The 72089-nt window shown below is 36.1% G+C and overlaps 2 protein-coding genes across 3 annotated transcripts; one reads left to right on the plus strand and one right to left on the minus strand.

The window, feature by feature from the left end:
* The first annotated feature begins 38599 nt into the window (after positions 1-38599).
* LOC111876969 (splicing factor 3B subunit 6-like protein) lies at positions 38600-39213 on the plus strand. The gene has a single exon (XM_023873523.3). It carries the CDS (start codon positions 38681-38683, stop codon positions 39056-39058), a length of 378 nt encoding a protein of 125 aa, XP_023729291.1. The 5' UTR covers positions 38600-38680; the 3' UTR covers positions 39059-39213.
* Positions 39214-41502: 2289 nt separating this feature from the next.
* On the minus strand, positions 41503-46684 carry LOC111876970 (uncharacterized). Of its 2 annotated transcripts, none has more exons than XM_023873526.3 (9): positions 46521-46684; positions 45908-45955; positions 45717-45786; positions 44853-44943; positions 44714-44775; positions 44177-44424; positions 44052-44085; positions 43036-43158; positions 41503-41976 (listed from the first exon to the last, which is right to left on the minus strand). In XM_023873526.3, the coding sequence occupies exons 2-9, from the start codon at positions 45953-45955 to the stop codon at positions 41789-41791; spliced, it is 864 nt and encodes a 287-aa protein (XP_023729294.1). In that variant the 5' UTR covers positions 46521-46684; the 3' UTR covers positions 41503-41788. The 2 variants fall into 2 exon arrangements, with proteins under 2 accessions (XP_023729294.1, XP_023729293.1); XM_023873525.3 differs by having other exon boundaries at positions 45908-45961.
* Positions 46685-72089: the final 25405 nt, after the last annotated feature.

The following is a 72089-nucleotide window of genomic DNA, read 5'->3' on the forward strand; positions in this document are numbered from 1 at the left end:
ATTTTGGGGTTAGGCCCTATATAAAGAACCTAATGTCTCGAAGGCCAGCCTCTATTTCCACTCTAAAAGATCTCCTATGAAACCCTAATCCATATTTGAGTGTCCTTGGAGCTTAGAAGGCCACTAGAGAGCATTTTGGAGTTGTGGGTCCATTTTCCAAACAAGAAAGGAGCAAAGCAAGGTGGTGGTTCAAAGGAGAGGTTGTAGATCTGGGATTGTTGCTTCATTTCTGACCATTTCAAGGTATAGAGATCTGAACTTGGTGATTACTTCCTTAGATCTCTTAAGTTGAGTTCTTGGACCATTTTGGTCCAAAGGATGAAGCTTTGTGGTTAAACCCAATTTCTAAGACTTGGAGTTGCCACTCTCAGTGCTAAATGAGTCTCTAAGGCAGATAGTTGCCAGGTTGAATGTCCTAATGGGTTTATGCATGAGTTAAGACCATTTTCATGGAAGTTAGTCATCACATTTCAAGTTTGGGCTCATTTAGTGTGTTGCAAGCCACCAAGTAATCGACTTTATGGATTAAGACGTTAATAAGGACTTGGATATGTGATTGTAGCTTCTGGATTAGAGTATTGAGCACTCTGTAGGGTTTCAAAGTACTCTATGGATTATGGCAATGGGCCCCCTTGATGAAGTGTAGGTTAAAAGCCCAAGACTTTTCATTTCCCTATAAATAGTCATGTATTATTCATAATTAAGGTTAAGAGTGAGGCAAAATGTAGCCGCCACATTATAAGGTTTCTTATGTAGTGTTAGATTCTTTAGTCTATGCTGAAAGTGTACTTTATTCCTCTTGTTTTGAATAAATCAAGTGATCATTCTGATGGTTTTTGGTCATAAGAACATCTTATGTGCTCATACAAACCCTAATGCTTGGATCTAGGTTTCTCTATTGTACATGCAAGATATCCAAGACTATAAACCCTAGATCTAGCATATGATAATCAATATAACATATAGTTAGGGTTTAGATCATACCTTGATTGTTATGTAGCAATAACAATCACAAATCCTTCTTGTATTGACTTTAGAAAGCTTAGAGTCACAAATGTCACTCCTCTAATGGTTCACAAACACCAAGAGCAAGAGGATGAAGAGGAGAGAGGAAGGAGGCTGCCCAAACCGTGTGGAAACCCTAGAAGGAAACTTGTCCACGTTTTTGGGTCATAAGGGTACTATATATAGTGAGGCTATTAGGGTTATCTAACAAGGAAACCCTAATTTGGATGCTTAAGCCCTAAGCAACCCATGGACCCCTTTCCTTAAGGCCTTGGACGATTTCTAATGGGTTTCCCCATAGAATTCGTCCACTCCTCAATATATGGCAATCCATAGCCCAAATTGCAATTATCTTATAATTACAATTCCAGTCCCTTAAGTTTAATTAATCTCTTTTAGTCACAAAACCAATTACCAATTAATTCTTGACTAATATTAATTAAACAATATGATTTCTCCTTTAATATATTATTCTCATAATATATTAATAAATCATATTTAATCCTTTCTCACCATAATTCATCCTATCAAGTTGCTTTGGTGAAGGCAACCCAAAAGGACCATGCACCATCGGGTCAAGTACATACCAAAATAGTTATGGACTTAGACACTAATCCAACAGTCTCCCACTTGGATAAGTCTAATAACTATTATGCGTATGACTTCAGATCCTGATATGCAATCGTAGCTTTCCAAAGCCGCTTTCAACTCTGATCCTATCAGATACGTGTGTCCTTTAGATAAGGGATCATATATTCCTCCATTCTAGATATCGTAAGACATGATTTCTAATCATTCTCTTTGAACTATTTCTCTACTTCCGATTTATGACGACTGACTAATTGAACAAATCAAATTAGCCCTAGCCCGGCCGAGCATTTACGTTTGTCATCACTAAATCATCGAGGGGCCCAAAGATATAGCTTTTATCCTACTTTGGATAAAAGGAACAGATAAACTTTGATACAATGCTTGCTTGCACTCACTCACCGAATTACACACAACAATATGTTTTATAACACCAAGTTACTGGTGCATTTACATATTATCAATATGCAACCGATTTGCAAGATACTACTCACACATCTCGGTTTCAAGAATATAAGATGTTATCGTCTCACCAATCACTCGTGATACAATTCATGGAGTGATCCAAGTGAGCGTGGGTTTAATCCAATGCTCAAATCTTATTCATAAGCACTCATGAACGTTGCAGCAAACATTTGCTTATGTCTAATACTCTTTAGACAATCCACACACCAATTCACAACAATCTTCATTCATACCTACTTCCAACATATGAACGACTGTGGCACGTTTGAATAATTTGACTGTTCTAAACCAATTAAATTATTCAGGAAGTCAAACCATGCAAAGTGAAACACAAGAATAATACTAATCCCATATGGCCTCAAACCTTTGATTATAAATAAAACACCTTTTATTTATCACCATATCGATTACTCATTATTTGTCATCTCAGGTAATCAACTTCTTACTTGAATTATTACACTTGTCCCATGCTCCTAGCATGCACACAATGTTTACCTATGGTTCTTACTTTGTGAAATAGATCAAATTGAACACATTTCCAATCATTCTCATTTCACAACTCCTAATCCCTTTTCATAAGTGTAAGAATATCAAATTCTTGCCACTTATATAATATGCTAGATTCTAACATTTTATGCAATGATCCTTTCGTAATATCACTGCACCAAAGTCACAAAGACTATTTCCAATGAAATTACAAAATCCTCTATCGGAGATTGTTACAAGACAATTCCTTAGGTATGATGTCTCTCACTCAAAGTACATTCCTTTGAACATCCTTTTGCATAAAAGTTTTTAATCTAGTCATAGATTTTCAATATTCAATTCCCAATATGGACACGTTTCCATATTTTCCATATGACAACTCATTCTTAATAGAATCTTATCTATTCATAATAATGTCGATATGGTCCATCCAATACTATACTTCCAACTACTCACAAGCGACCAATCCTCGGCGAACTTTGGACTGTCCTTTGATAGTTGTTTAATTATCTTAGGCAAAACCGATTCTTGTCCTTTTTTCCCTCTAAATGCGCTAGACATTTAGAAAATTTTAGAATGGTCAAATATTATAGCATTTGCAACCGATCCTATACCCAAAGCGTATGGGACACAATGCATAATGTCTTACATAAAGATTTGATACTTTATCAATCTTCTGCCATAATATTTTTTTTTGCTATGTTCTCAAAATTCAAATTGTGAAGAGGAATGTCGTAATCATAATCGAAATTTAAGAACACACTATGTACCTTTGACTAAATTATTAACATTCCACAACCTAAGCCTTTAGATTTGAAATGAAGCATAATATTTTCTCCCTTAATTATAGCAAAACAACTTTTCAACTGTTGCGACTTTGCAAAGTATGACTCTTGTTTTCTATAATTAATATTGCTAACCTTGCAATACTTTCCTTAATAATCATAACATTTATTCTCCCACTATCATGATGATTATTCCCATTAGCTTTGACATGTATTCAGAACCCAACTTAACTTCCAGAAAAACAATACTTATTGAATTTCTTAAGTTCATGTTTCTAATACCTAGTGCTTTGATAATCTTTTATCAAGGCTGCTTGAACTTATACACCTTTGTCTTAGATAGGTCATATGTGTGTCTAAACAATTTAGACTAATTGCCAAAACTCACAATTCGAATCATGGAAAGGGATACCGTAACCATAATCGAATTTGAGAAAACAATTTCACAGTCACTATCCTTTTAAAATGTTTCTTAGTGAAAGTATTTCCTCACAGTCATTTTCATGAAGGAGGGAATCTTATGACAGTTAGATTTTAATGGTGTATGTATTCCTATCCATGTGAATTTGTCAAAACCAAAGTTTACGACAAATTCAAACTCATATGGACCGAACTTTCTTAATCTTGATTTCTTGCCTTATGGTAGCACAGCTGCCCACCATGTCTTCCAAGTAGTTAAGCAACTCACCTTTTCTTATCAATGTACTTTTCATTGATCAAGGTCCTTGCCTTTTATGCATTCAAACGAGAACTCATAGGACTCACATGCATAATTAACTCAATTGGAATGGCACAGAAACAAAATAGTTTCAATACGATAGGTTTTAAACCTCAACTCGTGTGCTAGTGATGATCGATAAGGTTTATTTGATTTGTTCTTGAAACCTTTCAAGACCATTAAGACTCCCACTGACTCCTTGACATATAAGATTCTCTTGTCAATAACCATTTGTCTTATCCAAGACATCACAACTTTCCACATTTGATGAATGTTATAAACCTTCTTAATACTTTTCACTCAATGTCACAATCTTAACTCTAAGACTTTTTTTCGAATGAAGTATGATTGACTTCTTGATTTAACCATTTCTTTAATTCTTGATTCCTCTTCTTAGACATACAATTGTACTAAGACTCACTTAGAGGATCAATTGAGATATGGTTCTTAATCATTAAGACCTATCATAAAGCATAAAAGGTACTCTCCCTTCTTCTTAGAATGGAGAACCTTTTATCTTTCTGCCTACTTGATTCTTCTTATTCGTTCTGCTATTGATTTAAACCTTTTTAATCAATTCAGAATTACACTTAATCTTATAAGTATAATCATACTTACTAAACCTTTAGTAAATCATGACGAATATCTTTGTTACTCTTTATGGTGGACTTGATCAACACGCAACTTTGTGTACTCGATCTCCTAGTCCTTCACTTGACTCTTTGTCAATGAATTAGTCTAATTTCCAAATATGAAATTTTCTCATTCATCGTGCAACCAAGTTGCATGATTCCAAGTTTCTGTCCAATTGAAACTTGGGCGATGAGAAACTCTCCCTATTTGGTAAATTCTTGACATTTCCATAATTAATAAGAATCATATCCATTCGTTGTAGAAATATGTAAACATCAATTTTCATAACGATTTCATTGCAAGGAAATAAACAAATAAATAAATAATTCAAACCAAAATTTATTTTATTTATAAAAACAACGGAAAACATTTATCCTTACAATGCAAAATCCATTGAAAACTATGTAGTCAAACATTCCTAACAATTCTATCACAAATATCTAAGCTCAAAATCTAATCTTCAAGTCCATGCGATCGAGATCCATTTCTTTGTGATTAGACTCGTCTTGCTCTTTCATCAAGCTTCCTTTCTTTTCACCGATCCTGCAAAACATTCAAATGCAATCTTATCACATCATGTATTAAGAATCAACGAATAGGAACTTAATGGAGTTAGATAGTGAATTTTACCTGAAGCACAGCCATACTCTTTGACTCTCCCATCTTTGGAATCTTCAGGCTCTTGGGGCAGACTTCTATCCAACGCCCTTTCTCTTGGCAGCAAACGCAGGTCGCTTCTCCTAGAACATCCTCGGAAGCATGGTTGGTTGACTTTCCCAACAAATACGCTCCATTGCTTTGCCAAATCATTTCTGATTCAGCAGCAATGAGCATGTAAGTTAGGTCAATGAGGTTATCTTCATGATCCATCATATAATAATTTCTTTTGAACTCATTATATGATTCAGGAAGTGACTGCAGAACCCAGTTCACAGCCAACTCATCGGGGAATGACACACCCAACATAATCAACCTATCGATGTGTGATTTCATTCCTAGAACGTTGGCACACACGGATTTACCATCTTCATGTTTCATTTCCAATAGGGCTTTAGTGATATTGAACCTTTAAATTCTTCGATCTTGTGGGTTAGGGAGAATAATTGGAGGAGGAGGAGGAAGTGAAGCATGATTTCTTGTTCCTCGATCGAATTGTGGAATACCATCTTCATGTGGAATGCTTGTTCCACGGGATTTGGGAAGACCAAAGTTGTCGAACTTTGACATCTACAAAACGGGAGAAAAAGAATTCGAGTTAGTTGATTGATTGAGTCCTTAATAAATCACCCAAATGAGATATTAGGGCTAGGACCCAACACAATATGCTACAACCTAGAAAAGGGATGTCGTAATCTAGTTGCAGAATATTTGAAGGTAAGTGAATGACGATTCACTAATTTCCACCATGAAAAACGAAAAAGAAATTTAAGTTTTAAATCTATGAAAACTCCTAGATCCTTTGAGATTCATTGAACATTTCAATGGCATGTTTAAATCTCGATATGCTCCTCTTGTTTGTGACTGGGATGCTGAGGATCACAAAGCGGGTGTGAATAACCATGCAAACTTACATAGTGCCCTCACATGTTACAGTCACCTATTCGATGTGCCGGTAAACCACACACGCTCCACCAAACTATGACAAACATTGAGTCACCCTTTGCTACCTTTTCTTAGAACCATTTAGTGTGCCGGTAAACCACACACGCTCCACTAACGTCTTCGCAAGGGCACAAAGTGTAATTTCATGGGATTGCATCAATTCACTTTGCTTAAGTAACTAAGATTGGGAATTTGTAAAACATTTAGTTACTTTTGTACTTCATCATACTTATAATGGAAGGTTTCGTCCTATCCTACCCGTTCGGCTAACGACTCTCCACTAGTCAAGAGTGCGGTGGGTAAGAGTGGATACCCATTCAATCGGCATTTTATAGGCAATTTCCTTAAACACCCCTTATAGACCAGCTTCGTGAATGAGGTCTACTAACGGTAAGACTGACTTTTACTCATACATATATATAATGTTAGACTTTTAATGTTATATATAGTACAGGGTGTATTTTACACTTTTAAAATACTAGGTGGTCAAATTTAACAATTATACTTTTAATTCAATTAAAATTGTAAACCAAAACTTTTATGGATTTATTAAACCTCCTATAATTATACACCTTAATTAATTAATAAAACCATAAGGGTGTGATTTGAACTTTTCAAAATAATACTAGGGTTTTAGAATTTAACATTTCTAATTAAACCTTTAATCAACTTTTAAATTCCAAAACTTGATGACAAGTTTTGAAACATTTCAAAACATTAGGGTTTAGAATTTAAATATACATCAAAATTAAACTTTTAATCAAAATTTAAATTCCAAAACTTGAGGGCAAGTTTTGAAACATTAGGGTTTCAACTATTTAAATTTCAAAAACAAAACTTTTGAGTTCAAATTTAAACTATAAAACCTAAAGGGGGAAATTGAAACTTTTTCAAAACACAAGGATCAAATAACAAATGATCTAAATTAACATTTAATCACATAAATATCCATATTTGATATATTTAATAATTTCTTGCAAAACAATTTACCAATTTAATCAAAATAATTAATCAATTATCACATAAGGAAACAAATATTTTATTAATTGATAAATATCTTCAATTAGATCAAGAATATACTCATATATATCATAAAATCGGATTTATATTGATCTAATATGATAAAGGCAAGTATCCCAAAGATAAACAGCAAGAAATCTTGAAAATAGCTCCATCTGACGCTCGAACTCGCCGAGTACCCCCATGGACTCGCCAAGTAGGGGGCAACCCACCGAGTCCACAATGGGACTCGCCGAGTCCATCATGCAGAACCACAAAAAACGAATTTTTTCAACATACAAGGCATCAATACAATAGAAACCAATCTAGGCTCTGATACCACTGATGGGTTTTGGTCATAAGAACATCCTATGTGCTCATACAAACCCTAATGCTTGGATCTAGGTTTCTCTATTGTACATGCAAGATATACAAGACTATAAACCCTAGATCTAGCATATGATAATCAATATAACATATAATTAGGGTTTAGATCATACCTTGATTGTTATGTAGCAATAACAATCACAAATCCTTCTTGTATTGACTTTAGAAAGCTTAGAGTCACAAATGTTACTCATCTAATGGTTCACAAACACCAAGAGCAAGAGGATGAAAAGGAGAGAGGAAGGAGGCTGCCCAAAACATATGGAAACCCTAGAAGGAAGCTTGTCCGCGTTTTTTGGGTCATAAGGGTACTATATATAGTGAGGCTATTAGGGTTATCTAACAAGGAAACCCTAATTTGGATGCTTAAGCCCTAAGCAACCCATGGACTCCTTTCCTTAAGGCCTTGGACGATTTCTAATGGGTTTCCCCATAGAATTCGTCCACTCCTCAATAAATGGCAATCCATAGCCCAAATTGCAATTATCTTATAATTACAATTCCAGTCCCTTAAGTTTAATTAATCTCTTTTAGTCACAAAACTAATTACCAATTAATTCTTGACTAATATTAATTAAACAATATGATTTCTCCTTTAATATATTATTCTCATAATATATTAATAAATCATATTTAATCCTTTCTCTCCATAATTCATCCTATCAAGTTGCTTTGGTGAAGGCAACCCAAAAGGACCATGCACCATTGGGTCAAGTACATACCAAAATAGTTACGGACTTAGACACTAATCCAACACATTCGACATATCTTCTTTATTTGTGTTTGTTCTTATTTTCCGCATCTTGTTCATCAAATCATAATTTGGGTTTTAACCCCAATACACTTAATGTGAAAAGTGGCTTAATAGAGAAGTATGTTGGGTGTACATGCAGGTACGCGCAGCGTACATGCAGGTACGTGCAGCGTACACACTATTCAGCCAATACGCTTAGCGTATAGAGGAGTATACCCAGCATACTCAACTATGACAACCCGAAGTTCTATCTTGTAAGTTAATCTAATCAATTAAAAGTTTAGACTCATTTCTATTATCATTTTACTGTGTTAAGGGTTATATTATAGGTTTTTAAGCCTTGTACCCTTGAGGGTTGTGTATTAAGAAGTAATAGCTTGAGATCAGAGGACTGCATTTGAGCCAGGAACCCCACAAAGTGAGGTTCACGACCGTGAACCCTCCTTAGGCCATGAACTCTTGGTATATATGTGAGTTTGGCTCATGATTTCATCACTTCTTCCCTTCTAGCCATGAACTCTCTCCGTTCTCTCTCAAGTATCATCAACCGTGAACTCTTCCCTCCTTTCAAAAACTTAAGAACACTTCCCTTTCTTGTTGTTTTCGTGAAGTTCCTTGCCTTCCATCTTGATTCATCATCTTTTCATCAAAGATCTTCAAGTGTTCTTGGGCTGTGATCCCTTCTAAGGTCGTGAACCCTTCTAGCTTGGTTGTGATCATCTTTCAGTCTTTCATTTTCAGTTCTAACACTTCATTGTAAGTGTACCCTACTTCCTAAGTTTGTTTCCGTTACACTTTAGTTATTATATACACTAATTGTATACATATATATATATATATATGTAATTATATGCTAAATAGGATCCATTTGTGCTCGGGACTGATGGGTTTTGAGCATTCTAACATTTCCCAAGTGCACATGCAACCCTAATAACCTTGGATCTATGTTTGTCTAATAATCATGCAAAGTTGTTTTTCCAAGGTTATGAACCTATCTAGCATACATGGGGAACAATTTTTCATTGTATAAAAGATAGAACTACATACCTTGTTGATGAAAGTGTTCCTTGAAACCTTGTGAGCCTAACACCTCAAGTGTGATGCCTCAAATGCTTCACACAACACCAAATGCAAAGTATAAACTTGAGAGAATACTCTAACACACTCAAAATCATCCAAGCCCTCTTGTTTCTCTAAGTGTAGCCGATTTTGGGGAGAGACATGGTCCTTATATAGTGTGTTGCATTAGGTAAAACCCTAATGTAACATGACTCTTCATTTCTCAATCCATGGGTTAACTCCATGGAGCATCCTATGGGTGGAACCCAACTTGATAATCCATGGAGCATTTTAGCCCACTATATAAGATATGGAAAATTTACATAATCTACCCATATATTTAATTAGTTATCTTTTGATCACTTAATTAATTCTTGATCAAAACTAATTAAATAATATTATTAATATATTAGAACATATAATATATTAATAAACCATATGTGTTATTTCTCTCATTTAGTTTATCCAATTGCATGGTGCCATGCAACCCAAATGGACCATGCCGAGTCGGGTCAAGTACATACCAGAAATAGTTATGGACTTAGACACCTTATCCAACAGTCTCCCACTTGGATAAGTCTAATAACTATAACTGCAATACTTCAAGAACCGATCGGCAATCATAGCTCTTTCAAGGTCTCTCGGAACTGAGAAGATGTTGATACGCCATTTAAGATAAGTGATGATATAATCCTCTATTCTAGATATCATCCGGACAATTACATGGAATATTGTCTTACTTATTGTCCAGCAGTTTGTTTCCCGATTTTTGATTTGTTTGACAAAGAACTAAATTGAACACATCAATTAGGTTCTGACCGGGCCTGGTACATTGGTCAAAACAAAATCATTGAGGGGCCCAGATATCAGCTTCTAATCCAAGAAGGAACAGATAAACTTTGACTCATATGTTTGTTCTACCACTCATTGAATTATACACAAAAGCACGTTTTATAACATCGAGTTACCAATGCGTTTTCGTACAATTAATGCATAACCAACTCGTAAATAACAAATCATATCTCTAGGTTTGAAGACTTATATTATATTACTGTCTCACGATCACTCGAGATAAATTCCATGAAGTGATTCCAGTGAGTGTGGGTTGATTCCAATACTCAGAACTTATGAGCATTCATGATTGCTGTAGCCATGTCCAACACCTTAGACCTCTGCAACCAATCATGACAGTCTTACTTCATATCTACTTCCAACATATGACCGACTGTGGAAAATTTGAATAATATGTAAAACACAACATACTATTCTGGAAGTCAAAACATGCAAAAGAAATTATAGTAAACGATTGACAAAAGATAGTAACACTTTACTCATAAATAAACACAACTTTTATTCATCATCAAATGTCAATTACACTTTACAAATTTCATAATTTATCTAACTACTTATATCATCTTTCAACCCTATGCTCCGAGCATGTTGGAGATGCTTAACCCTACTCAGTCCCTTCGTGAGGGGATCTGCTTGGTTCTCATCTGATGATACCCTCTTTGCCACGAGGATTCCTTCTTCTATGCGATGTCTGATAAAATGATATTTTCTGTCGATGTGTCTGGATCTCCCATGATCCCTTGGTTCCTTGGCTAAGGCAACAGCACTTTCACTATCACAGAAAATTTCCATGGGCTCCTTTATAGCTGGTACAACTCCAAGGTCTCCAATGAAGTTCTTCAGCCATATAGCCTCCTTTTCTGCCTCGCTCGCTGCTATATACTGTGATTCACAAGTGGAATCAGCCACTGTCTCCTGCTTGGAACTTTTCCAAGTGATTGCTCCTCCGTTTAGGGTAAAGACCCAGCCCGACTGAGAGCGGAAATTATCCCTATCAGTCTGGAAACCAGCATCACAATACCCTACAACTCTCAAGTCATCACTCCCACCGAGGGTAAGGACCCAGTCCTTAGTCCTCCGTAGGTACTTGAGAATATTCTTTACCACAACCCAGTGAGCCTTGCCAGGGTTCCCCTAATACCTGCTAACCATGCTCAAAGCAAAGGCTACATCAAGTCGAGTACAAGTCATAGCATACATGATCGAGCCTACTGCCGAAGCATAAGGTACTCGACTCATTTCTGCTATCTCAGCCTCAGTACTAGGGCTTTGTGTCTTACTCTGGATGGGTAACTCTCCTTTCTTGGAGTTCTGCATGCTGAATCTCTTCAACACCATGTCCAAGTGGGTACTTTGACTAAGTCCAATTAGTCTTTTACTCCGGTCTCTCAAGATCCTTATCCCTAGAATATAGACAGCTTCTCCTAGGTCCTTCATAGAGAAACACTTCCCAAGCCAGGACTTAACTTCCTGCAGAGTTGGGATGTCATTTCCTATGAGTAGTATGTCATCCACATACAATACCAAAAAGCTAACTATACTCCCACTAGCCTTGACATAACACAAGATTCATCTTCACTCCTAGAAAAGTGAAATTCCTTGACCTTTTCATCAAAGCAAAGATCTCATATGTGAGGTGCTTGATTTAATCCATAAATGGATTTCTCAAGCTTACACACTCTATTAGGGTACTCGTTGCTGACAAAACCTTCTGGCTGACTCATGTAAACATCTTCAGTCAACTTTCCATTAAGGAAAGCGGTTTTGACATCCATTTGCCAAATTTCATAATCATGAAATGCAGCTATGGCTAACATAACCCTAATAGACTTAATCTTGGCTACTGGAGAAAAGGTCTCATCATAATCCACTCCAGGAATTTGAGAGAAACCCTTTGCAACCAGTCGAGCCTTATAAGTGTGTACATTACCATCCATGTCGGTCTTCTTCTTGAAGATCCATTTGCACCCTACAGTCTTACGACCTAGTACATTCTCAACCAAGTTCCAAAATTTATTGTCATACATGGATTGTATCTCGCTATCCATAGCCTCTTTCCATTTCGCAGACTCGGGGCCTGCCATGGCTTCCGCGTAACTGTTAGGTTCATCCAGACCTACTAGTGTCTCATCACTAATATGTGTCTCACCTTCCGTAGTAATATGAAAACCATAGTAGTGCTCAGGTGCATTCCTAACTCTCGTGGAACGCCTCAGAGGTACAGATTCGTCAATTGGCTCAATAGGAGTTTCCTCCTCAAGTTGAGGGCTAGGGTTTGAAGTTCCTTCACCACTTGACTCTTGAAGTTCTTCAAGGTCAATTTGCCTCCCACTGTCTCCTTGGCTTATAAATTCTCTCTCAAGAAAGACTCATCTTCTTGCTACAAAGACCACATTATCACTAGGTCTATAGAAGAGGTAACCAAAGGATCTTTGTGGGTAGCCGATGAAAATACACCTCTCGCTTCGGGGTTCAAGCTTATCATGAGTCTCACGTCTCACGAAAGCTTCACAACCCTAAATCTTGATGTGGTCTAGTTTGGGTACTTTACCAGTCCACATCTCGTGAGGAGTTTTGGCAACTTTCTTTGTAGGGACTAGGTTAAGGATATGGGCGGCAGTCTCTAAGGCCTACCCCCAAAATGAGATTGGTAGTGAAGCTCGACTCATCATGGAACGAACCATATCCAACAAGGTTCGATTACGCCTCTCAGCTACACCATTAAACTGCGGTGTCCTGGGAGGTGTCACTTGTGAGACAATCCCACATTCCCTAAGATAGTCGAGGAACTCTGAACTAAGATACTCACCACCTCGATCGGATCGAAGCATCTTTATGTTCCTGCCCAATTGATTCTCGACTTCCTGTTTAAATTCCTTAAACCTTTCGAAAGTCTCTGACTTATGCTTCACTAAGTAGACATATCCATATCTACTGTAATCATCAGTAAAAGTCAAATAATAACAATTAGCATCCCTTGTGGCATGTTTGAATGGTCCACACACATCCGTGTGTACAAGGTCCAACAAACCTTCACCCCTTTCACAAGAACCAGTGAAGGGTGAGTTTGTCATTTTTCCAAGTAAGCATGATTCGCAACTATCATCTGACTTTAGGTCAAATGACTCCAAGACTCCATCCTTTTGGAGTTGGCCTATGTATTTCTTGCTTATATGTCCAAGACGACAATGCCATAATGATGCTTTATCCAAGTTATTATTATTAAGAGAATCAATACACAAAACATTATTTCCTAAGTTATCAACCACAGATACAGTTTCATACACACCATCACAAGGTAATGCTTTAAAATAAAGAATGTTATTAAAGAAAGCATCAATAGAACCAAATTCATTATTAAATGAAAAGGTAAAACCTTGTTTATACAATGCATGAAAGGAAATAATATTTCTTGCCATTTCTGGCGAGTAACAACATTTATTCAAATCTAAATTAAATCCACTACTTAGAGATAAAGTATAAACTCCAATCTTGGTAACAGGTGTAACTTTCCTTTTCCCCATGATTAAGTTTATTCTTCCTTGCTCCACATTCTCACTTCTTCTTAGTCCCTGCAAATCACAACAAATATGAATACCATGACCGGTATCAAGGACCCAAGAGTTAGAATTGGGTGAGTTATTAGAAATGATAGTGTAAATACCTGCATTGTTGGGTTTAACTTTCCCATCCTTCACATGTTGCTAGTACTTTGGGTAGTTCCGCTTCCAATGTGCCTTTTCATGACAATAGAAGCATTCAGCCTCTTTTGGGTTAGAAGAAGGACTGATGAAACCTTTCTTGGTTCCACTTGAAGAAGAGCCATCAAGGGTCCTAGCCTTGGTACCCTTCGAAGAACTCTTTCTCTTCTTCCCTCGTCCTTTCCCGATTGCCAAGACAGGGGCAGAGTTGGTAGGAGTAGGAGTAGTAACAACCGCCTTACCCTTAAGACCACTTTCCGCGGTTTTTAAGAGTCCTTGAAGTTTGCTGAGAGTGACCTCTTCCTTGTTCATGTGGTATGTCATGCGGAATCGATCATAACATGAAGGTAAGGAGTGAAAAATGATATCTATTGCAACCTCCTCGGGGAAGTTCACATTAAGCTTCAGCAAACGGTCCACAAATCTTTTCATTTTCTGCATGTGGCCCATGATGGGTTCGCTATCCTTCATGCGAGTTGTTATCATGGAGGAGATGATTTCATACCTCTCTTGTCTTGTACTTTGATGGTATCTTTCCATCAAATCTTGGTGCATTTCAAAAGGGTAGAAGTCCTCGTAGGACTTTTGGAGGTCGGCTGTCATAGTGGCCATCATGATGCATGCCACCTTGGTGGCATCCCTTTCATGTGCCTTAAAGTCAGCGATCTCTTGAGGAGTAGCAACTGTCTCATCAATCTCCTTAAGCTCCTTATCGAGGACATATTCCTTGTCCTCGTAGCGAGTAATCATTCTGATGTTTCTGATCCATTCATTAAAGTTGGATCCATCAAAAGTGACTTTCCCACACAAGTTCATAAGGGTAAAGAAGGCATTAGGATTAGAGCCAGAAGCAGCGTTGTTTGCAGACATCTGAAAAGAAGGAAAAATTTAGTTTAGAAATTAAGAGAGTCCTTAATAAAAAAACTCAAATGTAATATTAAGGCTAGGATCCAATCACAATATATTATAACTTAGAAGAGGTATGCCGTAATCCAAGCTATAACATATTTGAAAGGTAGGTGAATGACGATTCACCAATTTCCACCAAAAACGAAATATTAAATATTAAGTTTTAATTTGGTACTTAGAAATTCCTATATTCTTTTTGAGATTCAATGAACTTTTCAAAGGCATGTTTCAATCTCGAGTGTGCCCTCCAAGTTTTGTGACTGGGATACCGAGGATCACAAAACGAGGTGTGAAGTAACCATGCAAATCACTTGATACCCTTAGTGTTTACCCCTCAATCGATGTTCCGGTAAAGCACACACGCTCCACCGATACGGTGATAAACATTAAGTCACCCTTTACCTACCTTGTTAAGTTCAAGTTAGTGTGTCAGTTAACCACACACGCTCCACTAACAACTTAGAGAAAGTGTAAAGTGTAATTTCATGGATTAGCACCTTATTCATATTTTCCTAAAGTAACTAAGATTGGGAATTTAATAAAACATTTAGTTACTTTATAATTATCATTATACTTCTAATGATAATTTATAAGTCCTTGTCCTACCCGTTCGGCTAACGACCCTCCACCAGTCAAGCAAGTGGTGGGTGAGAGTGGACACCCATTAAGTTGTCATTTTATAAGCAACAACCTTATACCCACCTTATAGACTGGCTTCATGAATGAGACGTACTAGTGGTAAGACGACTTTGATCTTATACATATATATTATTATTAACTTACAATATTATAAGTGTAAGGGTTGAATTTTAACTTTTAAAATTCTAAGGGTTGGAACTAAAGTTTTAATATGACTTTACTTGTTCCAAAACTTGAGGGCAAGTTTTGTAAACTTTCAAAACTTTTCATTTCTTGTAACTTATGAGTTAATTAGAGTATTAAAAATGAAGACTCTTCATTTTTATAACCCATGTGTTCTTTTAATGGTTTTAAAAGCAAAGTGACTTTTGGTTTTCCATAACTTGAGGACAAGTTATGGACTCCATTAAAACACATAATGATCAAGAATTAATCTACCACATAGGTTACAAACAATTCCTATGATCATCTAAACATCATAAGATCAAGAACATGAACATGAACACTTTCATGAATCAAAATTACACTTAAAACTTTATAATTTTGATAACTTGTTGTTGTAAATGGATTAGCATGAACATTACACCAACTAAAATAAGTTTTCAAGTACCAAAACAGTTTAGGGTAATGTTCCTAGTCCATTTCCAGCAACTAAAGTCGAAAAACTGCATTCTGAGCCTCCTACTCGCTGAGTGCATGAACCTACTCGGCGAGTAGGTTGAAGATTCACATGAACTCGGCGAGTCCCCCCATGGACTCTGCGAGTTCATCACCCAGATTGCACAAAATTGACTTTTTTCCACTATTTAGCACAAATAACAAACAAACAAGCCTAGGCTCTGATACCACTGATGGGTTTTGAGCATTCTAACACTTCCTAAGTGTACATGCAACCCTAATAACCTTGGATCTATGTTTTTCTAATAATCATGCAAAGTTGTTTTTCCAAGGTTATGAACCTATCTAGCATACATGGGGAACAATTTTTCTTTGTATAAAAGATAGAACTACATACCTTGTTGATGAAAGTGTTCCTTGAAACCTTGTGAGCCTAGCACCTCAAGTGTGATGTCTCAAATGCTTCACACAACACCAAATGCAAAGTATAAACTTGAGAGAATACTCTAACACACTCAAAATCAGCCAAGCCCTCTTGTTTCTCTAAGTGTAGTCGATTTTGGGGAGAGACATGGTCCTTATATAGTGTGTTGCATTAGGTAAAACCATAATGTAACATGAATCTTCATTTCTCAATCCATGGGTTAACTCCATGGAGCATCCATGGAGCATCCTATGGGTGGAACCCAAGTTGATAATCCATGGAGCCTTTTAGCCCACTATATAAGATATGGAAGATTTACATAATCTACCCATATGTTTAATTAGTTATCTTTTGATCACTTAATTAATTCTAAATTAATTCTTGATCAAAACTAATTAAATAATATTATTAATATATTAAAACTTATAATATATTAATAAACCATATGTGTTATTTCTCTCATTTAGTTTATCCAATTGCATGGTGCCATGCAACCCAAATGGATCATGCCGGGTCGGGTCAAGTACATACCAGAAATAGTTATGGACTTAGACACCTTATCCAACAGGGACTGCACCAGTGATACCAAGCATCCTATATCGATCTTTCATTCGAATCACTCACCGCAAGTGAGTTCATACCCCTGCAATCAACCTTTTACATGTTCTAAATTCTTTTAAGGGGTAATACCAGTTGAAACACAATAGAATTGTGTTATTTGTTACATTTGAATACTCAAACAAATAAACTATGCTACTTTTAAACATTGTTAAACATCAGTTTCAAAACCCTTTTTAAACTATCTTAAATTTCTCTTTTACTTTCAAAACCATATTCAATTATATATTTAAGTATAAGTATGCTTTAATGGACTTAGGACTATTGTTAATGACCTTGACCCATGTTCCTTGTTTGGTTGTGGGTTTAGGGTAGGACTCACTAGTCCGACTGTCGATTAAATTATGATTATACATACTAAATACATATATGAATATTAAATCTCATTTTCAAAGTCATACTTAACTCAATTGTACATGTTGAGAAATTGAGTCTTTTCTACAAAACAGTTACAAAGCAAGCATACTAGTAAACTATAATAGGTATAGTTTAGAGAACATACATATACATTTACAAGAGCAAGAAAGAACACTATACATTTACAAGAACAAAAGGAGTATATTATACATATACATTTACAAGGGTAAGAAGGAACATACACACTATACATGTACATGATAACTAAAATGTGAGATACTACTTCATGGCATAGCAATACATTTGTTGTGTCACGTTTTGTAACCAGAGTCTCCTGGAGGAAGAGCGTGAGTTTGTGTATAGATCTATACGGGATTGACCATCCCACGCATTGTTGCTGGCTACAATGGGACCTGTAGGTCTACGGGTGACAAATGTCATATCATTTTCGACGTCCGAAGAGCGTCGTGTTTTACACTAGGTTGATCAAGTATGGTTATAACATCTATCACATTTTAACCTTAATTAACCAACTCGGTTACAATGCAGTAAACTATCAGTATGGTATTTTAACTTAATATAACTACTCATCTTCATTTCCATTACTTTATATAGTGATTCTCTCACAAGAGCATTGAATACTATTTTTCTAGTAAAAGATAGTCACTAATAGGGAAAACATACTTTTATACAGTTATTAAGTATAAACATACATTTCATACTATTTCAAGTACAAACATTACATTGTACACTATTACAAGAGAACAAACATTCAAACAGTCGGGTCTTCGTAGAAGACTACATTTCATTAGAAGTAGAAAATATAGGATTTTCTTGGAAGTATACAAACATTTTTACTACACTAATACAAACACTTTCATGAAACAAATGCAAACAGTTGACGCTAAATACTTATGAACTCACCAACATCTTTATGTTGATACTGTAACAGCCCAAAATTTCAAGTAAAATTTTCATTTTTAATTTATCCAAAACATAGTTTCATAATTCATAAAACCCAGTTACAATTGTTTCCAAAACCCAGATTCATCACAAATTTATTTCAAAATATCAGAGTGTCTCATAAACGCCGAGTGGGAGAGTGCACACCACGTCATCAAGCATTGCCCTTGCCCTTGGGCTCAGATGTACCTGAAACAAATCCACAAACTGTAAGCTAATGCTTAGTGAGTCCACCAGAGCATACCCCACACACAATCCACATACACATATCATATTAGCTAAACATCTACACATACAAGCCATGCATACAATACAAGGTAGCCATGGAAACCCTCCAGGGTCTTACACCTAATGCCACGGGAACCCCTCACATGCTCTTATCTGCCATAGGAACCCCCACATGGTCTTCTTGCCTTGGAAACCCCCACAAGGTCTTCCTATCAATCAATACATAATACAGGGTATATAATCAAATATACTGGGACGCCATGGAAACCCTCTAAGGTCTTATACCAATTGCCACGGGAACCCCCACGTGGTATTTTATGTAGTTATCATACTACCACAACACATAACATTCAATAATCCGTATCACCTAGAATGGGTCGGCCTTGGTGCCTTAGACCCATTGGTATGATGAGAAGACTCACCTCTGTCCGAAGAATCTGAAAGTTACTCTCCTAATGGTCCGTACTCTCCTGTACTGGATAAAATAGCATTATTCAAGGTTAGGGTTTGGCATAGTCCTAATGTAACAACCCCATATCCAAGTCTCTTCTTAATAGCCTAAAAGGGTCTCCTTTTAACTAATGGGCCCAAAGATTCACATTCAAAATTCTTAATGGGCCTTATGGCCCAATATGATCCAAGACAGATAATTGGCCCATTACTCCCTAAATATGGCCAGGCCCAAAGACTAGTCTAGGTCGAATAGGTTGGAAGCCCAAAATAGATCCAAGCCCATCTGGTAAGCATACACTTAGCGTACCATTCTGGGTACGCGCAGCGTACAGAGCCTTGACCTTACGCGCTACATAAGTTGGGTTACACCCAGCGTACAAACGGGTTAAGCACTTTTCCATTAAGTGCTTAATACCTGATGATTTAATGTCCTAAATTCAGATCTGAGCTCCTTACAACGTCCTAGGGCATAAAGTTGGCAACTTTATGCCCTTGCATGTCATGAGGATCCTCAAGACTTCATTTCTCCTAAGAGGACCTCATGTAAAGCTTCAAATTCATGAATAGGGGTTACAACACTCTAAAAGCTAGCATTTTTATGTATCAAACATGCTTCCAAGGTTCAGATCTGATCATTCAGTCCTTGGAGTTTCTCTATTCTCAAGAAGAGGTCCATAACTAGTGATAATGAATCAAATAGAAAACCCTAGCTAGAAACAATGAATGAGATGGAAAGTTCATGACTTTTGACCTCCAGAAGCTTTCTAAGGTGAGCTAAGTGTAGATTCTTGAAGCACCTAACCACTCCAAGCTTTCTTGGAACCTCTTCTTCTTGGATATGCTCTAAAATGGCCACAAAACCCACTCTTTAAGCTCAACAACTCTCTCTCAACAAATCTCAGGTGATAAGGGACGAAATGAGGCTCTAGAGGCAGTTAGGTCCAAGAGGCTTAAGGGCGTTTAAATAGGTGTCAAGTCCGAGAATTAGGGTTTTGGTCTTCTGTTGCGTATGCCCCGCGTATTACTATGTACGCCACACGTACGCTAACTTCCTTTGCGATCCTTCCTCCATAGTACGCTAAGCGTACCCTTAGGTACGCCCAGCGTACAGAGGGAACTATTTTTTCTAATAATTCTAATTATAATACTTATGAATTAATACTTGCTCTGGAGTGTTACACATACTCTCTTTCAAAATAACTTGTATTCTCAGGGAACCAGTAGACAGATACATTCGTTCAGCTTTTGAGAAGATGGAGCGGATTCAAGACTCGTCTTTATTTTGATTATAAATTTTTGGTGTCATTCAAATGTTTATAGAACACACTTTTATTAACTATATTATTAATGCAATGGATGTTGTTGCTTGATTTACTATTGTGCATTGTTATGATACTGTACATGACGTCCTTCACCCCCGAATGTTTCCGCCAATTCGGTTTGGGGGTGTGACATCAACAGTTATGGGCATGGTCCTCGATGTTATTTTTGGCACTAATGGGGCATAAAGTCTCAATTGACATGCTAAGAAGGGTATTAAAATTTTTTTTGTGTGTACTTATAGTTACTTAGAGTAGTCTATTATTGAGCTTTTTAAAGGAAGAAAAGATAAAGATTATGAGGGGGAAGCGTGTTCTCTAGTTTTTTTAGGAAGAGAAAGGGAAGGAAATGAAAAGAATTGAAGGGGGGTGGTGGGAGGGGTCTTGATTTTCTAACTAGGTAATTGTAGTTTCAATAAATATATAAATTTGTAATTTATTTACCCAACATTATAATTTATATTTAAAAGGAAATTAATTAAACAAAAGATTCATGCTGTGACATCCCCAATTTCACGGCCAGAAAAGACCAATTTGTTTATGCTTTGTTTTTAAAATAAGAGTAATCGTTTAAAGAAAACTTTTGCGGAATTTGTTCCAAAAACAAAATATGATAAAAATTTATCAAAGCATTTCTTAAAGAAAAGTATTTTCATTATATAAAAAAATCTCAGGATGTCATGTTCCGATACAGACACATAAGCATAAACAGAACTTACATTTTATTTACACTATGGATTTACATCTCCTTTAATCTCTTAGTGAAATATGTCTTCGTATTGATACCTGTGATACAAAGAAAACTGAGTGGGTCAGGCTTGGGAGCCTGGTGAGCATATAGGGTTTTCAATCCACAATAATATAATTATTATATTTAATTAGCAAACAATCAACCCAATTACCCATCCCCATTATCTTCTTTATTTCTTAAGGTTTTCCCTAAGAACCAACTATCCTTCATTCATTCATTCCTAAGGATTTACCTAAGGAATTGGCACAAAGTCCATTGCTGCCAAAATTTATCTATCAGGTACTAAATCCATAGCTATCAGGTGCTAACTCCATAGTCACCAAGGTTTACTTAACAAGCGCTAACTCCATAGTCGCCAAGGTTTACTCAACAAGCGCTAACTCCATAGTCGCCAAAGTTTACTCAATGTGCACTAACTCCATAGTCGCCAAGGTTCATCAAATAGGCACGGAGTCACATCGTCGCCAAGGTTTATATAATAGGCGCTAGCTCCATAGTCACCAACTATGCCATCTACCCATGTTCTACCCAACATTTTCGTAGATATAAATACTTACATAGTTTAAATCATTTAACACCTGTATAAAACATCAATTTCACGCCCATTTCAAATAGAAAAATAATATATAAACACATAACACGTATTTCATAGCAAATACTTCGTATTTATGTGTTAGAAGAAAGTAACTACACACTCACTTGATCAGAAGATGATCGGGCAACACTACGGCTTGTAGAAGTAATATTCTTCAGTATATCTGGAAGATCTTCACAAAACTTGGCTTCTCACGGGTAGAGCTTCGGTTCGGGAACTCTACTTCTCGGGATCTTGGGGCTTCGGGACTTGCTTCGGGGCTCGGGAATGATACCGGGGCTTCGGGATATTTCTTGCATGAAAATCAAGGCAAAACGGGAGAGAGAGGAGAGAAAATGAGCAAAGGAATAAGGCAGCCTCGCACCCTTTATATAGGGTCTCGATTCACGATTTACACTGGGCGTAAATCTAGGTACGTTGGGCGTAACCCGGATAAGCCCGGTGACTCCCCCCCCCCCCCCCCCTTTGGATAATATCCGAATTTATAATTAAATTAAATACTTTAATTATTTAATAAACTTCAAAAATTCATATCTTCCTCATACGAGCTCCATTTTCGACGTTCTTTATATCCCCACGTAGGTGAGACTATGCTCTACAACTTTCGATTAGATCACTAAGGCTAAATATCTCTCTAACGTAAATTCACTTTTTACGTCATTCGGCATCGTGTCGGTTCTGTCGCGAAACTTCGACAGGTCATAACTTCTTCGTTATAACTCGGATTTTGGTGTTCTTTATATGTATGGAATCCTTGTAACATATACTATAACTTAGTTAAGATTATTCATTCTAAATAATCTTCTATCAAAAAGTCATTTTTGACGCTTATTGACCTTAAATTGACTAGCCCAGATCTACGGGCGTTACACATGCCTCTACTCTTCTTCCACCCTTCTATTGTATTTGTCAAACATAACAAATGATGGGTTTTATAGGTTACAAAAATCATATTTTGGCGGAAAAACTTAAACCCTAAGTTCACATGCAACTTAAAAGATCTATATTTTCACTATTAAATGTAATAACCAGTTGAACATCAAGAACCCTAATATTTTCGAAAATAACAAAAGAGTTTAGGATTACATACCTTTTTATTATACTAGTAGATAATCAATCACAACCCTTCTTGTAGTCACTTGGAAGCTAGCACCAAAATTCTCGTGCCTCTGATGGTTCACACCATCCCTAATAACAAGGAAGCTTAAACAGAGAGGAAAGGGGAGATGAAATTTTGGCTATCCTTAGAGATAATGAGATGGCCGAAAATCCAAGGTCAAGGGTTCTTTATAGGGATGTCAAAAAGTCTTGTGGGACCCCGATCCCGTGGAGGCCCCGTCCTGTATGGGGGAATTTGTTGAAAAAAATCGGGGGCGGGGGTGGGGACGGGGGCAAGGTTAACCCCCGTTTTAATTTCGGGGGCGGGGGCGGTGGTCCCATCCCGAAACCCCTGTGGGGGCCCCGTTAATAAATTATATAAATTGACATATATTAATTATATAAATATAATAAACAATAAAATGTTTTTTCCTATAAAAATTCAACAAAAAACATGTTTTTAAGTTGTTTGTAACATATAAAATTATGTTATAAATATCTATTTGTTATCTAAAAAATAGTTTCTTTTAGCCCAAACAATAACTTTTTTAGCCCAAATAAGGTAGCCCAAAATCAATCGGGGGCGGGGGGTCAGAAAGGGAATTCAGGGGCAGGGGCGGGGTGGAAAGGACGCAATACTCGTCCTGTTTGCCCCCGTTGACATCCCTAGTTCTTTATATAGTGTAACAGGGAAACCCGAGATAACCATAATTTGAATATTATATTAATATCTCAAATTAGGTAATTATCTACTCCCTAATTATCTATAAGGGATATTCTAGAAAGTCTAAAATATTCCTTCCAAAAACCGTTCACCTTAATGGAGGAAGGTTTTTGAACCTCTTGTTCAACTATTAAACAATTAAGTTAGACCCCTATACTTTTAATTAATTCAATTAATCCCAAAATTAATTCTAATTAATTTATGATTAATTATTAATTAAATAATATTATTTCTATTTAATATATCATTTTCATAACATATTAATAAATTATTTATTGCTATTTATTAATCATATAATAAATCAATAAATTAGTCTCTCTCTCCAAAAGTCATCATATTCAATTACTAAGTTTAAGGACAACCTAAAAGAACTTTGCTAATAATTCAAGTATATAAAAATTCAGTTAGCTTAAACACCTAATTCAAGAGTCTCCCACTTGGATAAGTCTATAACAACAATTACAAGTATAACTTCTAAATTAGACAGCAAGGACTGCTTCCATAGCAACTGCCGAACTCTGAACTAATCAGACATTGGCCCTAAGATAGGTGATCAAATATTCCTCCGTTCTTCAAGATATCGTCTAGACATGAGACATGGATAAGAATCAATCTCATTGCCCAAGTTTTGTTTCCAGTTTCTGATTTGTGATGACAACATAAGACTTCTAATTGAACCCATCAATTTAGTCCTGGCTGGGCCCATCACTATAAGTCATTACCGAATCAATGAGGATCCCAAAGATATCGCTTTTCCCATTAGGGAAAAAGAAACGAACAGAATTTGACTTATATGCTTGTCTCATTTACTCATCAAATCATGCATGACACTGCGTTTTATAATATCATGTTAATGATGCGTTTTCGCGACACCAATGCACAACCGACTTGTAAATTACAACCCATCTATCTCCGTTTTAAGAATATAAGATATTATCGTCTCAAAATTACTCGTGATGTAATCCATTAAGTAATTCTCTGATTGTGGATTTATCCAATACTTGAATCTCCATTTCTATGTACTCATGAATGTTGTAGCAGTACAATTGTTATGTTTAACCTGCTTAGACAATCTATAATCCAATTCATATAATTCAAGGATTCTAGTTTAAACAAGAACATAATCACTAGAATAGAATCATAAATCAAGTATCAAGTCATATGCTTCAAGTCAAGCAATCAACATGTTTTGAACAAGAACTAGAAATTATGGTTTCTTAGCCACATATGGCTAAGAACAAATCAATCAACAAAAAGATGGAAATGAAGTGTTTAATTCTTACAAGTGGAAATCAAAAACATTTGCAATGATTAGAGATCTTAAAAAGTCTTCAAAAATCACCCAAAATCGCTCAAGATCGCCAAAACTTGCTCCAGAAAACATTTCTCTGTAAAATGGCGACTTCCCCTTTTTTATTAACTTCTCATGTGATTGTCATAAGACCATGGTTTTTAGCATGGCCATCCCTTTTTGCCCATGTGTTTTAGCATGGTCATGTGTTTTGACCATGTGTTTTTGGCATGGTCGTGCTTTTTGGATAAGGTTGTGCTTTTTGCATTGCAAAAATTCAAAAAATATTCAAACTTCGCTATGTCTTTGGTCTAGCTTCACCAAAAGTCATGTTGCTCAAATATAAAATGAAAAATGACAAACATGACCGTAGTAGTGTGACACAAACCATGTTTCAAACATAGTCTTTTTTTATGATGATATGCAACGACTCGGGTTATGTCTTCATGTTTTCTTCCATGGCATGACCAGTCCATCTTCTCTTCATGATCCAATGCTCCAAGCTCGCCTCCATAGTTCCAATGCTCCAAGTTCCATAAAGCCTACAAAATTAATCAAAAATAGTGAAGTACCAGACATTCTGAATAAAACAGACAAGTCCTCAAATAATTAACTAAATGCAAGAATTATGAAGTAAAATGCAATGAAAAGATAGAAATATACGTGCAAAACAGGTGCATAAAATGCACCTATCAATGGCATACATCGTTTTTAAAGAATAAAATGGTAGGTGATTTTCCATTATAAATAGATGAACTCATCGTTCACTTCTACAGAGGATGGAGGAGGAACAAAAACATCGAAGAGAGAAAAACAAAAGGAACACACTTTGTTGATTGTTTCACAATATAAGCGATCAATCTTCATCGTATCTTTCACGAAGAAAGCGCCACCACCATGAGCTCCACACCCACCATAAGTATCAATGATGATTTTCTGGCCAATGAGACATGCATCAATGATGACAAACTGGTCAGACGAATTGAGTTGAAATATTGTGTTTTTGTAATGATGTTGAGACTTTTTTTAAAACAACAAATTTTAAGATGAGATTACTTGTTTAATCATATTTTCTTTAAGATTTCAGTGATTTGGTCATTTGTTATAGATTCGATCTTCTTCCATGTTATTGTTAGGTGAAGATTATGACCATATGAAAGGAGAATACACTCTTCTTGCTTATAGTTTGATTTACAACCCCCTCTCCCCCAAAAAAAAGGGAAAAATGTATAATATACATGTGACTAATGCCATAAAAACCTTCAAGTTTTGTAGGCTTTTGTAGCCGGTTTAGCCCTTTAATCAGGTTTTCTGGTTGCTAGTTGGTTGCCTGCACATGTGTCGCGCCACAAGCGATAACTTGATTACTTTTGAAAAAAGGGTTTAGGTCATTTTTGGTCATTTAACTTTTGGTTTTGTGCTCATTTCGTCACTTAACTCTTTTTACGTTTTAAAAGGTCATCAAACTTTTGGCTTTGTGCTCATTTAGTCACTTAACTTTTGGTTTGGTCACATTTGGTCACCTAACTTTTAAAATTGTGCTCATTTAGTCACTAAAATTTTAATTTTTTTTTAAAGTTTAGTGACTAAATGAGCATATTTTTAAAAGTTAGGTGACTAAATGAGCACATATCTAAAAGTTAACTGACCAAACCAAAAGTTAAGTGACTAAATGAACACAAAGTGAAAAGTTTGATGACCTTTTAAAACTTAAAAATAGATAAGTGACCAAATGAGCACAAAACCAAAAGTTAAGTGACCAAAAATGACCTAAACCCTTGAAAAAACAGGTAGAGAAAATGCGGTTGACAAGTTTCGAACAAATGACCTGTAACACCCAAAGTTTTGCAGGCCAAGAAAGGAAGGAAAACCCTAAGTTTAGGGGTCGACTCGGCGAGTCCAAGGAGGAACTCGGCGAGTCCGAGCGGGATCCGGGTCGGGGAGTAAGTGACCGAATCGGCGAGTCAGCCAAGGAGACTCGGTGAGTCTGGTCTGTGCGAGGAAAACCCTAATTCCGGGAGTTGTATCCTATATAAAGGGTGTTATGTCCCTCCCTGAGCCTCCATATCCTCCTAGAGAACCTGTAAACCCTAGATTTCGTGTGAGCTTCCATCATTTGAGAGAAATAGCTTTAGAGGAAGGAAATTTTGGAAAGGAACTTGAAGATCAAGAAGGTTGCTTCAAAGGAGAGGTGTATATCCGAGATCTACTTCAGTTTGCGTTCATCTTGGAGGTATTAAGCTGCCATTTTCCCTTCTTTGCATCTAGATCTATTTTGTTATGAGATTTGGGGGTTTTATGGTTGATTGAGACCCAATTCGAGTTAGGGGCTTAGATATGTTGTTGCCACTTCAGATCTAATGTTGGGATGGTCCAATATGTCATAAAGCATCAGAAGATGAGTAGTTGGTGAAGCCCTTTTGTCCTTAAACCAAACCCCTAGTATGTTTTGAGCCTAGATCTCTTTAGTTATACGTAAAGTTTACAACTTTACATGGGGATTGAGCTTTGGAAGTATGGATCTATGGTTTAGAGTCCCTGCATGACTCAAAATTCCTCTGCATGTTTGGAGATCTGAATGGACTCGGCAAGTCCTTTGAGTGGACTCGGCGAGTAGCATGAAGGTTAGGAGGAACTCGACAAGCGGGATGAACAGTTCGTCGAGCCGGATGAAGTTGGGCAGGAACTCGGCGAGTTGGTTGAAGATTGCCTTGGACTCGGCGAGTCTGTTCTTAGACTCGGCGAGTCAGGTCGCGGAACCTCAAACCCTTCGAGTTGAGACTCGAGTCAGTGAGTCGAATGGAGACTCGGTGAGTTGGACAGGTCAGGACTCGGAAATCGGTAGACTCGGCGAGTCATGGACTGACTCGGCGAGTCGAGTCGCGAATGGAAGGACTCTGAACATATGAACTCGGCGAGTCAATAGGGTGACTCGGCGAGTAGGGTTGACCTGGAAGGTTGAATTTGACCAGGACTTTGACTTTGACCAGAGTTGACTTGGTTGTCTTCCGGGGGTCAGTTAGACTCAGTGTTACATTGTTATTGGTAGCTCGGGGAGCGGGTGGAGCAGGAGTTCAGAGAGTTGTCGGGCAGCGGCTAGTGGGATCATCAGGAAGTTCAGCCTGTGCAGGTGAGTTTCCCTTTGTATGGATGGGTCTACGGCCACAATGTCGGCGCATGTAGTTATGAGTAGAAGACCCGGGGGTTAGCCCTAGGCACAGTATGCTAGTATGATATTCGGGACGAGGTCCAATGATAGAGGGTGGGTGCCCAAGGAATGGTTTATGTGATAGTTTATACCTGTTGTCTGTGTGATACCTGTATGTGCCTGGTAGGGAGGTGAGTGTGGGCGAGGTCCCGTATCTCACCAATAGCAGAGTGTGGATGGTGTTTCACATCTCGGTAGCAGCAGAGCAAGGGCGAGGCCCAAGTCAGGGAAGGAGTGAGGGTGGGCTGGGCCCGTACCTCACTATCAGCAGGAGTATGGACGGGGTTCCATGACTCATCAGTAGCAGGACAAGGGCGGGGCCCAGAGATAGGCGAGGCCTTAGGACAAGATCCGTTAGTATGTGTTTAGCTTATGTGATGTGATGTGATATGTTTATGTGCTATTATATGTTAGTGGGCGAGGCCCTATGACAAGCGAGGCCTAAGTGAAACAGATTTGTATCCGAGCGGGGCTCGAAGCCAGGCGGGGCCTGGAGCGGCGGGGTCGTTGTAGCGGGCGAGACCCGAAGTAGGGGTGGGCGAGGCCCAGGACAGCGGGCGTGGCCCAATATATGCAGTATGTGGTTATGCATGGTATGTGGTAGGGTGGGGAACTCACTAAGCTTCGTGCTTACGGTTTTCATTTTTGGTTTCAGGTACTTCCGGTAGCGGAGGGAAGAGCTCGGGGTGATCGCATGGCACACACCATAGTTTAGACAGCCTGGGAATGTTTACTCTGATAACGAACATGTATTTTGGAAACTAATACTCTGTTTATGTTTTGAAATGATGAATTTGCTTTAAGTAATGTTTTATTAAAAGAAATTTTTAGTCTGAAATTTTGGGACGTTACAAGTTGGTATCAGAGCCTTGGTTTGAGGGATTCGGACATGCTCTCGGGTGTGTCTGAACTCAAACTGAGGAATTGGTATAGAAGTTTTCAAAAATGAAAAGACAGTTTTGTAAAAAGAGAGTTTTGGGAAAGAAAACAGTTTTAGAAAAGCAAAAATATTTCAGAAAGAAAAGAACTTTGAAAAGAGAAAAAAAAAAGGTGTAGTGCATGCAATCAACCGAGCTCAAGTAAGTACCCCAAAATACCCAGACAAGTTTATGTTATGATTATCAGTTGGTAGAACAGCATGCTAGATTAGGACTAAGGATCTAGGGAGGATGCCTTATGTGCCTATTATATGTTCTTTGAACTGCATGATAGTGCTGATTAGACAGTAGTAGGATAGCCTGTTTAGGTTATGCCTGAGTTATGAGTTTATGTTGCATGCTAGTTCAGTTTCTTGCTATGTGGATATGATTGCTTGAGTATGTTGTGGTTAGATTTTCCCTTGTCTGAATGTTGCTTGCTTTGTGCATTGTGGGATTCTGAGTGATGGAAGTTAGCCCTTAGGTGGATACGTCACGCCACATGTGATCGGGTTTGAATAATCTCAGAGTGCTGGATTTGGCCCTATTGCGCAGCTCTCGTCTGAGTCCAACCGTTGTAGGGACGAGTCTCTTACTCGAAGGATTATCTGAGCCTCGTCACATGTGATGGTATCCAGGTAATGGCTAATTGGCATCACAAGGAGACCTTCAGCAGCTGAGGACTGGTTTGAGCTGAGTTAGAGGTTTCCCTAGGGTAAGCCTAGGATGAGATAGTGTTGGGAGCAGTGGTAATGGATAAGGGACCTGGTGGAGTCGAAGAAATTCCTGAGGAAAGTACGGATAGATGTGGAAGGTAGTATGGGCCCATACTACTGAAAGCAAAGAATCCATACTCGATTCGGGAAAGGCCGAGACAAGACCGGGAACCTGATAGGGTATGTGTTTGGTCGCGTAGCAGTGATAAGTATTCTGATAGAGGATGTATTATATTTTCAGTATGGTGACATTGTGGGAGAGACCAACGGGTGGATCAGGCGCCAGAGAGGGAATAGGCTCAAGTTCTAGAGCCGGGCAGCTTGATGATCAGATGAGGGATTTCATTTCCGCAGAGATTGTGCACAACATCATTGATCAGACTCCAGTGATTTTTGGTTCGGTTAGAGAGGCCATCGTGGAGCTTATGGACAGTCATCTTGAGGCCTTTAGGGCCGGGATAGTATCAGGACAGTTTGGGGCTCGTCTAGAGCCCGGTTCTTATGGAGTTCGGGGATCCATCAGAGAGGCGGATTCCATTTCAGGCTTTTGCCATCAGGAGTCAGGAGTGAGTGGGGCACCCTGTCTCCAGGAGAGACCCTTGCATGACTGGGTAATTAATGAGGTTTCACTAGTCATTCGCGAGGAGTTGCCCAACATCATTGAGCGGGTCACGGGTCGGGTGACCGCTAAGTTCCAGGGACAACCAACTGCTGTTCATATGGTTGATGGAGTAGTCGGGGTCACACGAGAGCAGGAGATTGGTTTGGATGGGCAACTCGGAAAAAGGAAGCGGGCACGTGTTGCAGGGATATTGGGAAAGAGTGTGGAGTCCTACTCAGCTGACTTGGGCGCTGGAGGTCAGGAGGACCTAGAGGTGTGTGGTAAGTGTGGAGGGACTCATGGATTTGCTTGTCACAAGTTCAGGTGTTTCAAGTGCGGGGAAAGGGGGCATGTGTATCGGGATTGTAAGCAGGATCAGAGATGTTTTCATTGTCACCAGCCGGGTCATTTCACGTCTCGACGTCCCGTCTTGGTGGTGGAGAGAGTTCAGGGCCAGGCGCCCACCGTTCCGCAAAAAGTCAAGATCGAGCCGCACTAGATCGCAGGTATGTAGTTTGAATCCTTCCCTTTGTAGTAACTCTATTGTTATGGTACTGCATCGATGTTAGTAGGCATGTATCTGTGAGTATTATGTTACCTGCTTGTGATCGATTGATATGCCATTTGCATACCTTGGACATTTGAATGGTAGTTAGGAGATGTGCTCTATGGGAGAAGGATTCATAGGATGCAATAACCGTAGCATGCCTAGGATGGACTTGGTATGTCTCGCTAGATCGGAGTTGTATAGTGTTGGAGATGGATTGGTTGGATCCCTAGCTATGGTAAGCTTGGGTTCCTCAGCAGATTGATTATGGAATGGTAGCAAGGATTTCTTTTGAGTATTGAGCAACAAGGGGTAAGCAAGATCGAAGTGGGGGAGAATCCTCCGAGTGTGCAAAGGTGGGAGAACACAAACCCAGAATGAGTGCGCGACCTCCGAGAAGGAAAAGAAGTGGTTCAGCGTTTGATGGATTGAGGATTTCAGGGTTGGGAGTTTGAGAAAGTCCCCATCAGCTAGTGCGTGTGATGGTAATGGTTAATTCGTGGTTAGGAATTCAGTTTGTGGATCGCCCGTAGGACTCGAGGGAGTCGGAATGAGGATCTTGAGAGCTAATGGCACATGGGTGCCTTCGTAGTAGCAGTCAGTGGTAGAAAGTGATGTAAGACTACGGGGCAGCCGTAGCATTCACTAACAGCCAGTGGTAGAAAGTGATGTAAGACTACGGGCCAGCCGTAGCATTCACTAGCAGTCAGCAATGGAAGGTGATGTAAGACTACGGGTAAGCCGTAGCATTCCTTAGTAGCTTCGTTAGCGGAGTTGGGGTGAGGCCCTTATCTCCTAGTGATCAGATGGGGATCAGGAATGGGTAGTGGATGAGAATGGGAGGGAGTTGCCTGTATAGCCCTAGAGAAGTGAGACCTTGGGAGGGTCCACTCCAGGATATAGTTGGGTGAGACCCGTGGGCGAGGCCCATATGAGATTAGCAGTGTAGACGAGACCTGAGAGCAGGGTTGCTCAGTAGTATGGTTGGGTGAGACCCGTGGGCGAGGCCCGAGCGAGAGTGATTAGACTAGTGGGACTAGAAGGATAGAGGCGGGTGGGACCCGTGGGCGAGGCCCGTGAGTTTTAGCAGCACAGGTGGGACCTGGTAGGGACCTTAGTGTCAAGTTAGGGGATCGGGGATCCCAGGTTTGTAGTGCCTGAATAGCATAATAGATTGAGCAGTTATAGGTGGTCGAAGTTTCTTCGGAAGTCGCTGGGAGCGACTAGTGGTGGTGTTGGGACTAGCTACCGGTGGGAGCCGGTAATCCAGGCATTGATAGGTTGGTAGGGACCAGGGTGGTCTCAGTTCATCCGGAAGGCAGACAAGGAATAGCAGAATATTCAGTCAGTGGTACTGCAGGTAAGTAGTGTATGGTGGAATTTAGTTAGTTGAATCGAGGGGTGCTCGGCACCAAGTTTTGGCAGAAAGGAGTGTCAGTGGTTACTGAAGGTGATGACCCGTACTGGAAATAGCAGGGGTGATGGAGTTGGTGAAGGATAACGCCTTCACAGTGACAAAGGAAATAGTTGGTTATGGAGCTTTGCCTTGGGAAGGCAAGGAATTGTGCAAGGAAAGAAGGGGTGAACCCCTATAGGTTCAGTGCAGTACTCGATGAGTACCAGAAGGATTGTCGGTAAGTAAGTTGTGTTTCCAGGATGTTCAGGGTCAGGGTGACCCGAGTCTATTATTCGCAAGGATTTGTGTTAGCCGGAATGGCCGAGTGGAAGGCTAGCAAAGGTAGGCAGCTGGTGTTGGATTAATTGGTGAGAAATTGGAGGCAGATCGCAGGCGGTGGACCATAGCAAACTTCGAGGACAAAGTTTAGTTTAAGTGGGGGAGAGTTGTAACACCCAAAGTTTTGAAGGCCAAGAAAGGAAGGAAAACCCTAAGTTTAGGGGTCGACTCGGCGATTCCAAGGAGGAACTCGGCGAGTCCGAGCGGGATCCGGGTCGGGAGTAAGTGACCATCTCGGCGAGTCGGCCAAGGAGACTCGGCGAGTCTGGTCTGTGTGAGGAAAACCCTAATTCCAGGAGTTGTATCCTATATAAAGGGTGTTATGTCCCTCCCTCAGCCTCCATATCCTCCTAGAGAACCTGTAAACCCTAGATTTCGTGTGAGCTTCCATTACTTGAGAGAAATAGCTTTAGAGGAAGGAAATTTTGGAAAGGAACTTGAAGATCAAGAAGGTTGCTTCAAAGGAGAGGTGTATATCCGAGATCTACTTCAGTTTGCGTTCATCTTGGAGGTATTAAGCTGCCATTTTCCCTTCTTTGCATCTAGATCTATTTTGTTATGAGATTTGGGGGTTTTATGGTTGATTGAGACCCAATTCGAGTTAGGGGCTTAGATATGTTGTTGCCACTTCAGATCTAATGTTGGGATGGTCCAATATGTCATAAAGCATCAGAAGATGAGTAGTTGGTGAAGCCCTTTTGTCCTTAAACCAAACCCCTAGTATGTTTTGAGCCTAGATCTCTTTAGTTATACGTAAAGTTTGCAACTTTACGTGGGGATTGAGCTTTGGAAGTATGGATCTATGGATTGGAGTCCCTGCATGATTCAAAAGTCCTCTGCATGTTTGGAGATCTGAATGGACTTGGCGAGTCCTTTGAGTGGACTCGGCGAGTAGCATGAAGGTTAAGAGGAACTCGACGAGTGGGATGAACAGCTCGTCGAGTCGGATGAAGTTGGGCAGGAACTCAGCGAGTTTGAAGAACAACTCGGCGAGTTGGTTGAAGATTGCCTTGGACTCGGCGAGTCTGTTCTTAGACTCGGCGAGTCAGGTCGCGAAACCCCAAACCCTTCGAGTTGAGACTCGAGTCAGTGAGTCGAATGGAGACTCGGTGAGTTGGACAGGTCAGGACTTGGAAATCGGTAGACTCGGCGAGTCATGGACTGACTCGGCGAGTCGAGTCGCGAATGGAAGGACTCTAAACATATGAACTCGGCAAGTCAATAGGGTGACTCGGCGAATAGGGTTGACCTGGAAGGTTGACTTTGACCAGGACTTTGACTTTGACCAGAGTTGACTTGGTTGTCTTCCGGGGGTCAGTTAGACTCAGTGTTACATTTTTATTGGTAGCTCGGGGAGCGGGTGGAGCAGGAGTTCAGAGAGTTGCCGAGCAGCGGCTAGTGGGATCATCAGGAAGTTCAGCCAGTGCAGGTGAGTTTCCCTTTGTATGGATGGGTCTACGGCCACAATGCCGGCCCATGTAGTTATGAGTAGAAGACCCGGGGGTTAGCCCTAGGCACAGTATGCTAGTATGATATTCGGGACGAGGTCCAATGATAGAGGGCGGGTGCCCAAGGAATGGTTTATGTGATAGTTTATACTTGTTGTCTGTGTGATACCTGTATGTGCCTGGTAGGGAGGTGAGTGTGGGCGAGGTCCCGTATCTCACCAATAGCAGAGTGTGGATGGTGTTTCACATCTCGGTAGCAGCAGAGCAAGGGCGAGGCCCAAGTCAGGGAAGGAGTGAGGGTGGGTTGGGCCCGTACCTCACTATCAGCAGGAGTATGGACGGGGTTCCATGACTCATCAGTAGCAGGACAAGGGCGGGGCCCAGAGATAGGCGAGGCCTTAGGACAAGATCCGTTAGTATGTGTTTAGCTTATGTGATGTGATGTGATGTGATATGTTTATGTGCTATTATATGTTAGTGGGCGAGGCCCAGTGACAGGCGAGGCCTAAGTGAAACAGATTTGTATCCGAGCGGGGCTCGAAGCCAGGCGGGGCCTGGAGCGGCAGGGCCGTTGTAGCGGGCGAGGCCCAAAGTAGGAGTGGGCGAGGCCCAGGACAGCGGGCGTGGCCCAATATATGCAGTATGTGGTTATGCATGGTATGTGGTAGGGTGGGGAACTCACTAAGCTTCGTGCTTACGGTTTTCAGTTTTGGTTTTAGGTACTTCCGGTAGCAGAGGGAAGAGCTCGGGGTGATCGCATGGCACACACCATAGTTTAGACAGTCTGGGAATGTTTACTCTGATAACGAACATGTATTTTGGAAACTAATACTTTGTTTATGTTTTGAAATGATGAATTTGTTTTAAGTAATGTTTTATTAAAAGAAATTTTTAGTCTGAAATTTTGGGACGTTACATGACCACTCAAAGAAAAACCCAAGCTGGTAACCACTAAGCTAATACCCTTTCTGTTTTAAAACTCTAGCTTTCAAAAATATAATATATACAAAAACCTTTTATGTTTTCGCTTCTACCATTTTTATACAAAAAAATGAAAGAAATATATATACTTTTTTTCTTGCTGTCGTCATAACCAAGAAATGAAAGAAATAAACTTTTTTTTTGGTAAACCATTGTTTTATGAGAACAAGTGGTTTAACAAACAATTTCTTTTTGTTTAATTAAAAAAACATATGTAAATATGAAATACATTTTTAAAATGTATAAGTACATATAATATCTTTTTAAAATACATAAATAGATATAAACATATTTTTAAAATGTATAAATACATATAGATATGCTTTTATAATGTATAAACATATATAAATATGAAATACATTTTTAAAATGTAAAGATACATATAAATACGGTTTTAAATTATGAATACGGTTTTTATAGGTATAAATATGCCTTTCTATAAATATGTTTTTATATGCATAAATAAGTTTTTATATCTATAAAAAGCCTTTATAAACGTATAAGAATGTCTTGTATATGTTTAAAATATTTATATAAATATAGAAATACTTAATACAACGATTATAAATGCATAAATATATTTTTAAATCTTTTAAACTTCTAAAAACAAAAAGTGAATATTTATACTTCTAAAAATATGTATTTAAAGATATACATATAATTTTAAATGTATAAACATAATTTTAAATGTATAAATATAATTATATATATATATATATATATATATATATATATATATATATATATATAAAAGTTTAAATATATAAATACGTTTTTAATATATAAATACCTTGAAAATATATTTAAATATTTGAAATGTATTTAACAATGTAATTATACATTTAAAATGTAGTTTTTTGAATTTATACAATATATACGAAAAATATGTAATTTGTATGAGTTTCTACATATAAAAATATATTTATACATAATAATATGCATTTAATACATGAATAATACAGAAAAAAAATATGTATTTAATACATTAATAAAATAATAATAACAAGAAATGATAGAATATATAATAAAATTGCCTATTTATATTTATATGTAATAATGTATTAAAATATATAGGAAAAAAAAAACATAGTTATATGTAATAATAAATATTGTATCTGATTATATATTAATCGAAAGGGTTGCAAAACAAAGCTTTGTTGTAGCTCACTGGAAAGGGCGTTGAACTCTTTTCTACTAGGTCGCCAATTCATTCCTCTCTGTGCCCATTATGTTCCTCATTAGTCAATGTTTTTGGTGGAAATAAGCTTGCCTCGTCAGCTCCCATGTTTGTAGGATGTGGCGTGTTAGTGTCCACGTGTGCATGCAACTTCTAGGTAACCAGAAAACCGCTTTGGAGGGCAAAAATGCAAAAAATTACGTAAATACGACATTAATGAATATGAAATATAAGTTTTGGTAAAAAACTTAAAGGTTTTTATGACATTAGTCTATATACATGTCATTTCATTTTTTCACTTGTGAAGCCCAACAAAAAAAATTAAGGCATGTTTAACAAACCTCTTGCCTAGTCCGGTAAGAGGTTAAATCTGACAATGCCCTAATAACTGTATTTGATAACTACGGTCTACGGTCCATGAAGCTCTTACCAAGTCCATAAAAAAATACAATGACCAAGACTTTACCCATTTTTACCCTTTCCTCCGACTAGCCCTACACGCAATTCTTCCTTCTCCTTGCCTGCAGATACGTTTCTTCCATCAGCTCCTCCCCCTCCTACTTAAGTCTTGGCAGCCTTTCGAACGTCACCGTGCCGACAACCTCGTCAACCGTCATCTTCTCCAATGTCGACCCTCTCCACTTAGGTATTTCACTTGATGTTTTATCAATTCATTTTTTTATCCAAAGAGATGCCGGGAGATTTTGAGGCATGTAGATAGATGTTCATCCCTGTGTTGGTGTTGCAATGAGTGACTCACTTTTGATTTTTTTACAAGGTAATGTCACGATTTTATATTAAAATGTTTTATCAGTTCAATTTTTTTCATGAAATTGTTATTATGACATTTTGGGTATTGAAGAACCGGAAGTAAAGGTAGTAAATTGTACACATTTTAGGTTCACGATTATTGTTTTTATTTGTAGGTCATTTGGTAAGTAACAGTTTGACATGCAAATGAAATGTTCGATGAAATGCTTTAACGATATTTCTTTTGGCATTAACTCAAATTTCGTTTGTTTTTCTTCTTCAATTTCTATCTGGTATTGATAATAAGACGATTTTACAATAGACATGCTTATAATTCAGGGGTGGACATTGATCTTGAGCAACAAAAGATGACAGTGAAGAAAACTGAGTTGTGGCCAGCTGAAGCTGCATCAATGTGTTTAATTTGGAATTTGATATTACATTATGTAGTTTGTTTTTATTTGTGTTTGTTCTAATGTAAAGCTAAAACTATCATGTCACTCTAACATTTCGTATTTTGTACTTGAGAATATATGCACAACATAATTCTTGTTTTGGGATATCTTAGAGGGTGTTTGGATAGAAAAAAAAAATATTGCTTATTGCTTAGTCCCACCGCAATAAACAAATTTAAGTGTTTGGATATGAGTCTTTAAAAATCAGATTATTGCGGTAGGAATAAGCTAAATAAGCTGATTTTAATAAACAATAGGGGAATGCTTATTGATTATTGCTTATTGGTCATTTTACTCATATAAATTGTTTTATTTTGCCAAACACTTAAATGCTTATTGTTTATTGTTTATTCCCACCGCAATAAGCTAATCTAAACACATTTTAAAAAACGTTTATTCTCACCGCAATAAGCTAATAAGCTAAAAACTATTTATCCAAACACCCCCTTAGATAAGCTTGGTTTCATCTTAATTCTTTGTAAGTTTGAATTCAATGGAACTTTTTATTAATCAACAATATTGGATGTTAGATTTTGGGACTTCATATCATATACACTAATTCCGATTTTTAGAGAGCACTAGGAAAAAGTCAAGTGAACCAAAAAGACTTTTAAATGAAATAATGAAAGAAACATAACATAAGGGTATAATGGTCATTATTAGCATTTGATACAGCTAGTCGGATGCATAATCAAACAACATAGTTTTAATCAGAGATCCAGTCAGAGCTCAGATCTAGTCAGGCCTCTTGACTCAGTTAGATCTAACTCAATCAGTAACTATCAAACAATTTAATTTTTTTTAAACATCTCAACAAAAAAAAAGGGTCAAAAAGTAACATTATAGACATTTTAAACCAAAATTGAAGAGTTTATATAACTACAATAACATTATCACGTTATATAAACCAACACTATAAATATTATATTTCGGGATATTAATTTTAAAATAAATAAATAAATAAAAATAAAATGCAACTTTTTAATGAATGAATCTAAAAATTCTGAAAAAATATACAATACAATATTTGTAAACGTCATTTGCTTTTATTTTCTAAAAAGAACCCCAAATCGCCATCCCCTGAAACCCTAGATTACGAAAAGTCTCTCCTCGAAGCATCTCCAATGGCGACGATCAGCTTGCGAAAGGGAAACACAAGGCTACCACCGGAGGTGAACAGAGTTCTCTACGTACGCAACTTACCTTTCAACATCACAAGTGAGGAGATGTACGATATCTTCGGCAAGTACGGCGCAATACGGCAGATTCGTCTCGGCACCAACAAGGACACTCGCGGCACCGCCTTCGTCGTCTACGAAGACATCTACGACGCCAAGACCGCCGTCGACCACCTGTCTGGTTTCAACGTTGCCAATCGGTACCTGATTGTGCTGTATTATCAACAGGCGAAAATGAGTAAGAAGTTTGATCAGAAGAAGAAGGAAGAGGAGCTTACGAAGTTGCAGGAGAAGTATGGTGTTACTGCTAAAGATCTCCAGTGAGTTTATTTTACTATACGGATCGTAATCTAATATCTAGGGTTTGATGTTTCCTGCTGAATTTTAGGGTTTCTTGTATGGAATTTTCAGAACTATTTCACAGGAAAGTTGTAAAATGTTGAAGTCGTTGAATTTTAATGCTATAAAGTATAAACTCATATGGATGTCAATATAATCTGTATACATTTTGCCTTTTCTAATTGGAGCTAATTGTACATTATTTAGTAACCTTAATACTTAATTGATATACTTGAAATTTTTTGTGGGTATTTGTTGGTGTTTAAGATCAATTATAAAGGTTATTGCTTATTAGCTATGGTATTTTTTTTTGTTAAAACTGGATTGAGTCCTTGGTTTTGAAAAGTATGATGCTTTGTTTTCATAACAAATATGTATTAAATTAGTGATTTCATTTTATTACCTCATGGAACCTTGTTGGTATGATGCTAATGGGAACATTTAGGACTTCAAAATTGTGAATTTTGTAGATTGAGAGAAAGTTGTAAGGTCATTCTTTAACTTGTTAGACAAACAAATGTTGGTATTGTACAAGAACCTGTATTGCTTATTTGTTATTCTACGAAGGTTATATTTGGCATACTAATTGAAAAGCTGGTTGTCAACTGAAAGCTTGCTATCAGCTAAAATGCTAGCTAACTTTTAGTAGCTTAAAAGCTAGCGGACAACTGAAATGCTAGCCAACAACTGAAAATAGGTCTGGCAATCGTGTCGTGTTCGGGTTGGCGGGTCGTGGGTTGGCGGGTCAAAATATGTCAACCCAAACACGGCCCATTTAAATATACAGGTCACGGGTTGGTGGGTCATGGGTTAGCGGGTTTGGAAGATAAATCCATATATGACCCGCCAACCCATTTATTTATACGGGTTCACAAGTTGGCGGGTTCGTGGGTCAGATTTGGGTTCATGGGTCCGAATTTTAGATATTTAAGTCTTAAACATCCAAATGAAAATTAAAAACATTTATAGAAACATGTTACAGACTTAGCCTTATAGGTTACGATTTATGACATTAGACCATCCACCACGAGTCATAATGTCAAAACAGTCAAATGGTCTATGAATAAATGGTATATATTATGTAATACTTATTAAATATTAATACTTGATATATAAATACATTTAAAAATAAAATAATTTTTTTATTAAGAATATAAACAGGTTGACAGGTCAACCCGTTTATTTTTTGAGAAACTCATATATGACCGTTTAATAAACGGGTTGGCGGGTTGACGGGTTAGCAGGTTGGTGGGTTAAAAAACTCAACCCAAACCCATTTATTTCGTGTCGTGTCGAGAATTGTCAGGTCTAACTGAAAAACTAACTGATAAAAAATTACGTTTGGTAAACTAGCCGAAAAGTTAGTTAAAAAATATAAAATGACATTTAAAAGAATGTATTTTTTATGATTAATTAAGGATATATTTGGAAAATAAAATAAATAAATAAATAACTCATAAAAAATTAGTCTAAATAGCTTATTTGACTTGTCAAAACATAAAAAAAAAAAACTTAAAAATATAAACTAGTTTATTAGTTAGTTGTGACATGTTAAACATAACCTTAAATGTTTTAAGTGGGTGTTTGGGAGTGCTTCTTAAAATGATTTATTAGCTTATTGGCTTTTCAAAAAATCAATAAGTTAAAAATATGTTTGGCAAACATTAGCTTTCTAGGCCAAAAAAAAAAACTTTTTCAAAAAGCGAATAAACACGTTGAAAAGAATCCCAAACATGCCCTAAATATCATTAGTTTGGATAGCATTTTGTAAATGCATTTGCGATGTAGTAGTCTTTGACATTCTTTCGACCTGTGATTAGTTTAATAAGGCTGATTCTTTAAGTTATTTACACAATATAGATATCAATGGTACAAATATTGCAATTTTTTGTCCAATTAAAAGGTGACATAGGGACTCCCTCTCAAATTTGAAGTTATTTTGATATTTTATTTACTCTAGTGATTGGATTTAGTGGTGATGTAGGAATACATGTGTTTTGAAAGAGGAGAAATTGTCAATATTGGGATTTATTCTTTGCTATTATTGTACTAGTAGTGTAATCTGCATGCAATCTGTAAAGCATGCCGAAAATATGTGAAAGACTGCTGTTTATCAATTTCTTCACAATTTCAAAAAGATCAATGAACAAGTCAAAATTTGTGTACAAATAATCTAATTTGTAATGAGTTTTTACTGGATAAATGGAAAGGAGAAAGTTTAATGGAACAAAGATGTCTGAATGAAATAAGAGTAGGTTGTTGTAAATTCAATACTTCACCTCTTATTTATACCCAAAACAAGAAATTCAATCATACATGTTCTCATCTTCTAAATAAACTCTTTAAAAGCCTTCAAAATATTCTATCGATAACCATAATACAATCGAATTCAATTTTTTTTTTTAGAGAAAATCCAGGTAAAGAAGCTCAATCAAATAACCTTTTAACACTACAATTTCACAAGTAACACATCTCAATACTTTCCTTCTTCTCGCTTACATTTCTTTTAAGATACCTCCTTCCATAAAAGGAAAGATAACAAGAGCAATTGTTGCGTAAAAAGGTCACAAAACAAAGTATGACCTAACAAAAACCTCACATGCAAGCTAAGCTACTCAAGTAAAAAACAGAAGAATACAATATTTTAACTTTACAACACACATGATATCATCATTATCATCATTATCATCATCATCATCATCATCATCATCATCATCATTCTTGAAGCTTCATGATAGCAGATACTTTCTTGAAAAAGATACGAGACATGCTCTTACTAAATAACATCACCTCTCTCATCCATTCAGGTGCTACTCTCTCAAAAGTCCCCAATGAAGACACTTTGTACATAAGCTCCTCTTCTCCTAATGCATTCTTCACATATCCTAAATTAAATGTGTAACCTACAAAGTCACAAAAATACAATATAAGATCTTTGGTTTTCAAAATCTATAGCTAAATGTAAAAAATAGCAACGTACTTTTGTTTATTTGTTTATTATAATAAGCTATTTTCATTTCTTTATATCACAATTTGTACTTTCAACTTTTTTTCTTATTAAAGCATTGCGCTTTGTAAAATTTACTCAACTCTAACAATTTACTTGTAATTTTTGTTCTTATTAAGGAGACTAGCTGAAAAGCTAGCTCCTAGCTTATCAGCTGACGTTTGGTAAAACTAGCTAATAAATATATAAAATGACATAAAAGGGCATGCAGAAGATTAAAAAAGGGTATATTTGGGAGAGTTTCAAAAAAAGCTCGATAAGCTCATTGAAACGCTAATCTAAGGCTATGTTTGGTGTACTAACTGAAAAGCTAGCTGTTAAATAAAAAGTTAACTGATAATTGAAAAGATGTTTGATAAAAAATGACGTTTGGTAAAACTAACTGAAATATATAAAATTACATAAAAGGATATTTAAGAGTATGTGTTTCTATAATTAATTAAGGGGTATATTTGAAATTTTTTTAAAAAGCTCCTAAAAAGCTAGTCTAAGTAGCTTTTCAAAAAGCTAACTTATAAGCTACTTTTTTGCTTACCAAACACGACAACATAAAAAAGCTCGAAAAATAAGCTAGCTGTGGCACGCCAAACACAACTTAAGCAGCAGCATTTTAAAAAGCTAGCTTATAAGCAACTTTTCGGTTTGTCAAATATAAAGCATTTTCACTGCTTTAACTTATTAGATTTTTAAAACTTTGTTATCATAATACGAGAACATTAAAAGTACAATGAAATATAATCAGGTAGATTTTTCAAAAAACAATGGCCCAATAAGAAAAATGAAAGTAAATTGTTGTGATAAAAAAGAAATGAAAGCAGGATGCTATAATAGAAATGAGAACCATTGTATGATATAACATTTTGTATATATGAAAATGAAAAACTTACCTCAGTTGAATGTAAAAAAGTAAAATTAATATTTAATAATAATAACCACTTGAGGAAGGAAAAATTACCACTTGAATCATGAACTGCAGTCATGAGAGTGTCATCATTTTGTGTTGAAACTGAAAATTTAAGGTCAAGTAGGGATTCAACAAGCTCTTGAAACATGCACATACTTGGATCACTTCCATTTACTACAACCATAAATAAACACTTAATTAGAATTATTCACTATTCAACTCCGATCCTTTTCCTTTATTGTTAAAAGACCAAAATACCCCCACTAAATGCAACAAACATCAATGTACTTTCATTTATTTGTTTACCATAGAACTCATTTGTTTCTATTACAGCATTGTATTTTCAACTTATTTCCTATTTAAGACATTTTACTTTAAAACATCTACCCAATTATAGCATATGGTCCTTTCATTTTCTTTTTTCTTATTACGATATTTTAACTTAATAAATTTATCAAGGGATAGCAATAAACTTTTTTTTTTTGTAATTGGATAAAATTGCTATAATTGGGTAGATTTTTCAAAGTAAAATGTTGTAATAAGAAAAAACAAATATATGAAAGTAAATTGTCATTTCTTGCATTTATTCCATTAAAATAAACGGTTAATCTCATAAAAGACTTTATATTTTGTGTTTTTCCGGATTAAACCTCAAATTTATTTTTTTAACGAAAAAGACCTTGTATTTTTTCATTTTTTCCAAATAAAGCCTCAACTTTGTATTCTTTTTATGAAAAAACCCTCAACCTTCTATATGCTTCCAAATAAAGCCTCAACTTTTTTACTTTTTTTCGAAAAAAAAAACCCTCACATCTTACAATTTTTTTGGGAAAAAAATAACTAAAAGGGCCAGATCGGAAAAAATGAAAAAATACAAGATCTTTTTCAGGCAAAAAATAAATATAAGGTTTAATGATGAAAAAAACACAAAATAAAAAGTCTTTTATGAGATTAACCCTAAAATAACAATAAAGATGTCAAATTACAATTCCTTTATATTTTACAGATTCCATTCCTTACAAAAACATTATAAAAACCAAACAAAATAATTTAATCATCATAATTACCTGAATTCCCAAGCCTTCGACGACAGCATTTAGGCTATTAACACATTTCCATTAATAATAATCAGTGAAATTTTTATTATAAAACTTTCTAACAAAATCAAAACAACATAAAACACTAAAATTACCTGATTAACATCATCAATGGCACCCAAAAACATGTTTTCTTTCACTAAATCATTTTGTGATTCTTCTTGTGAGGTATTCTCATGTTCATCAATGGAACTCCTAAGTCTCTTTCTCATTGATGATTTGTTAGTTTTGATTGAAGAAAGAGGAGAAGTTGACATTTGCTTAATTGGAACTATTTCATTGTTAGTGTTTGAATGAAATTCTCTTCTATTCATCCTCTCGAGTTCTTCTGAAAGTTCTTTTACTGAAAAAAATAAATAGATAAATAAGCCAAGTAGTTATCAACAATACTACAAGAGATACCCAAAAAGTTTCATTCTATAAATGCATGAAATACAAAGAAATAAAATTAGGATGCTATAATAACAAATTATTAAAAGTGCAATGTTATTTCTTGCAATTTATTCTAGAAAAAAAGGACAAACAACATTGGTTGCATCAATATGTGACATTAAAGAAACAAGACAAATGGGAATCTACTTTAGGGTGTAATTTAAGCAAATAAGTAACCAAAAAGTAAAATTAGGGCTTACTTTTCAGGTTCTCTTTTAAAAGCATGTGTTCATACTTTTTTTGCTCTTCATCCTTGGCAGATCTGGGAATAAAGAAATTATTTGACTTAATGATAAGAATATCAAGAAATTACGTTAATACCCCTGGAGCAGTTGTTACCTGATTGAGGCCAATTCATTTCTTAATTCATTGACTTGTGCATCTAATGTGTCCTTTTCATTTTGTAAATGGTCAATCAGTTCATCTGCAGCTGAATAAACAAGAAACCAAAGGAATACTTCATGTTGTGATAACAGGAATGCTAAACCATTTCACAAATTATAGAAGACAAAATATCATCAACATATAAAATTTGGGACTAAATGAAGATGATAGTTTGATGAGTGTTATGAATAAGATATGTAAAAGACAAACAATCATCAATATATAAAAATATGTAAAGTCAAGATTTATCACAATAAAGTGTGAAACTTTTTTCTCATTAATTGCTGTTTGCATATAAGATATTGATAATATATCTAAGAAAATGGTGGCATACTTAGGGAAATGGAAGGAGGAAACTAATGAGAATAAATCTGTAGAAAGTTGGGATTAATGGGAAACAGACTCTTTTCCTAAACTTTTTTTATATTAAGTCATTCTTTCTACATTAAGTCAAAAAGAAACACCCATGCATATCTTACTGGTTTAGATAATGTCCCCATCAAGTAAAAAAAAACACCTAAGTCAACTCCCCTTTAAAGTCCATTGAGTCAAAAAAATATGTTCAGAAAAAAGACCACTAATATTTGGGTTGATAATGTAGTGGCATCTAAGACACATACAATAAATAAAAGAAATACAAATTATCCATCTAAGATAGAATTGTAATTCGTCTATATGGATCAAGATAATTAAACAAGTTATGATTATTTGCTTTTTTATGTTCAATGCCTACACATGTGAGAAGAAAATATGGAAAATGTAACAAATGAACAGCTCAAATTAACTACAAAACTATACTGCAGATAAAAAGATACATACCAGACACATAAGTCTTGAACTTTTGTTCTTGATCAAAGTTGTAGTGCTCTATTTCAGAAGCTTTATGTGTCTGTATGGTAATCAAAAGTGAAACCAAAACTAGTCAATCCCAAAAAACAAGAATCACATATTCCCACTCAACATGATTACTAGTACATTGTAGAGGATGAGGAGATAGAGGAAGGAGAAACCTTGACCCTAGTGTACTTTTCATAGAGCTTTGAATAAAGAGCCTCCATCTGAAACTGGAAAAGTTTAAGATCCAATGATAACAGTCAAAATTGACATAAATTCTCCAATACATCAGATAAAAAGCTCTATAGAAGGATTTGGAGGGTATATTGCTTAGACCAATGATAACAGATGAGAAAATTGTAGAAGTAAAACCCAATAACTAATCCATGTGGATGCAAAATCAAACTACGAATTGATCCCCAAATATCTATAAACAATCCCTAAATCAAGAACAAATAAACAGTTTTAAATAGAGATAAAAATAAATCCCTGAGCTGCAAGATCCATCGTCTAAAGAAGAGCCAAGTTGCAGAGGCACCACCAACACACAGTGGGCTTTATTATGTTATCCTCATACAAAACTCATCAAACCTCTTTAAATTCAGCTTGAGTTTTCATTATTTTTTACTGAATCCGACACACATTTGCATTGCAAACAATCAATTAGCTGGTACTGTTTAGGGTTTTCCGGCGATGTGTGATTTTCCGCCAAGAAACGTGGGGGATGGGAATGATGGTGTGTGGTGCTGTTTGACAGTGTGGTGGAGTGAGAGGGAAGATGAAGATTACCTGGTGGCCGGTGGTGGTGAGTCGGCGGTTGTTTCACGATGAAATTCAAATCCCTCGAAACCCCACGACTCAAACGCCCAGAGAGTTTTGAGTTGATTGGAACCAGAAACAACACACCGGTATGAGAAATGTTTTTGGGAGGGCGCGATACGTCGAAATTTGGGAATTTGAATGATGTGTTCTTATCAGAGGTGTGCAAAAAAACCGAAAAACCGAGCCGATCCGGCCAACCCGAAACCGAAAAAACCGAGTACCTACGGGTCGGTTTCGGTTTGGATATTTAGATATCTGCGGATACCCGAACCGAACCGTTATATATATATATATATATATATATATATATATATATATATATATATATATATATATATATATATATATATATATATATATATATATATATATATATATATATATATATATATATGAGATTCGGTTATATTAATATATTTGATTGTAATTTATACATCAAAGAATTAACTTTTTTTTACTGTAATTCGAATATATTGTGTTTTGTTATGCGTAAATCTAGAAAATCTAGAAGTGAAGTTGGTTTTATGATATCAAATTAATTATCCTTTGTAACCAAAGAATTTAATTAATAAATATCAAATATCAATATATCAAAGAATTGATGATTGATTTTATAATATTAAAGAGTTGGTTTATTAGCAAGCATTGATTTTTTTTTCTTAAGTTTGTGAGTTTTTTATTTTTAGAAAAGAATTGTTTAAAATGGAGTTTGTAGTTTTGATTGATTATTATCTTTTATATTTAACGGATACCCGTGAACCGAACCGTGGTTACCCGCGTTTATACGGTTCGGTTCGGTTCGGGTTTTTTAACAATTCGGTTCGGTTACGGTTAGTGCTACCAAGGTACCCGCCCCGTTGTCACGGATTATAATTTTTTTACTATCCGATCCGAACCGCCCCGTAAACACCCCTAGTTCTTATAATTTATATTTCACCCCTTCAGCTTTACATATTGTGAGAACAAGACCATCTTTAACAATCCTTTATTTAAACTCTCCTCAAGTCAAATATAAACAAATAATCTAAAAAAATCTTAACTCCAATTTTTCTCGTACTTAATTAACTCAAAATTTTATAATTCAAAAGAAAATGACCATAACAGATAGTTTTCTAATTTTATTTTGTAAAAGAGTCACAAAAATGAAAAATAACAAAAATAGTTATGATCGTCATAGATAAAGCCAAACCAAAACGAGCTGTCGGTTCCCAAAAATTAGAACCCAGCCCAAAACCGATGCATTCGGTTTTTCGGTTTTCGATTTTGAATGGGTCGGTTTTTGGTTGAAACCCAAACCCAACTTCAAATTCATAAGTAGGTATGAGCATAGGACGAAACCGCTACCGACCGGTACCATTCCCGATTTTTCAAATATCGAATTTGATCGAAAGTCAATCTCGATCGAGTACTGTACCGAATTAACATTATGTGTACCGGTACCAATAATGGTACCGGTTTTCGGTACTAATACTCGTATCGGTGGTATTGAATCCCGAATTTCGTGATGAAATGCTCGTTTCCCAGGTAAATTTCTTAAAATTCTAAGTATTTATTATTATTATTATTATTATTATTATTATTGCATGTTTGCCTATTACAATGGGCGTAATAAAGGTACGTTGGGGGCACCTTGATGAATCTTGGGCATGAGGTTTTCCCTGGTACGTTGGGCGTACTCAAGCCAGAGGCAAACCCTAAATTTTAGGGTTTGGCCCTATTTAAGCACTTTATAACCTCAATGCCTCTTCTATCATCAGCTTCCTTCTTCCCAAAGCAGTTCCCACAAAACCCTAATCCCTTTTTAGAGAATATTGAGCCTTGTGTGTGTTTGGTGCATCTTGAAGAAAGAAGAACCCTTTTGAGAAGCCCCTATTGATTTGAACCTTGTGGATCCAAAATCTAATCACTTTCATCATCTTCCAGAAGGTATAAAGTCTCAACCTTTGTGATTATTTGTTTAGATTTAAGTTGGTTAGGGTTTTGGCATATTTTGGTCCCTTAAGTTGATTTATGTAAGTATACGTTACTCTATTAGTTTAGAATAGTAGATATTGATATTTTTGAGGTCCCTTGTTCTTAAAAATGGCATCTCGATAGATTTAGCTCAACCATGCAAGAGTTGATGATCATGATATGAGGCTAGAGTGTTAGAAATGGGTGTTGGGCCTTGTTGGGCCTTGCAAAGGGATCAAGTTGATGACTTTATCTTTTAAGACGTTTTCCTTAAGCAAGATATGTGATTTGGACATTTAGACTTAATCTATTAAGTGCTTAACGTGGGATTTGGCCATCAGAGGAGTACGTTGGGCGTACGTATGCGTACGCTTATCGTAATGCATTCAACCCTCATTTGTCCTCGTTGTTATGGGTTGTACGCGGCGCGTACTGGTGGTACACTAGGCGTACTCACTAGAAGTCCTTTGGGTCACGTTTAGGCCTTAGGTCTTCATTGGTTTAGGCAATTATTAGGCCCTAGGTCTTTATGAGTTTGGGCCATATTTAGATGGGTCAAAAGAGAGAATGGTAAAATGGACTTTTACCCATAGCATGTTAGATTATAATCTTGGACATTTTCTATAGGTTATTACCCTTATTATTTATTAGAGTTAGTTTGAATGTGTTCAGTTGAGGAGCCATCGTAGCAGCAGCTTGTGTGTGTGACTATTTATCATTTGTTTGAGGTGAGCCTTCTCATAGTGTTTTGGCGAGTCGAAGGCACCAATGTCGGCCCATTGACTATCATTATTAGAATGTTAGCTGTCTATGTGACTCTTTCATGCATTGTATGTATATGTATGTATATCGGGCAGGGCCTGATGCCAAGTGAGGCCTGATGAGTGTGTTGGGCGAGGCTCATCGCATGTTATGGACAGATCTATACTGGGCGGGGCCCATTGTATGTATGGTATGTGGTATTTTGAGGAGAACTCGTTAAGATTTATGCTTACGGTTTAATTTTTGTTTCAGGTACTTTCGGTTCGAATGGGAAGGGTCTGGCTTGATCGCAGTGCATCCACCCATGTTTCCACACTTTTATGATTTTCGGATTGTATTCTGATAACTATTTTTACTTTGACATACTTCTGGATGGTTGATATGAATATTTGATGGTTTTTGGGTTGAATTAAAAATGAAATTTTTACTCATGATTTTTGAGATATTACACGTGATTTTTGTGTATCGAGTACCATCCCATATTTTTAAATTTGGTGCGGTTTGGTATTGGTTCTTGTACGAGATCAGGATTTGGTACAAACTGCTCATTCTTATTTATAAGGGGAATCGAACTGACTAAGAGCCTTTAATCAACACCAAATGAAGACCAAGATAGGAGGGAAAAAAGGCTTAATAACCATGAAATGACAGTCCTTTTTAGAATATTTTGAGCAAAAGAACAACAAAATGAACTAGCCAAAGCTCTTTTTAAATATATACTAATGTGTACTAAAGCCAAGGCTAGTAAATGAAATGGCATGGCCTTCATATGACATGTATGGAATGTAAGGTGAAAGACAATAAGCAACCTCTTACTTACTTCTTCATACTTATGGTTTTGACATCAAAGTCAAAACTAAGTTTGTCTTCCGTTCCATTCCAACTAGATTGTTACAAGTGACAACTATATAGTGACTCAAAGTGCCCATTTAATTTCTACATAACATATATATTCATACCTTATGAATATAACTAGTTTTGTTCTCTTTTATTATTATTTCCTAGTAACAATAATTCTCAATATGTTGGTATAATATTATTTTCATAAAATAATGTTTTTACAATTTAAATACAAGTGTTGATTATATTTATTAATAATCAAATTACTTAATAAATAATCAATTAGTAGCAACTTGTTATAAGGTGTAATCTCACGCCCCGCTAAAGCGGAAACACTAGGCGTGGCAGTACAAAGGGTTTCATAGCAAAAGTTTAAAGACAACACCAACCATAATATTAAAATCATTACAAATTTACAACGGATTTGAACAACTTTTAAAATAAATTACAATGTAAATTGAAATACAACACATGCGAATGATCCTAAAAGTGAAGTGTCCCTAAGTGTCACTTACTCGATGATTCCTGAAAAAACATGTAAAACGAGCGTCAACTATAAAAATAGTTGGTGAGTACTCACAAGACTGAAAATAATATTGGTTTCATGAATCGAAATCAAAATTTTGATATAAGTTTCCATAGATAAAAATATATTGCTAAAATGAGTAAATAAGTTTGTGTAAACAAAGTTCGTTGTCATCATGAGGAATAAAGTATGTTGCCCAAAAGAAATGCAACGATCATATCCTCATGGGAAATAAAGTTTGTTACTAAAATGAGTAATCAAGTTTCATTGCTATAAGGAGCAAACAAGTTTGTTACTATAAGAAGTAACCAAGTTTGTTGCTAAAACAAGTAAATAAGTATTTAGTAACAAAAGTTCGTTGTTATAAAGAGATACAAAGTTTATTGCTATAAAGAGAAACACAGTTGATTGCTATAATTGACAAACGAGTTTATTGCCATATTAAATAACAAGTTTGTATGTGTATGAGCAAATAATGAGTTCTCAACCAAACCTATGACTGAAGCCCTATCAAGATCTATGCTTATCGTTCCATAGATGAATATGGTATCATGCACTCCAGCAATAGGGCGAGTGAGGAGTTGTCAATTCCTAATAGCGTTATTCATAATGACCATTGGCTCAAAGAGTTAATGGTTAGAGATAAGGGAAGGGCCTTAATACGATAAGTTCTCATGTTCCGTGTTGCATAGACATACATAGAGAGATATAGAAATAAAATAACAATCATGTTTGATACAAATCAATTTAGATACAACATTCAAATAATAGTTTTTCGGGACATGCTTTTCCACCCCAAAACATAAAAACTCAAAATAGGGAGTGCGTGAATACTCACAATATGCATTGAGATGATGCAAATGGTGTCTTGAACTACGCTCCACTCGTACCGCTATCGTTTTCCTACAACGATATTACACACTGATGAGTCTCTAATTGAAATCCAATACCAGTATACTTACTACTACAATATAATTATGTCAATAATGTGTCAAAATTTAATATTGATAAGTTACAAGCATTTTTTTTCTGTGAAAATTAAATTTCAATGAATCAATTGTTATATAACAATTTAAGTGGAAAATTTTCCATTATTGAAATGTTAATATTTAACATTTTAGGAGGTGTTCCAATGATTAAATATTCAAAAACTAAATTAATTTAGTTCTAAAATTTCCCAAAGTTTGCATTTTAGTTTTAATTGAAGTCAAAGACCTCAAGATAAATTTTCTTGAATTTTTGATTTGACTGACTATTTTTCACGATTTTAGTTTCTTGAATAACCATAAAATCATGAAAAATACTAAACAGTTAATAAAAATTACCAAACTTCAGATTTTGATTCTAAATGTACTAAAAGACTTCTAGATAAATTTTCATGGATTATGATTATGTAAAACCATTTTTCATATATTTAATTCTCTAAATAGATACAAATTTATGAAAAATAAAAATCAGTTTCCAAAATTATCCAAACTTTTTTTTATTACTGTTATTAAACATTATTAAGCTTGGAAAAGTATAAAAAATGATTTCTAAACTATTTAACCAAATTTTATGATTTTTGAGCATTTATTCTAATAAAAACTAAAATAAATAGGAAACAGTTTCCACAATTGCCCAAAATTTTTGTAACACTTTTATTGTACATGTAGAAGCTGTGAAAATATAAAAGATATTTTTCAATTAGTCTTTCTATTTTTCCTTGTTTAATCCTCTTAAATAATCATTAATTGAATAATAATTAATAAACAGTTAAAGTAAATTACCAAAAAAGATTTACACTTCATTCACAGAATAAATAATCTAGGAAAAATACCAAATGTGGTTTTTTATATACTGAAATCCGATTTTGTGTATTTAAGTGTATTTAATCTTAGAAAATAGGAGAAAAATAGTATAGAGAAGAGAAAGATCATAAAAAATTTTATGTAGCCTCCTAATATACTACAAGGTGTTCTGGTAAGTTGTCATGAATTTTGGATGAGCATAACTATTTTTTCTATTTTTAGGCCATTACAAATACAAAAATCGGGGAAAAATATGAATGCATTATGAAAATTTTTGAAAATATTTTTCTAAGTCTTTCACAGAGATTATAAGTTCCGAAAATTATTATATACCATTTTCAAATTATCTAAAGCGGTTTTATGATTTATTGGGGCTAAACAAAAAGAAAATTCAAAACCATATTAAACAGTAACAAAAACTGATGAAATTTAATGTGGGGTCATTATTTAGCATAGGGGCCATCAACGAATTTACCTAGGATTTATAGACCACAGAAAGTATTTTATATGATTTATTGCCCTATTTTATTTCAATAATTATAATAATTCGAGAAAAATGAATTATTTTTTGAAAATTTGTTGAACCTTTCATTTTGTTGATGGGAATCTGAGAAAAAATGGATTTGGTCAGAAAATGAGTTTTAGATATTTATTTGGAAATAAATATTTCATGAACATATTTGAAAGCTTTTAACAACATACTTTGATGGTCTAGTATCTAAGCTTGAAGATCATCACATGCATGTTTGTTTGAAGACCATTCATGAGTTTGAAATGTTCAAAAATCGTTTTTGAAAGAAAACTTAGAGTGCATGTGGTGATTTTCCACCAAAACTTGTAGAAAAGTGCATTTTCATGATCTTGACTTAGGTTTAGGTCCTTGGATTTCACCATTTACAACATGCATGTTGTTTTTGGGTGAAATCCTACCACCATCATCATCAAAATTGAAGTGAATGAACATGCACACATATTTTCTAAGAGAAAGGTGTAGAAGAAGAAGGAAATGCAAGAAAAACCTTGAAAACATGGAGGAAAATGAAAGACAATCGTGTTCTACCTTAATGAACACCACTAGATGATGAAGATTTTGAGTTTGTGGTGTTTTCTTAGACTCTTTTTCTGGAAATTTTCGTGGTTCATAGAGGGAGGAAGAGAGAAAATTTGTTTGAGAGTGTGAGAGAGAAATGAGAGAGAATGAGGGAAGATGGAGTGTGAGAAAGAAGAAGAATGATTTTGTGTTGGGAAGAGGAGAGATATGGGGAGAGGGATCCGAATTTTCAATGAGGAGAGAGACTCCCCACCTCTTCCATTTATTTTTTATAAATTTCCCTCAATTTTTATAAAATTTCCCATTTTTTTATAAAGTATGCATTAAGCCATGATTTGTTTTATTAAATTATTGATTTAACTTGTTAATTAGGAATAAATGTTGATAGTTTAAATTTTATTTTCCTTGAATTCATTTTCATAATTTTAATTATTATAAGATAATATTAGAAGCTTCATAACTATTTTTATAGAATTTTCAAGGTTAAAGTTTATAAAGGTGAGTTTTTAGGGCATTTAGGGTTTTTGAGAGTTTGTAAGTCTTTGGATATCAAAATTAATTAAATTTTGAGACTTCAAATTATTTTTGTGTTTTCTAACTCTTATTCAAGTTAGAAATAATGTTTGTAATTTATTTTTATCGGTTTATTGGCATTCTATGTAGTGATTCCGAGATTCAAGCGAAATTGAGGAATCAAGTATAGTAGTCCTACTCTTCTACTTTGACTTAAGTTTCTGTGAGACTTTGAACTAACTTCTACTTCTAGGTCAAGTGCATGATGTTTGTATATGATTCATGAAATGGTGTTCGAGTCAAAGAGTGACCCAAATATGGATAGTCACTACAGCTCAGTAGGTGTAGAATTCACATATCAATGTGAAATCTAAGTACACTATCCATTGATTCTAATTGTTTCCAAGTTTCTAGTAGGTTATAACTTAGCTTCTAGTTACTAAGTCTAGTATGTGTAGTGCCTATATGTGCAACTAAGTCTAGTCAAGTCTAGAACTGACTCGAATTTTGACGGTTGTCACAGTCTCCCCCGGTTTCGTCCCGAAATTTATTTCATGACGTATTCTATTAGAACTCAGCCGAATACAATTGTATAGCTGGAGAAGTGGTGACTTGCAATGTTCTTTGATTATTTCGGGTTTATTTCTTCAAAGGAAGAACCCAATTCTTTAGCTATAGTCAAATTAATGTTTCCTTAATTCGAGTTCTACAATTTAGATTGCAAGAAACTAGGATCATGGAAATGATGATCCAAACACGACAACCTAGTCGAAAAAGATCATTTAGTTGGATATTATCTGAATTAAGAGAGCTATAAGTTTTGTTGAAGCACTAACTGCACTGAGCGTTAAATCTGCATTGATCCTTAAGTCGCGTTCTAAATTAGCACTAATTGTAAATTCGCCGACTAGTAAAGAAGAGATTAGGAACAATTTGTTCACTTCCGGGTTGGCTACTACATCTGGAAAAGATATATTTCAAAATAAGAAGGGGTAACACGAATGAATTGGAAGCGATCGAGGGTAAGTTCCTAAAAATACGTACTAAGGGTAAGCAACGAAGTTTTGGTACATCTCAAATGTAAATGCTATTTAAGTGTCGTCTACAAAATAAGTTACGAAATGATTGAGGATCTCCGAGGCTATAATTACTACTACGGTTACTCTTACAATAATTGAACTATATTCGAAGAATATAAATAATTAGAGAGTTATTATTTCTAATGAAGGCGGTGAAAGTTTATCATATTTTAAATCACATTGTGTAGATAGCATTTTAAGTGTTTAGAAGTGATAGAAATCTCACTGTTATCAAAATGTGTGTTTAGAAATGATAATTAATCTCATTATTATCAAAATGTGTAATAATTCCAAGATAATGAAGATATATGTGTGGCGATCAAACGAAGTAGTAAATAATAATAATAATAATAATAATTTAAAGTTAAATTTTTAAGTCGTCATTAAGGGAATTTTTTTATAGAAATATTGATATTATGCTTTTTGTAAAAATCGACTAATTGTCTAAGTCAGGACAAATACAAGTTTAAGAGGAGTCGGAATACTTATGAAAAAAAAAACGTTTAAGAGTTAGGAACTCACTGAAAATTGCAAAGTAGAATACTATTTTAAGAAAGATGTAAAAACAATGTCAATCTTTGGAAATAGTGCATTCATAGTTTAGTGTTCCTACAAAAGCAATCATTTAGAGAATAAATAATCGTAAAATTCAAAACTTTTGATGTATTTAAAGAAAAGAAGAAACATAAGGATGCATATCATCCACATATATTTTTCGGATATAGAAAAATTATAAGCATAAAGGTATTCATCTTGTGTATTACTTATAACAAAAAATACAATGAAACTTGCATTTTAAATCAAGTTTCCAAATTTAGAACGAAAGAGCAAATGTAAATAAAGATCACTTGTTTATAGTAGATTTCAAAATAAAAACAAGATATATATATGATAAAAGGCGTAATTGAATATATCAAAGTTGACTAAATAAAAGTTATTCCTCACGGCTATACGTGTATTAATCGCTTAAAACGAAAGGATAGACTTCTAGTATGTATGTGTACAAACATGATACCAGGAGAAACAAAATAGACATAAACAAAGTTAGACAATGTATTATGTTACTATTATGGATGTGCGAGATCCAAAATCATAAGGAGAGCAAGAAATCAAGTGCGGGGGAAAGAAAAAGGAAGGTAGCGGCGGCAATGATTGTTATTGTTAAAAATTATAAGAACAATACCTATAGGTAGATTAAAACCAGGTTGAGATATATTTCAAACTTCAATATTTGATGTATATTGATGATTAAATAGACACATGGGAGTTTTTAAAGTGTTTTCTAAAAATTTATGAGTTATCTATTAAGTTAAACTCCATTTGTGAAAAAGAAGAAACACTAAAACTTGTAATTGAAATTCCGACAGCTTTGACCTTTTTGACTGGAGTCCAGCAATGGTTAAACGGATAAGGTAAAGACTTAACATATTTAGATGAATAATTGTGCATTGTCAAAAGTGCGCCACTAGAAATTTAAAAGTGAACACTAAGTTTTGCAATGCTTTAAATTTTAGAAACTTTACAAAGTATAAAAGTAATTTGAAATAAAATAAATAAGTGATATATGTTGGAAATGTAAGAATTAGAGATTTCTTATAAACATGTTTGAATTAGAAAGTTGTAAAAATACCATGTTGGGATTCAAGAAAACACATTTAAGTAAGTACAATGCCTAAATGAGAAAGTAGTCAAAAGACTTAAAACAAAAGTGGTTTGAAGATCCGATGAAGCTTTTACACATGATCTAAAATTTAACGTCATATGTTTAAGCTTTATAGCATAGAGTTTAAACAATTTTATAAAAGAAAATGTTTCTAAGTTTTTCGAAAACGTGCCAAAATGGTAAGCAAGGTTTAAAATGGTTTATACGCCCTTAAAACCACATCTATCCATTGAAATGGATTTGAAATGAAATTGAAATAGCAAGGGTAAAAATCAATATTGGTTAAATTGAGTTTTGAAGAAAAGCGTTAAGTTAAAGCAAGTTGTCAAAAGAGTTTTAGCGAGAATATGGCTTAAATTGTTAGGAAATGTCTACTAAGTTGAATGAAGTGGTTATAAAATATTTTATCGATAATAAATAAAACCGATGAAGCGAAATAACTTTTCGATGGAAGATTAAGAATTAAGGAATAAGTATGTTAGTGTAGCTGATCGTACCTAAATACTAAGGCGAGTATAAGACAAGGACCAATGTCTTTTTCCCCAAAGATAAAGGACAAGAAAATTTGTTTGAAAAATGTTTTATGGTGTCAATGTAGTTTACGACCTTTTATAGAGATCAAAGGGATATCCTATGTTAAGTTTTAAGCTCAAGGTGGAAACAACCTAAAGCTAAATTTGTAGCGTAGTAGAGAAGTCTCACGTATGGGTTAAACCTCCGTGTCTCCTCGTGAGTCGAATCCGGAATGCCCGTCAATGGTATCCAAGTGATTGCTTAGTGGCGACTCATCTATCTCCTTACGCGATGCTCCAATTCTCATCCGTGTTGGTATCAGAACGCTTTCCTAGTTGTAACTCTAGTACGAAGACGATGAGGAGGTATTGAGGAATAATTGGTATAGGTTTCGACTTAAGATTATTACTTTTGTATATATAACTACTAACCTTACATCTAAAGTCAACAACTACCGAGGAATACTAATTCTTAGTACTAAGTACATTGCTCCTAGAGTGGCTAGTTGTCACACCCCAAAACCAAGAACGGCGGAAACGTTCCGGGGTGGAGGACGTCATGTGAAGTATCATAACAGTGTAAAGTAGTAAACAAGCAACAACATCATCCATTGCATTAAAAGTAAAGTTTTAATACATGTGTGTTCTTTCATTGTAATAAGACACCAAAATATGTAATCAAAATAAAAGACGAGTCTTGTCTGTGCTCTGTCTTCTCAAAACCTGGCCATCGTAGCTGTCTAACTGGTGACCTGAGAATACAAGTTATTTTGAAAGCGAGTATCAGCGTAAAGCTGGTGAATTCATAAGTATTAATGTGTATTTGATTTGTAAAACTGTAAGGTAATGACTTGTAAACCTTTGGAAAAAGACTGTATAAGTGTGAATTGTTTGAAAGCAGTTGAAAGCGTTTGAATACTCTAGCAAATCCCTATGATTTCTATTAGTATAACGAGTAGCCTTCTACCAAGACCTAAATGTTTTGAAGGTAGTCTTCTACCAAGACTCGTGTGTTTTGTAAGTAGTCTTCTACTAAGACTCGTATGTTTTGCTATAATAATGATAGTTTTTCCTTCTTTTTGACTATTACTAACAGTACTTAGTCTAACTCATCGTTTATGTAAATGTATCACGAAATAAAGTAATAGGAAAAATATAATCATGTAAGTGTTATCCTTTTGTATTAGGATTAACACGACATCGCGACTAGCGACATGTATAACCTTTGAACATCCGTAGATTGTTCAATTTTCCTCTGTAGCTACAGCAGGTTTAAGGAATGGTTAGTCCCGTAAAGGTACTCATAATATAAGTATTAATCGTAGGCATTCGCAGATGGTCATTTACCTCTGTAGCGAATAGTAGTCCAAAGGAATGGTTAGTCCCGTAAAGGTACCCCTAATATAAGTAATAACCGTAGACATCCGTAGATGTTCATCTACCACTGTTGCTAACAGGTGGGTTCCGGAATGGTTAGTCCCGTCTAGACATCCCGTTGACCTGGGATGGGCAGGACAACCTACACATAATGTACTAGTAAATCATCCTAGTGAATCTAGGTACAAGTATCCAAGTAAGTGTATACAGGTAAATGTATTTATGTAAATGTATTCATGTAAGCGTATCTATGTAGATGTATTCATGTAACATGTAATGTATAGTATAGACTCATGAATGAATTGACTCTGGTGTAATTCCTTGTAATAGGAATAATGTTTTGTATCTCCTAAATGTCCCTATAATAGTTAACAGGAAGGTAATTGATTGTCCAAGCAGGTTTATACACCCTTGCTACACAAGAGTGTGGGAAACTGAAAGAAGGATGAAAACTATAATATCAATACGTATATAAGAACATAAGTATATATATATATATATATATATAGTTTGGTTCAAGAAGGTAAAAGAAATGGTTTTGTATGACATCTAAGGGTTTTGAACAATAAATAACAATGACTTGATGTCATTTTAATAAACATTTCAAATGTAATACTTTTGATAACATGGTATTTTTAAGATAGAAAACCATTTCATACATCACATTTTGAAGTATGTGAAATCAGTTGGATGAAAACACAGTTATAAATACCTATGATTGATTTAATAACATGTTGTTTTCTACTTGTATTCCCCCCCCCCATTAAAGCATTTAAAATCATTTAAAACATTGATTAAGGGGTATGAACTCACCTGTAGCAAGTGGTTCGGATGAACGGACCGAACCAGGATGCTAGGTGTCAAGTGAAGTCTTGAACACACTCTATGATTCTAGTTAACATATAACATCACATATATGTATCCAATTAGTCTTTAAACAACTAATAAACAAAGTTAAGACACCCTAGGACATGCTAAACACTTTATACTAGTGTTATAAGTCTCAAGGATTGCATCTAAGTGTTGTAAGGAAAGGCTAGTGTGTTTGGGGTTCAAGGAACACTCGTAAAATGAGTTTACTCCCTAAAGACCAACACCCCTTGAGTTTACGGTCGTAAACTCTTGAGTTTACTGTCGTAAACTCCTAACCTTTTGACCATTTGTTGTTTTGAAGTCTTCTAAGCTATTCCAAGCATTTCTACTTCATGATTTAGCCTTAGGAAGTGTTGTGTGGCATCAAAACACTCCTAAATGGAGTTTACGGTCTAAGGACCATTTATCCATGAGTTTACTACCGTAAAATCTCATGGACTCATGTATTTTGGTGTTTTCAAGTCCTAAACACTTCAAGGTAATAGCCTAGGTTAGATTCTAGGCATAAGGAGTAAATATGGGACATTTAAACACCTTTTGGGGTGTTTACGGTTTTGGGAGATCCCCAAACCGTAAACACATAAAAATGATTGTTTTCTTGTTCATTTATGTGATAAACACATCAAGGATGGATCTAGACAAGTCCCTAAGGCATAGTGAAGCATCTAGACACCCTAAAGCACCTTTTGGCACTATACTTGGTGTTATTGGGACTTTTCTTTGGTATAAATATGTATAGCAAGCTTTAAATGACTCTAGGATAGAAGTACTTACTTTGTGGAAGCTTGAAATGAACTTAAAGTCCAAGAACACTAGTGTATGTTCTTGGTGTTTTGGAAAACTAGTCAAAACACATAAATGGATGGGTTAAAGGATGTATAATCACTAGATATTATGTTATATCAAATAATCAAGTCGAGAAACACTTTCGTTTTCGGGAAACCGGGCGAAAACCAGGATGATACTTTGAGAGAGTTTGGAGTTTACTCTTTTAGGGTGAAAATGAGAAGTGTGGTAATTTGGGGAGTAAACTCATGTTTAAGCATGAGTTTACGTTTTTGGGAAGATTTTTCGGCCCAAACATAAAAGTTTGGCCGTGAACTTCTAAGACACGAGGTGTTTGCGGCTTTGAAATTTGAAGACTCGAGACGGCACATCTTTTCACCCGTTCGTTTAAAGAATAATATTAAAGTAATCAAACGAACTTTAAATTTTCTAAAAATAAGTAATAATGTAATTGAGTTATAAATCGAAGTGATTGACTTTTAGGGTTTGACCGAATGAAAATTTCGAGTTCTTACATCATCCCCCTGTTAAAGGGAATTTCGTCCCGAAATTAGAATTTAGGTAAGGAAGTGTGACAACCCAAAAATTTCCGTTAGTTTTAACGTCAAAATTAACGTCGAAATAAATTACGTCAAAAATTAGTCAAATTATCCCGAAAATATTTTTGACCGGATTTAAACCCGTTGGGATATTTTAATTAATATTCATCAAGCGAAAATAAAACACGTAAATTATCTTTCCATTTATTTGGAAAAAGATTATTTTTATTTTCGGCCATTTAACCGGATAAAATTTTAAACCTTGTTAAACATAAGTATCGGGTAATCGTATACCGGGTACAACACCCAAGCCCTATATAAGGGTGGGTGGACACTCCTTAGAAGCCTTTTCCCACCTTAGACTCTTTCTCTCTCTCTCTCTACTTTCTCTCTCTACAAATGGGTTTTGGTCAAAAATCGCCCCTTCGAGCCTCAAATCGGTAAGTAAACCTTCCTAGCTTGTTATCTAACTTACCTAGCTTGCAAATTCGTGACTTAATCATCCAAAAACCTCAAGAACATGAGTTTATGGTCCAAGAACACCTTCATGGACCGTAAACACTCATAATGGGGTTTTAATGCTCAAAACCCCTTCCAAACCACTTCTAGTGCTTAGAAATGACTTAGAGGCTTACCCGAAAGGACTTAGAACACCAAAATCGGACCAAAAGGGGAGTAAACATGAGTTTACGTTCTAAGAACATCCTTATACCATAAACCCATATGCATGGACCACAAACACTTGTTTAAGTGTTAAACTACCCCTCAAACACCCCTAAGAGCTTCCACGAACTTCCTTGAGTGCATAGAACCTTATTTTCCTTCATGATATGCACCAAAGCATACAAAATCATGTCACACTTGAGTTTACGGTCCAAGAAGGTTCTTAGACCATAAAAACCTATTCTTAGACCATAAACACCCCCAAAGGGTGTTAAAGTGCCCTTAACACTTTGTATGGCTTGGAATTGGACCTAGAACTTCGTATGCTTAACCTACAACCACCAAAACATAGGATTCATGGACAAAATGAGTTTACTACCGTAAACTCATGCATTTAAGGTAGTAAACTCCCCAAGAACATCTTTTTAGACCGTAAACACCTTTCCAAGGTGTTTAAGTGCCCTAAACACCTTCCTATTGCCCTAAACACCTTCCTATGCTCCTAAAAGTGACTAGAACCTTACATGCATGAGTTAGAACCACCAAACAACAAAAGAAATGGACCAACATGATTTTAATACCGTAAAATCATGTGTTTACAGCCGTAAACTCATCAAGGAGTGTCAATGGACCGTAAACTCCTCAAATGGTCCATTTTGAAGCCTTAAACCCTTCATAAGCCCTAGAATTGAACCTAGCCTGATTCCACAAGTGTTATAAGACCTTAATGCATCAAAGAACACACCATCCATGAGTTTACAGCCACAAACTCATGGGGACAAGGTCTTAGAGCCGTAAACTCTATAAAGATTTTACTCTTGAAGAGTAAACTCCCTGACTAGGCCATACACACCCTTAGATGTTACCCGGGACACTCCTAGCACTTGACCAAAGTGTTTTCCGCATTTTGGATGCGTATACGTGTTTAATTAGTATTATATTTACTAATTGTGGGTAAACATATGTCATCATATGTTAATAGGTCACTAAGTGTGTTCAAGTCTTTACTTGACACCGAGCACCCAACCGGCACCTTCGTCGGATCCACTTACAACAGGTGAGTTCATACCCCTAAATTAACCTTTTAAATGTTTTTACATGCTTTTATGGGGGGGTGGGGGAATACAATTTAAAACATGCCAGTTATCATATCAATCACATGTGATTGATAACCCACATGCACAAGGAGTTATTACACTGTCAACTGTTTTACCAAGTATGATACTGTAAATGGTTTTTTCAAAACGTCTTTACTTGTTCAAATATTTTCTCAAATTGACTCTCGCGTTGTATGTTTTACTTCAGATTCAGCTACAACAGTATTTTAAACAAAGGATTTCTTTACCTATAATGTTTTATCAAAGTTTCATTTAAAAGTTGTTTATGAAAGGTTTTCAAACTTATTTTACAAAAGATTACCAAGTCGTGATTTTCTTAAGTATAAAGGTTTTCCAAAGTTTTCATCAAAAGTTTTATTCCATGATTTTATACTCCTACTTCGTTATATATTACTGCTTCATTATACTTCTACTTAGTTAATGCTCCTACTTAGTTAAATGCTATTACTTTGTTAACGCTTTTACTTCGTGATACGCTTCTACTTATTAACGCTTCTACTTCGTGATACGCTTCTACTTCGTTAAACACTTCAACTTCGTTAAATGTTTCTACTTAGTTAAATGTATGTCTGTATTCACTGTTTTTAGACCTTGCTAGACGTATCATTCATTTGATACTGTCTGGGGTCTGTATTCACTGTTTTTAGACCTTGCTAGACGTATCATTCATTTGATACTGTCTGGGGTCTGTGTCTCCTTTCGTTGGACTGAGCCAGGCGTGTCGTTCATTCGATACTCTCCTGGAGTCTATGATTTCTTTTGCCTTAGTCAGCAGTATTTCTTACTGAGGCATATTTTATTTTCCCTAATGTTTTTACTTGTGATATCCTTCTACTTTCTTTAAAGTCAAATATCGTATTTTGGTAATAATAACATTTCAGGGAAATTCTCTTTAAAACATAACACTGTCAGGTCTTGGTAGAAGACTACTTTTATTTAGAAAATATAGGATTTTCTGGAAAGGACTCTAATACACCGTTGATTCTAAACTACTACTTTTATAAAGTTATTTGAATAAAATGACACTAAATACTTATGAACTCACCAGCATTTGTAAAAATGCTGATACCCGCTTTCAAATAACTTGTATTCACAGGTCAACAATAGACAGGTACATCTCAGGAGTTGATGTTGAAGATAATTTAGTACCAAGCTACACCTATATTATTACTTGTATTACTTTGATGTTTCTATGTAATGTAAACCATGTAAAACTATTACTATTAATGCAATGGATGTTGTACTTTGATTACTATACTGCATATGTTGTGATACTTGACATGACGTCATCCACCCCAGAACGTTTCCGCCGTTCCTGTTTTGGGGTGTGACAGGAAGTAGGCATGAATTATCAAGTCATGAGGTGGGAAAACTTCCTAATCGATTGGTTCTCGCGCTAATAAGTGAATTCGGGTCCTTGGTTGGTATCTCAACAAACCTTCACTAACGGGCGACGATGTTGCTTCGTCTACTTGACCTCTCGGTTGGGGGTCACTATGGTTCTTATACAAAGGCGAGGATCTCGTTAATCTCAATCTCGTCGAGTGGACTTACGAGAGTCCTAACGGAACGGTACGGTTTCAAGATCGAGACGCAAAGGGTAAAATGTACGTTACTCCGCTCGCGGAGTAGTTCTAGTTTGTGAGACACAAGACCGATTCTGGTAAGAATCTCGGAGGTCCTAACTATCTTGGATTTAAGCTTTTCACGCGATACGAAGCGTATTAAGCCATTTCCAGAGTGAGTTTTCCTAAAGAACTTGGTCCCTCACTTGGAATTTCCAAGGTTTCCTTTTCTTTCTTTAACTTCCCAATCAAAGGCCACCCTCTGCTGGGTCAAAGTCATACGGGTTTCTGTAATTTGCGAGGAGTTCTTGATGATCTATGACAGTAGGTCTGTAAGACCTAGAATTTGGCGAATTTCTGTCGGCGTCTTCGGTGTCGACAAATTCCCAACGGTTTTGGATAAATTGACAGAGTACTCAAAGATTTCCACAACACTAAAAGTGTGTCTTCGGAATTTGACTCTTCAATTCTAATTCTCGTGTTTAGAAAATTTCACGAAAAGTTTCTCTGTAGGTAGTGTTTTCGCGGGTTCCTTCTTACTACGAGGGTAGATAAGTAAGTCGTTACATGGAGAATGACGAACTGATCCAAGTAAGAAAGACGGACCCTATTCATTAAACTTATGAATGCTTCGGGCGTATTGGTCCTATCCGAGGGGTATCACTATGGACTTGAAGTGTCCTCATCGAGTTCGGAGGGTAGTCTTCAGGACATCCTTCCTTAACACTCGAAACTGCTGATATTCGGATCTCAGGTCCATTTCTGAAAGTCATCCTTTCTTTGCTTTTGCTCAACCAATTCATCTATGCGGGACAGAGACGACGATTTCTAATGGAAAAATCTGGACGGAGTCCTCGATAGCCGAGGTACATATGAAGCAATCCGTCGACCTCTGGAAGAATAAGACCGGAGCTCTCCAGGGTGAGAAGCCTAGTCTTCCAATTCTATTTCTGTGTAGCTCTCTAAGTTGTGCGGACTGTTCTTGTATCTCCGTAGGTGTTTAGAATATAGGGCGATCTATTTACCGGAGTCATACTGGGTTCTAAGTTTGTTCACATGCCAATGCGATTACTCGTAGTCTTGGGCAGTCTCCGTCCTGAAGTTCATATTAGAATTCATACATGGTTCAACGATCACAATCTCGTGCATACGAGTCGTATATAATTAAGATTGAAAAGGTAGTCGAATAACTGATTCTTCTTTAAGCTCACATCCCATTGTGGGAAAAGAAGTTAAAGTGGAATCATCAATTCTAAACCCGTAGAACCTTGATTATATATCACCTATATGTATACATTCTTCAGTGATAGATCAACCGTATGAATCTTTGGATTGAACTTGACATACTGCATGAGTGATACTGCGGGGACTTCTTTCGGAAAGGAAAAGAACTATGAGGTACTCCATGCATGAGTACTTTGGTGTTCTGAAATGACGGCTTCGCTAAAAGACGTTTACATAGAAAGAGATGTACTTATGAAGCTGGTATGGTGCGGATCGAATTGAATCTAGTTGTATGATAATGTCGCAGTCATAAGGAAAATTAAAGACATTAGATTTGAACATAAGGCGTTACAGACGAAACACAACCGTGCAACCATCAATAGAGTTACAGTACTTTAGACTTACTACAAGACTATTGCTGCGAACAAGGTATACTACAAAAGACAAGTATATGCAGCACGATCATCCCTAAACGGACGTGATATCACAAAAGATAAGGCTCTGGTTGCACTAGTTTTGGATGGTTCATAAGTCTGTTACAACGAAACGCCTAAATTACATTAACGTGGGTCCGAAGTAGTCTCTCCTGCGGCGGTGTCGGTAGCATACTTCCGTCTATGCCAGCATTTGCTGCCTCTGGGCAGTTCCTTTTGTAGTGACCCACCTTGCCATAACCGTACCAAGCCTGGTTCACACCGGTGTTGGGCATTTGGTTGATCAACCTTGTTAGGCTCTTGCAGTAACGTATGGTGTGCCCCTTTTTGTTGCAGTTTGAGCACTGCATCTCCCTACAAGGTCCATGGTGTTGATAACTGTATTTGATGCATTTTGGGAGATTTCCAGCATATTGTCTGGCTGGGTTAGGGACAATTGGGATACCCGAAGGGATGGTAGTAGGAGGTACCGATGTCGTGGCTGTGAAGGTTGTTACTAGTGGTTGTTTCCTGTTCGCCCTTCGAAGCGATTTGTCCTTAGATTTAGCCCAAGACTTCCGTTTGTTACTCTTGGTCTTGGGACTCGGGGTGTCGTGGTAGTTTGCTGCTCGTTGAGGTGCTTGATTGTTACTCGGATTGGAATTGGTGTTAACAATCCCGCCAACATTTGCGTTGTTAGTGTTAAGGTGGGTCAGAATAGCTGACACGGCAGCTGAGACTGCAGCTTGAAAGGTAGCTGCATCAATTTGAAGAGTTGGTGTTTGGTTGAGGGGTTGATCGTTTTTCTTTGGCGACATGATTCTGTTTCACGGAAAGAAAATGAATTTGTGAGTGAGTATGGTTGAACCTAGACGTAGTTCGATCGCTCATGCAAAGAATAGAAGTGTGCTCTCTAAGGTTTGACCTACATCCCTATGATGCAGTCCTAGTACGGAATGGAAGTATGTTCACGAAGGTTTGACCTACATCCCTATGATGCAGTCCTAGCAAAGATTGGAAGTAAGTGCGTACAATGGTCTCAAGATGTTTGTCGTTCTAGCCGAGGTATCATTGGTTGGTGAATAACATGATCCAACCACTAAAAGAGACTTGGATATGTCTCCGGAGTTAAATTGCTATAGTCCAATGACTTGACTAAAGCATGTTTTAGGTAAAATCTAATGGAAGTATGATAAGAGTACTTGAATAAAGAAAATGACATAGAAGTTAGCCGACTGTCAATATCTTTGATATTCATGACGTACAAGTTCGGGAGAATGACCTTGTAAAAAGGTATTACATCATATCCAGAGAAGATAGTTCTTGACAACATAAAGACCTAACCAAAAGTACTTACAGTACAAGATAGTTTCATAGAAAATGCCACATCGGGCATAGACAGAAAACGATTCCTTTCTAAAAAGGAAAATACGGTGAAGCATCTACTACTGGCGACGGTCATCCATCTGGCGAACTCTCAGTTCAGCCAGTTGGCGTTCAACATCAAGTAGGTGCCTTTCGTACACCCTCTGGCGTACTCGAAGTTCTAAGACTTCGGCTCGTGATTCAGCCAGTGCTTGCAGCAGGGTTTCATGGTTTCCCTTAGATCTCTCACGAGCATCTTCTAGACGAATGGTGCGGAGGGTATGCATTCTCGCATCGGCGACTACTTCAGTGATCTGATGTAGGGCTGTCCTTCCTTGAATCTCATTTCGGGCCACTCTGCGGACCAAGATTGGCAAGATTCTGTCTGCTGAGCCCCTATTGCTCAGGTCATAGGAGCTTCGGTCACCATTAAATGGCATGGGCTGATCTTGTCCTTGGCTCCATGTTTCCAAGCATTCCACCCACTCAGGCGTCGGGCCATGAAAAGCCGGACGAGGGTTAGGAATTTGAAACGGAGCTGCCTGGGGTAGGTTCTCAACCTCGGGTTCGGAGTTAGCACCATCCGAAAGGTGTTCATCATGGTGATCATTCAAAGGGATAGGATGATCATTCTCTGGTTCTTCTCCAAACCAACCAGCAATGACTTCGTTCGGAAGATACTGGTTACCGTGGGGATGGAGTCCAGCCATGTTATCTACGCGAGAATTGGGGTAAGAAAATAATTATTAGACGAACTATCTAGATAATTATTTAGAAAATCTTCATTAGTTACATCACTATTTGTGAAGTGCATACCAATTATATGTAATCGAAACAGGATAGGACTTCGAATAAGTGACCTTAACTCCAAATTCACACAGAATAGGGTAAAGTAAAATTTTCACAGATTCTAAGTCTATAACATCCTAATTACATATAGCCTTAGTGTATCCACTTAGCAATTATCAACTTAGTAATGAAGATCCCGTTTTAGTTCTTAAGTATAAACTACTTATAGTAACACCAAATACTCCTATAGTGTTTTAAGTTTAATGTTATGTTCTACTGTTCTCATTGTGGTATTGTTGGTAAGATTTTAGACTTGTTGCAACCACACAAATACACTTAGGCACATGCTAGTCAACCCTCGTATAATATAGTTGATCAAGCTATATCTTCCCAGATTTGACTATATGTCTCTATGTCCACCTGTGTTGCCCAACAATCGTAATTCTTTTGTACTGTCCTAGTGACACTGATTTTAGTATGAATGCAGGCACGTATTAATCAAATATTCTACTATTTAAAGTATAAACTCTTGGTCAGAGTATTTTTAATCCCCATGTATTTATAGTTAGTATATCTTTTACGGGTTGATATACTTAATTCACTATAAACAATGCTCTGATACCAATCTGTCACACCCCAAAACCAAGAACGGCGGAAACGTTCCGGGGTGGAGGACGTCATGTGAAGTATCATAACAGTGTAAAGTAGTAAGCAAGCAACAACATCATCCATTGAATTAAAAGTAAAGTTTTAATACATGTGTGCTCTTTCATTGTAATAAGACACCAAAATATGTAATCAAAATAAAAGACGAGTCTTGTCTGTGCTCCATCTTCTCAAAACCTGGCCATCGTACCTGTCTAACTGGTGACCTGAGAATACAAGTTATTTTGAAAGCGAGTATCAGCGTAAAGCTGGTGAATTCATAAGTATTAATGTGTCTTTGATTTGTAAAACTGTAAGGTAATGACTTGTAAACCTTTGGAAAAAGAATGTATAAGTGTGAATTGTTTGAAAGTAGTTGAAAGCGTTTGATAACTCTAGCAAATCCCTATGATTTCTATTAGTATAACGAGTAGCCTTCTACCAAGACGTAAATGTTTTGAAGGTAGTCTTCTACCAAGACTCGTGTGTTTTGTAAGTAGTCTTCTACTAAGACTCGTATGTTTTGCTATAATAATGATAGTTTTTCCTTCTTTTTGACTATTACTAACAGTACTTAGTCTAACTCATCATTTACGTAAATGTATCACGAAATAAAGTAATAGGAAAAATATAATCATGTAAGTGTTATCCTTTTGTATTAGGATTAACACGACATCGCGGCTAGCGACATGTATAACCTTTGAACATCCGTAGATTGTTCAATTTTCCTCTGTAGCTGCAGCAGGTTTAAGGAATGGTTAGTCCCGTAAAGGTACTCATAATATAAGTATTAACCGTAGGCATCCGTAGATGGTCATTTACCTCTATAGCGAACAGTAGGCTAAAGGAATGGTTAGTCCCGTAAAGGTACCCCTAATATAAGTAATAACCGTAGGCATCTGTAGATGTTCATCTACCACTGTTGCTAACAGGTGGGTTCCGGAACTGTTAGTCCCGTCTAGACATCCCGTTGAACTGGGATGGGGCAGGACAACCTACACATAATGTACTAGTAAATCATCCTAGTGAATCTTGGTACAAGTATCCAAGTAAGTGTATTCATGTAACATGTAATGTATAGTATAGACTCATGAATGAATTGACTCTGGTGTAATTCCTTGTAATAGGAATAATGTTTTGTATCTCCTAACTGTCCCTATAATAGTTAACAGGAAGGTAATTGATTGTCCAAGCAGGTTTATACACCCTTGCTACACAAGAGTGTGGGAAACTGAAAGAAGGATGAAAACTATAATATCAATACGTATATAAGAACATAAGTATATATATATATATATATATATATATATATATAGTTTGGTTCAAGAAGGTAAAAGAAATGGTTTTGTATGACATCTAAGGGTTTTGAACAATAAATAACAATGACTTGATGTCATTTTAATAAACATTTTCAAATGTAATACTTTTGATAACATGGTATTTTTAAGATAGAAAACCATTTCATACATCACATTTTGAAGTATGTGAAATCAGTTGGATGAAAACACAGTTATAAATACCTATGATTGATTTAATAACATGCTGTTTTCTACTTGTACTCCCCCCCCATTAAAGCATTTAAAATCATTTAAAACATTGATTAAGGGGTATGAACTCACCTGTAGCAAGTGGTTGGGATGAACGGACTGAAACATGATGCTAGGTGTCAAGTGAAGTCTTGAACACACTCTATGATCCTAGTTAACATATAATATCACATATATGTATCCAATTAGTCTTTAAACAACTAATAAACAAAGTTAAGACACCCTAGAACATGCTAAACACTTTATACAAGTGTTATAAGTCTCAAGGATTGCATCTAAGTGTTGTAGGGAAAGGCTAGTGTGTTTGGGGTTCAAGGAACACTCCTAAAATGAGTTTACTCCCTAAAGACCAACACCCCTTGAGTTTACGGTCGTAAACTCTTGAGTTTACTGTCGTAAACTCCTAACCTTTTCACCATTTGTTGTTTTGAAGTCTTCTAAGCTATTCCAAGCATTTCTACTTCATGATTTAGCCTTAGGAAGTGTTGTGTGGCATCAAAACACTCCTAAATGGAGTTTACGGTCTAAGGACCATTTATCCATGAGTTTACTACCATAGACTCTCATGGAATCATGTATTTTGGTGTTTTCAAGTCCTAAACACTTCAAGGTAATAACCTAGGTTAGATTCTAGGCATAAGGAGTAAATATGGGACATTTAAACACCTTTTGGGGCGTTTATGGTTTTGGGAGATCCCCAAACCGAAACAAATAAAAATGATTGTTTTCTTGTTCATTTATGTGATAACCTTGTTCTTGGTGTTCTTGGGACTTTTCTTTGGTATAAATATGTATAGCAAGCTTTAAATGACTCTAGGATAGAAGTACTTACTTTGTGGAAGCTTGAAATGAACTTAAAGTCCAAGAACACTAATGTATGTTCTTGGTGTTTTGGAAAACTAGTCAAAACACGTAAATGGATGGGTTAAAGGATGTATAATCACTAGATGTTATGTTATATCAACTAATCAAGTCGAGAAACACTTTCGTTTTCGGGAAACCGGGCGAAAACCGGGATGATACTTTGAGAGAGTTTGGAGTTTACTCTTTTAGGGTGAAAATGAGAAGTGTGGTAATTTGGGGAGTAAACTGATGTTTAAGCATGAGTTTACGTTTTTGGGAATATTTTTCGCCCCAAAAATAAAATTTTGGCCGTGAACTTCTAAGACACGAGGTGTTTGCGGCTTTGAAATTTCAAGACTCGAGACGACACTTCTTTTCACCTGTTCGTTTAAAGAATAATATTAAAATAATCAAACGAACTTTAAATTTGCTATAAATAAGTAATAATGTAATTGACTTATAAATCTAAGTGATTGACTTCTAGGGTTTGACCGAATGAAAATTTCGAGTTGCCACACTAGTGATATAACCTAAGTGGTTAACCTAGCACTTGATAAGGGGTAAGAATATTTCTAAATAAACGCATTGTTATAAATGTGCACTTAGTTTCTAAGTGTATCTAGATGAATGCCTATAATATGCAATGCCCGTACACACACCAAAAAAATTTGTTTTTCAAAAGTTTAAGTCGAAAATTGTTTTGAACATAATTCTACAATAACCGTTTCCAGCCTCACATTAACTTTCCTTAATTAAGCATAGTTGGCCAGGCTATACTTAATTATAGTCCAATAATGCGTACTCGAATTAGTTATACTAGCAGTATTTTCCGTATTTTAAAAACGTTTAGAAATTTTTTGGCTATTGTTGTTATTTTCCAAAGGAAAACCGGTATTCTCTATAACTTTTGGCTCTGATACCATTTTCTGTCACACCCCGCTAAAGCGGAAACACGAGGCATGGCAGTACAAAGGGTTTCATAGCAAAAGTTCAAAGACAACACCAACCATAGTATTAAAATCATTACAAATTTACAACGGATTTGAACAACTTTTAAAATAAATTACAATGTAAATTGAAATACAACACATGCGAATGCT

The sequence above is a fragment of the Lactuca sativa genome, chromosome 2 (assembly GCF_002870075.4).
Source record: "Lactuca sativa cultivar Salinas chromosome 2, Lsat_Salinas_v11, whole genome shotgun sequence".
Taxonomy (NCBI): domain Eukaryota; kingdom Viridiplantae; phylum Streptophyta; class Magnoliopsida; order Asterales; family Asteraceae; genus Lactuca; species Lactuca sativa.

What these genes read in the sequence shown, in the direction of transcription:
- LOC111876969 (XM_023873523.3), top strand. Translation starts at nt 38,681, where the DNA reads ATGGCGACGATCAGCTTGCGAAAGGGAAACACAAGGCTACCACCGGAG.
- LOC111876970 (XM_023873526.3), bottom strand. Translation starts at nt 45,955, where the DNA reads ATGGAGGCTCTTTATTCAAAGCTCTATGAAAAGTACACTAGGGTCAAG. An exon ending in AATGAATTGGCCTCAATCAG is followed by an intron (nt 44,776 to 44,852) that starts GTAACAACTGCT and finishes CTTTATTCCCAG; the next exon opens with ATCTGCCAAGGATGAAGAGC. An exon ending in TGCAGTTCATGATTCAAGTG is followed by an intron (nt 41,977 to 43,035) that starts GTAATTTTTCCT and finishes GTGACTTTGTAG; the next exon opens with GTTACACATTTAATTTAGGA.